General features: G+C 37.5%; 1 protein-coding gene across 1 annotated transcript; it reads left to right on the top strand.

The window, feature by feature from the left end:
• The first annotated feature begins 23,929 nt into the window (after nucleotides 1-23,929).
• Nucleotides 23,930-59,380, top strand: Colec10 (collectin sub-family member 10 (C-type lectin)). The gene is made up of 6 exons (XM_013032226.1): nucleotides 23,930-24,077; nucleotides 41,320-41,391; nucleotides 43,299-43,370; nucleotides 55,183-55,236; nucleotides 56,570-56,665; nucleotides 58,960-59,380. Exons 1-6 carry the CDS (start codon nucleotides 23,930-23,932, stop codon nucleotides 59,349-59,351), a joined length of 834 nt encoding a protein of 277 aa, XP_012887680.1. The 3' UTR covers nucleotides 59,352-59,380.
• Nucleotides 59,381-72,089: the final 12,709 nt, after the last annotated feature.

Genomic DNA, 72,089 nt, shown 5'->3' with positions numbered 1-72,089 from the left:
ATTTCTACCTTGACAACCTTGAATATAATTCAACTTCTGTGAGATTTCCAGACACATAGGATTGTATACAAAAATATTAGTTTCTCTTCCATTCGAAGGGAAATTCAGAATTTGATGAAGGAATGTCCTACAGGGAAGGTGTTACATTCCATGCCTCCTCTTCCAGTAGTGCGTAGAGGAAGGAGGCAAACCAAAAGAGAAGCATACAATGAACTACATATTCTGGGAGTTTCTCTTTATTGAAATCCATAATGAAATTATTTGCACAGACATGGACTATGTCGTTCAGGAAGATGTACATCCAGGAATGTGAGAAAAAAAAGTTCAATGTAAAGGTCATTTTATACAAATTTATGGGAAAGATAAAATGAGTCAGCAAAAGCCAGTAAAGGAAAAGCAGTTTTCAACCGAGAAGTAGGACCAGGAAATGTGCCTGTTGGTAGTGAAAAGATCTGTTGTCAGAATTGTCGCTTTGCAAGTAAGCATGTTGAGAAATACCTGAGCACTCCATCCTGACCCTCATCTTGCTTGCTTATTTCATAATCCAATTTGGAAGTCATTGAGTGAGTGAGACTATGAGAGGATTGAATGAGGACAGTGCCTCTGGGTAAAAGGACAGAGCAGATGGAGAATGATCAATGCAGAATGATACCCAAGCACAGAGGATTGTAGTTAACGGGCCTACACAGAGCACATGGCCTAGACAGACATGAGTGTCCCATCCATCTAGGTGATTGCAGGTCAAAGGAGAATACACAGCCAAGTCTAACCTACTTCTGGGAATCTTGCCAGAAACAGGGATGGAGCTGGGTCTCAAGCCTAACACTTTTCTCACAATAGTGAACATGCTGAGTTCACTGGGAAATACTAGATTTTGATGTTAAAATACTCAGTAGAAAATTTAATCCAGCAGCAATTTTTTCTGGTATGATTCATTTGATTGTCTGGTATGATTTGATTTCTGGTATGATTCATAATGATTGTCATTTAGTACTGAAAAGTCAACCTTACCTGAAGTTCTTTCATTAAAAAAAATATATGGGGCTGAGAAGGTGGCTCAGTGGTATTGCACTTGCCTTGCATGCATGAGGCCCTGGGTTCGATTCCTCAGCACCACGTAAGCAAAAAGAAAAAAGCCGGAAGTGGCACTGTAGCTCAAATGGTAGAGCGCTAGCCTTGAGCTGAAGAGCTGAGGGACAGTGCCCAGGCCCAGAGTTCAGGCCCCACGACCAGACTACCCCCCCAAAAAAAATATGTCAAAGCTGGGTCCTGGTGCCTGAGACCTATAATGCTAGTTATTTGGAAAACAGAGAAAAAGGATTGCTATTTGAGACCAATGAGGGCTCGAGAGACCATGTAATTTCATCTCAAAAATTACTAGGAGAAGCCAGGGCACCTGTGGCTCATGCCTGTAATTGTAGCTACTCAGGAAGCTGAGATCTGAGAATCTAGGTTCAAAACCAGCCCAGGAAGGGATGTCCATGAGACTCTTATCCCCAATTAACCACCAGAAAACTGGAAGTGATGCTATAGCTCAAGTGGTAGAGCACTAGCCTTGAGCTAGAATTTAGTAGGAAAAACCAACTAATCAGTAGAGACTAGTCCACAATAAGACAGAAGGAATCACAGAGATTTGAACTCTATAGGGGTTGTTGCAACTTCAGACATGCCTGATGTAGATTGGGATGTGAAGAAAGCGTGAGCAGGAACAAAGCATTTGTTACATGACATCTCCAGCATTTGTGATTGATCCAGCAATTTCGCCTTGTTTATGATTGAATATGCTTTCAACTTTTATTTCTTTGAGATTGCATCATTTCCAGCATTAAAAAAAAGAAAATTCTCTGCATTTCGAGATTTGCTTTAAGCTGCCCAAAGACATGAATGCAGGTGTTGCTGCTTCCACTTCCTGGCATTGTCATGGTAGGTGGTTGGTCCTCTTCCAGACTTTGATTTTTCAGCAGTAAAATGAGTCTAGAACATATCCTCATGTCACTCCCCTATTGAGTATCATGAGGCCCAAATATACTCAATATAGTCTGCTAAGAGATTTAAGCCTGGAAATTTCTATATAGTATATTCTATAGTATGCCCTGAAGGTGGCAAACCACAGTTAAGAACACAGATTTTAGACTTCAGGTACATATAGGCTAGGGTCCTGGCTCTACTACTTACTAATTGAGCAAATTGGGGTAAGTGATGGGCCCTCCTAGACCTGAAACTCTTCATCTAAACTCTATCCTCTAAAGGTTGCTTTGAAGATTAGTTTAGATTGTACATGTAAAATACTTAACATATTACCAAAGTGTATAGATCAATAAGATCTTTTTTTTCCTGTTTGGTCTGGGCCTGGGAGCTGTCCCTAATCTTTTCAGCTCAAGGCTAGTGCTATACCCCTTGAGCCACAGCACTACTTCCTGATTTCTGGCAGTTAATTGGAGATAAGAGTTTCAGGGACTTTCCTGCCCAGGCTGGCTTTGAACCCCTGTTCTCAGATCTCAGCCTCCTGAGTAGCTAGGATTACAGCTGTAAGTCACCAGCACCCTGCTGATAAGCTCTTTTTGAAAACTGTTATTTTGACTGTAGCTTTGATAGGAACAGATCGCAGCAATCAAATGCAAACACCACCCTGCCTTTACATTTTATAATATGAAGTCCAACAGAAAACAAAGAAGCCATACGTGTTTCTGTTTTCTTCTCTGCCTCAGCCAGATGACTTGAGGAAGTTTTGAAATGTAAGAGTTCAGAGAGGTAATATGGAAAGCCAAAAATATCCACCCCAAGTTGTGCCTATAACATATGCAGAAAGCAGATAAGGTTTATCACGTATAATTTAAAAGTGAGGATTTATTAAAACAGATATGCATCTGGAGTTTATGATGAATTCTACTTGTTTCTTAGCCAACTACTTTTATGTTTTTTAATAACTCATACCTTTGTAGTTTCACAGCTTTGTAGCTCCCTTTTATCTTCCAGTCTTTCCTTTCGGAAGATTGATAAAAGCTTTCAAGAACATGCAGATACACAGAAACAATAGCAGGAAGACCAAGAATTTTCCTAAAAACTGAAAGTGAGTCAAATAGGAAGAGTCTTTGAAACCAAGAGCAAGCAGACAATCTCTGGTTGGGACTTTGCCAAATAAGAGACCATGTTAAAACACCCTAGCCACCAGTTTTCAAAGACATAGAGATTTGCTAAATATACCCTTCAGGGAGGGAAGAAACTATTTCCTATCTGTCACTAACTACCAAGTAACTACAATGTTGTGTCTCTGGGCGTGACTTTCAATATAGATAAACCATTTTACTTTTTTTTTTCCTAAGACAGCACTATCAACATGACATTCAAGGCTCAAAAGCTGGTTATGTTTTATTTTACTTTTTGATATTTACTGAAAGTTATTGACCTTTTCACAATTTACCTGAATGTTTTATATATACATATGGAATGTCTGTATACATGAATGTACAGACACAACCCTACCCCTCACACACATAGTACATGTAAATTTGGAAGCCATGAAAATCCTGAGCCACTAGAACCAGAAGAAAGTTTAATGGTGATTTTGTCCAGACATTTCTGTTAATAGTTGCAAATATTGAATCCAAAAGAACATATGATTTTCTGAAGGTCTTACACTTAAAAGTAGGATTCAACTATTTTTATTTCCCTTTATTTTTCTATTATCTTTCCAATCTATCAGAATACCCTTTAGCTCAGGGTAAAAATAAAGATGTATAATTTAACCCAAAAAATATTTTAAGAAATCAATGCACTATTTAAAAAATCTACAAAGTAGAGATACATGAATACCTGAATATCAGCGCTTTTCTTACTATTTTAGACATTCTGAAGCTAGGGAGATATATTTTCTAGTTTGTTGAAATTAATTTAAGTTTACACTTGCTATCCTATTATAATAGTTAAAACGTCCCTCTGCTCCCAACGTGTTGTTTGAAAAATAAGTTGTTCTAATACAAGTACATTTTCGTGTTGAAGGTGAAGCATCCTATTTTACTTGCAAACATTGTTTTCAGTAAGGAAGTATGCAAACACTGCCAGAAGAGTTTTGGTTTAAAAACAAGGATGGGTGACGTTATACATTTGCAACTGAGCAAGGTCACAAAGAATGACTATAGTAGAACTATTCCTTGCCAGAATGACCCAAATATGTATGTGTGGCTCTGTAAGATGTCTTCAGTGGGAACTGTAGTTCTCTTTTTGTTCTTGTTTGTAATAAAATGAAAGTACATTAATAATAGTAGAGTCATGCTGTGACTGAGAAAATACAGGTGAGACTTGAGAGCCAAGTTCAGTTTTCCCAAAATATGACTTGAGGGTAGTTATTCTGTTTCTTTTTCTCCTTGATTATATCATCTTTAAAATAAAGGAAATGGCTGGTGGCTCACAGATGTAATCCTATTTGCTCAGGAGACTGAGATCTGAGAATTTCCTGCCCCATTGAAGCCAAATGGGGAAGGAAAGTCCATGAAACTCTGACCTCCAATTAACCACTAGAGAACTGGAAGTGGCACTGTGGCTCAAAGTGTTAAGAATGCTAGCTTTGGGTGAAAAAACTCAAGAGACAGCACCTGGGACAGGCCCTGAGTTCAAACCCCTTGACTGACCAAAAAAAAAGTGGGGGGAGGGTGACAACTTAGATTACCTCTATTTCTTCCCAGCCTCATAAAATTCCCATACACTTGTTAAAGAATTTCTATAATTTTATGCATTCCCAAGATAGTATATTATACCCCACCCAAAAGTTCTGTATAATAATGTATTATGCTTCATTCAAGTTCTCCATCAAATAGTATTTTCTCAGAAATTTCAGAAGGGAAGAGAAATAAGTAATAAAATGCCACCTCCTAGAATTTGTTTTCTAGTACAGTATAATCTAACATCCTGTGTTTGGAACAAAAAGAATCTCTCTCCATGACGGTGCTCTGAAGGAGACAGAGTTGCTCACATGTCAGGGTGCATCAGCTCAACGGCAGACTAAGACTGCCTGTGTATGTGGAATGGATAAACTGTGTATACCCAACTGGCTGATCTCTGATTTCTGTCTGGATGGTTCACACCATGGCCAGCAAGTTATACTGATAACAGAGAAAACTGAAGGGGTGGGATCAGATATGCCATAAACCTGTTGATGGCATGAATGGCTGCAGCTCCATCTTTCCCCCACCTCCACTGTTACCTTTTCTTAAAATTTTTCTTTGAAAGTACTAGGGCTTGAACTCAGGCCTTCATACTCTTGCTTAGCTTGCTTGCTCAAGACTAATGCTCTACCACTTGTGCCATGCCTCCATTTCACACTTTTTGCTTAATAATTGGAAATAAGAGTCTTGGGGAATTTTTCTTCCCAGGTTCGTTTAGAACAACAATATTCCAATCTCAGCCTCTTGAATAACTGGGATTATAGACTGGAGCAAACGGTATCTGGCCTCCCTTTGTTGACTTTTAATGAAAAGTCCAAAGCTCAATTACTTTTTGACTGCTGGTACCAAGAGGGAGGGCTAATGATATCCATTCTGCATGTTCAGCACATTAGTCTTCTATTTATAGAGAATATTTTAATTAGTGTTTGAATTGTACATTAAAACTGGGTATCTATAAATAGTAAACAGATGTGATATGTTATACCTTAAAATTCTAAACATTTTTTTCTCTCATTTGATGAATTCTAAGCCATAGCTCTCTGTTTACATGTTTGCTATTTTGGTTCTGTGTAATTCTAGAAATAACTAGTTTCAGACAGTTATGGTTTAGTGAACATGGGGAATTGCTTTAGCTAAAATTATTGTTGCTTGTTTCTGAAACTCCTACAGAATAAATCTACAGCCTTTGGAAGAGCAGAAGTTATTTCCAATGACACATACTATTTGCTGAAAATTTACGGTAGATTGACTCATGCACCTTTGCATCGTACTTAGATTAAAATACTATAGCTTTGGTTGGGAGTAGATGTGTCAGTGGCCTTGCTGTGTCTTGACAGTTTGTTTTGATAGGACAGAGAAAGGCTGCCTAATTATAGGAGAGTCAGTATTGGTTCTGAAGGAGGAAAAAAAGTCATCTCTACATTGATTTCCCTGGAAATGAATCATGCAGTCGTATAAGGTTTAGCACCACTGTCTGTCTCCAAATGCAGTCCCTTTTCCCCCTTCTCTCTTATAGTTAATGTGAAGTTTGTCATTTCAAATAATGTCTGATGTCTAGCTCTAGGCTATTTGCAGATTTATCCTGCCCAACATGTGTCACTCATTTTTGTTTAGAATCTACAACCTTCATCCTAGCAACCTCTTTGTGTTTTATGCTTGCTTTGGTTACACTGGTGCCTCTGTGCAGATTATAATGGGCTCTTGCAGTAAGACTGTGATTAATGGTGGGCATCACAAGTCCATAAATGTACAGTAAATTGGAAGTTCTTGACGTGAATTTATCATCCAGATAAATATTGGCTGCATAGTTTAAGCTACTTTGTCCATATTTTATTGTGACCAAGTTACCCTTTTCATGATGCCTGGTAAAGAAGCAATGCAACATTCAACTATATCATCTCACACATTTGACCTCTCAGTTTAGAATTATTCCAAGTACAAAAATATAATGCCTTCGCCAGGTGCCGGTAGCTCACGCCTGTATCCTAGCTATTCAGGAGGCTGAGATCTGAGGATCAAAGTACAAAGCCAGCCCAGTCAGGAAAGTCCATAAGTATTCAAATTTTTTTTTCTTTCATGCAATTGTTTATAACATATTTATAAGATGATTTCTATGTTGCTTTGTAGGTCCCTCCCCCACGGTATAACCCCTGCTTTCACTGTATTTGATGTTGGTATAATTTGTGAAGGGGAAGGGCAAAAACAAATTGTTTAACTAGGGATACAGGTGGACTCATTGTAACAATGAGATGTACAGTCGTTATGTCGAAAAACGAACTTTACAACTTTGATAGGGGGGAGAATCGGGTGGAGGGAGGTGGGAGAAGTATGGGAAGGGATGGGAGGGGGAAACAAAGAGGAGGCAACAATGCTTGATGAGAAATGTACTCATTATCTTGCCCATGTAATTGTAACCCCTCTGCACGGTATTCTCACAATATAAAAAAAAATACTCTTATCTCCAATTAACCACCAGAAAACTGGAAGTGGCGATCTGTAGCTCAAGTGGTGGAGAGCTTACCTTGAGCTGAAGAGCTGAGGGATAGCGCCCAGGCCCAAAGTTCAAGCCCCACAACCAACATAAATAACTAAATACATACATACATACATACAGCCTTGGATTGCAAGTGATTGTAGTTTTTACTGTAGTCTTCTATGAGATGTTGTGTGATGGTTTCTTTGATTGTAGGTTTGCAAGCTAACAAAAAGTGAGGTCTAGCATAATATTGCCTGCTTAGGAATTAAGTTAATTTTGGGGGTGATGCCTCACATTTCGTTTCTTTTCTCATTCACATGTGATCCTGAGCTACGGACTGGATTCCTATAGTTTCATGGCCTGTTTAATGCCCCCATTCCACAATGAAGTACAGAATTGTCAACTTTACTCTTAGCTTGTTAAAATGCACCCCCAGCTTGTAAAAAACAGATCTTCTTTTTAATTGAAACATAATAATTTTATTTATGTGCAGTGTACAGTGTGATATATCATTACTCATTTACAGTGGGTAATGAGCTGATGAAATAATCAGCCTATCATTCGCCTCAGACATTTATCATTTCTTTGTGTTAGACACATACTTTCGTTACTAGGATTAGTGTTCACGTCAAAAACTCACCCAAGAAGGCAATGAGACCTGGGAAACACCATACCTTCAGAAAACTGTTAAATGCTGACGAGCTATGAATCCTATGTAAATAAATATTCCTACCTAAACTCTTCAAAAACTGCTATTATTATTATTATTGGCATCTAGGCAACAGATTTAAACAGGTGCCCTCATGAAAGAAACAGTGCTTCATTCTCACAAAAGACCAACCACTTTCAAATGAAAGAGTACTTTTATCACAAAATAAGGTAAACAAATTCGGTACAATGGGCCTTGGTAAAAATGGTTTACCACTTGGCTCTCTTGCCACTTTGGTAATGGACCAGCCAGCCAGAAAAGCATGGACTCATGTCAGCTGTGGAAGCTGAGGGCGAGTCTCCAAGCCAAAAGTGTGGCCATGGCCAGCTGTCCCAAGCCTCTGTGTGTACTCAGTAACCAACAGTATGTTACAACATATGCTAGGTCACTCTAGCCATTTCGCCTTCCAGGACAATTCAGGAGAGTCTTTCTTGATTTTAGTACACCCCAAAAGGAAGTTTTGATTGGATTATAAAGGTCACAAAGTCAAAAGAAAGAGATTCAAGAACAAAAGGCAATTTGGATTTTTCACTTTTGGGCTTCTCATGCAACCTATATGCTTTTCTTTTCACCATTTTCCTCCACATCTATATATGCAATATGTAGGCACTGATTTTCCCAAACCTCTTTTATATCAGTTCTAATGATGAAGTCTCCTCTCTGAGAAAATGCTTACGTATATAGGGCATCCTAAGCAAAAACTCATAAGAATTAGTTCACGCTACATACTAAGTATCGCCCATTTTCTGCACTTCACTTTAAAAAATTAAAAGCTGGTAAAAATAAACAAATTGTTTTGAGTGTTTGATGTCAAGGATGTCAGGCTAATCACAGTGAATTAATAAAAACACAGCCCCTCAATGATGGTGCAGATTAATGGAAAGTTGGAATTACTTTCTTTTCCTAGAAAAGAGAAATATGAGGAGAATCAACTTATCTCACGCATGTCAGAAACATTTGATTTTCACAAGAAATTCTAATCTGAATAAATTCAACTCTCTCTAGACAGATCATTGATAGATGATAGACAGATGATAGAAGGTAGATCTCTCCATATGTATTTATATTGACAGTAAAAAGGGAAGTATATATACTTTCACACTATTGTAGAATAAAAGTCATGTGCTCAATGATCAAAAAGTAAATTATTTTTAACATACTAATTGTTTTGTGTGCTGGTCCTGGGGCTTAAACTAAGGGCCTGGGCACTGTCCCTGAGCTTTTTTGCTCAAGGCTAGTACTCTACCACTTGAGCCACTGCTTCTCTTTGGGTTCTTCCTTTGTTTTGTTTCTTGAGTAGTTTATTGGAGATGACGATCACAGACTTTCCTGCCTGGGCTGACTTCAAACCTCTCAGCCTCCTGAGTTGCTAGGATTATAGGGGTGAGCCACCAGCACCCAGCTTAACAAACGAATTTAATAAGACAGGAGAATTGCATCATAGTTTTAAAGATTGCTATTTTCGATTTTAAAAAGATAAAATAAAATGAGAATCACAAGTTCCAAGACTAAGCCTTATTCATGTTAGCCTTCCCAGAGATTAGGTAATTTCATAGCACACACTAGGTACTTGTTACCATGTGGGTGCCCAAAGGTCGAGTTGTGTTGAGGGCTTGTTCCCTGATGCAGTATTTAAGGAAGTGACTACCTGGTGTGAGCCCTAACTTCATCCATGTATTACCGCATGAAGTCATGGTTTGATAGTGTTATTGGGCAGTGGTGGTGTGGTAGAGGGGAAGATCCCTGGGGACGGGCACTGAAAGGGAATAGCTGTCTCTGCCCCCTTTCTTCTACCTGTTTCCTGGCTACCATTAGGTAGAAAGCTTTCCTCCACCACATCCTTCCACTTAAGATGTTCTGACTTTTCCTAAAAGCAATGGAGTCAGCTGACAATGGACCAAAACCTGTGAAAGTGAGAGACAAAATAGATCCTCTCTCCTGTATTTGCTTTCTCCTGTTGATTTGCTCGGGTTATTTTGTCACCGCTTTGAAAAGTGACTAACACAGCACTCATGAATTCTTGATGAACCCTATGGATTTTTCTTTTAACACTAATTATAGGAGGCTGTATTATTGGTTCTGAAGAAAAGAAGTCATTTTAGCATCGGCTTCAGCTGGAAATGAACCACACTATAACGTCTGTCAGTGTGGTCTGTTCCCATTAATCACCAGAGAATTCAGTTATCCAAAAATTCTTTTTTTTCATATTGGGGAAGAAATTCCTTCATTTTGTCCTAACTGAATAAGAGGAGTGAACATGGTTCAAAACTGAAGCTCATTCTCCAGAACTGACTGCCTGTTTTCGTACTGTCAGGGGACAGGCAGAACACAGCTACTTGATTGACATAGACAATGATTGTAAATTTTATTATTTTAGTAGTCAGAGAATTTTTTAAAAATTTCAGGTATGTTCCTTTACCTTACACACCAGTTTCAGTCAATAGCTTTGGCAGACATCTGTGTTTCAATTTCAACACTTAATCTGAAAAAAAATGTGAAAATAAAAGCATTTTAATTTTTCTTAAAAGCATTTTTTTTTATTTTGTACCAGTTCATTCTCAGCACTGATGGTGGAATGACTTCCTGAAACTTTTCAGATGTATGAAAAATCATCAGGCTTAACAGAAGGAGGCATTAAGATGCCAGTTTCTTCAGCAGAGTGACGAATGACAAAGGTAAGGCTTATGAAACTAATGGCAGAACATGAAGACAGATATCCAGGCTCCACCAAGGCAAAGGACTGGTGCTCCGTTCTTAACTTTGCACATTAATGACTAGGAGGTGGTAGAAAATTGCCTGAGCAATTGGGCGATCAGGCAATTTTCTCAGTGAAGCAAGGTAGAGCTGACAGTTGTGTTTTAGTGCAGTAAGCATCAAAAGAGATAGTTGAGGCACTCTATGCCTTCCTGGGGTAACTTTTCAGCCCCTGAAATTTCTTTAAGTACTGCTTTCTGCAAGATTAACAAAACTATTGAAATGTCTTGTCCTTAAACAAAATTTGCTTGACTTGGTGATTGCAAAACATTTTAGCCATTATGGATTTAGTAATATCTCACAGATTTAGCTAGAACTGACAAAGTACAACCTGTTTTTTTTATAGGAGGTCAAAAGCTAACCAAATTATGGAGGAGAGAAACAAGGTTCTGTCTTTGCATACTGATCTTGAATAAAAACATCACACTAATGCTATCAAGGAAATGATCTCTGTAACTTGGGTGGGGGCAGAGTCAGAAGGAAGGGAAAATGGGAGAAAATAAAGGAGGGAGAGGGTAACAATGTTCGACAAGAAATGTACTCATTGCCTTACGTATCTAATTGTAACCCCTCTGTACATCACCCTTATAGAAAAATTAAAGTATTTTTTAAAAAGACAATGTCTCTGGGTAGGACCTATTTTTACATCTTGTCTGATGGACATGTGTTTTAAGAATGAAAATGACAATTCCTTCCATTATCAAAGGTATGATCTGAGAAATAAGGATCTGTATCTGATTTCTGGTTATGGCTTTTATTGTCTATACAGATTTGTTATATAGATTTGTTAAAGATGTCACATCTCCATTTCCACCTGGATGAAAATATTTATCTGTGGTATCAATTATACATGGTAATGCCAGGGTTCACTTCCAAGGTTAGTAGTTGACTTTATTTTGGGCCACTCCATTTATTTGATTATGGTGTTGAATAAGATAAAGCCATCTTGAAATGCAAATATTGCATGTTCTCACTCAGTAATAGAATAGCGACCTAAAATGATGGTGGTGGTGATGATGATGATATTATCATAATGATAGTTATATTAATGGGACATGTATTTTAAAAGTGTGACTGTTCAGGAGGAGATCAGTGGGAGGAGGGAAAATGGAGAGAATCCTGAAGGGGGAAGATAATCGAAGAGTATAATATAAGTACATATGAAGACCTCATAATAAAAAGCACACAATGCTCTTTGAAAAGTGGTAGGAAGAGAGGAAAGAATAGGAATATAGTAGATGGAGTGAATTTATTCAAAATGCATGTGTAGTATAGCCATTAAGAAACAAAATAACAAACATGTCATATTAGTTTAACATGTTGAAAACTTAAAAAAGCAATTACTGTGTTTACAAAAGCAAATGAATCTGTTTTCACTTTTCCCATGTAAATCCTCATCACTGAGTTGGCACTTAATAGGCACAATACTCTCTACCCATATAAGAAAACTCCATATTATTAGAAACAACATGAGATAAATGTTTGGGGCTAGCTTTCATGTTCATATAAATAATGTTCAAACTGCTCTGATTTGACTTGCTTCTTAATTGCGTGTCATAAAAACTTTGTTGTAACCATCATAAGTTATTCCATATAATTCAATTCTTAGGAATTACTGCTGTCAGCCTCTTGTCTTTGAGTCTGATTCCTCCCCATAGGACACAGTGTCCTGTTGGAATTCCCTTCTTTTTATGGATTAATACCTAACTACCCAAATGGCATCAGAAACATGGCCTCTGATTATTGGAAAGCAGTTGGTCATGCTGAAAACTCCAAAATCATCTAATCTAAATTTTGTTGGAAAATAAAAAGGTAACATTTTGTAGTTGATTATAGAAGGGAGGGCAAGAGCTAGGTTGGAAGCTGAGTGCAATAGTTCTGAGCAGGTGATTGGCAGTCTACCCTTCACGGTTAAAGTTAGTGAACCCTAATTTCACCACTTTCCCAAGGAACCTTAGGGAAGTGACTACACCCTTCTAACGTCAGTTCCCTACATTTAAAATGCAGATAACACCTGCCTCTTGGGATTGCAGACAATAAAAAAGGAAATAAAAGCCCCTAGGATGATGGCTTATACACAGTTGAACTCACAAAATGGCATCTATTCTCTCTTTCAGTCTAGATCTAGTTAATTGCCTTGAAACCATTGATTCCGAGCATGCAACTTGTGAATGTAATTACTCATCGGGGGAATTCTTCCATAGCAACAGAGGGCTCACAGGGTGTGTAAGGATGTTTGTACTGTATTTTAAGAGATAACGGCTGAAGATATTCATACAGAATGCAATAACAGACGAGCCATTTAGCAGAGACACTATAGACTTGAATTGATTTGAAGAATGGAACAAACTGAAATTGAGTTGAGCTCACTGATATAATCCTACAAAATAAACCTGCCTGTTAACCCTCAGAGCTGTCAGGAACACTCAGTGTTTTGTTTGTTTGTTTGTTTGTTTTAAATTATGAGTCCTTAGATTTTAGCTTTCCAGTTTCTATGATGTATTCCGGAAGTAACAGGTTTATACATTTTTTTGCAGCCTTGCACAGTGACTCATATCTGTCATCTAGGGACTCCATAGGTAGAAATGGGAAGATCACAGTTCAAGGCCAGATTGGTCAAAAAGTTCATGAGTGTTTATTTCAGCCAATAAAAGCTCAATCTGGATCATACTTGTGATGTCAGATATGTAGGAAGGGTAAATAGAAAGATGGTGCTCCACGCCTGCCTACTTATTAACACCAGACTCTATTTCAAAAATAATTGAGACAAAAAGAGCTAAGGGCATGGCATATGCTGTAAAGTATCTGTTTACCAAGTGCAAGGCCCTTAGTTCAAACCCAATACTCTCTCCACCCTCCAAAAATTGTTTTTGCAACAAAACGATCATTTTCATGGAAAATTTGTTATTTTACATTAAATAAATTGTGACAGGTCCCATTAAGCTTGGGATTCTTTGATATAAAAATAATTTTACAAGCATATTATGAAGTCAAAATTTGAGAGTCACTCATGGGAACTTAGAATAAAAAGAATATCTTCTTAATAGCAAGTTTTGATCTCCTTTAACCTACTTCCTGAGAATAAATTTTGAGAATTACATGAGATGGGTGCAAACAATATTTGTGGTGTGAAGTCTCTAAAACAGACACAGACCATTTCAAAAAAAAAAGCACATGCTTCCCAGCAGAGCTGAAATAAATATTTATCTCCATAAGACAGAAAATACTTTCCCAGAAATGGATTCTATTCTGTGTTTTATCAGTCCAACAAGGGCCTGATAGTCTCTCTTTATTCCTGTGTGCTGGGTCCAACAACAGGGCTGGCCAGCAGCATACATTGGGTCTGTGTGGAGCCCCTCCTACCACAGCTTCTTAGCAGCAAGGGAAGAAGGAATGGGGGCAGGCATTGTCCTGAAGGACGCACATCTCTGACCTCTGTGTCAGCCAATCAGAGATAGGCAAAAATGCTCTTAGCAACTTAACTGCTCTCTGCCCAAGGTTCTGGAGGCTGGGCGCTGAGAACCATTGATTGACCCGTTTTGTCTCTATAAGGTGAGCCTGGGCCTCAGTCCACATTTGAAAAAAGAGAATTCAGATTTAAATCAAATAGATCAACATCCCAGAAGCAAGATATAGCAGAGAATTCAAAGTGGGAGCTGGGCCTCGAAAATGTCAAGTCACAATGACTATATGCCATAGTTTCTATTAAATATATTCAATTTAATCATCTGTTTTATGCTGGAGCATATAAAGCAATTTCAAAGCGAGCATATACTTCAGCTGAGTACAAGGAATATGAATGCCTTGTCAAGAAAAATAAAAGTGCTGTAAAGTATCCATCCCCACCCTTTCTTTGCTGCCAAAATTATCCAAGAATCTCCCAGCTGGTTATAAAAGGGGAACTTAATTTTCTCCACAGGATTGACAAGTTACCAAATCCTATTGATTCTTTTTTCTGAAATATCATGGACACTTTTTTTCTCTCTCTTTTTATGTTCTGAGATCTCACCCATTGCAATAGCTTTTGTTACAGTGGCGGTAGAGATGACACCTAATATGGAGCTCTGGCTGGAATTTCTTTTGAGCCTTTATGATATCTCCCTTTATTATTATTATGTTATTATATTGTGTCTCCTTTTATTATTCCAGAATGCTAAGCCCTACCTATCCAAAATTCAATTTACTCTCTTTGTCTTACCACGTGCATTCATTGTGTTTGTAACTGACAACACATCCAGTTGCTTAAAGAAGGACTATGGGAATTATCTTGACTCTGTCTCTTTCTTCTCTTCCATTTTCTGAGAATCAGTAAATCTTGCCATTCCACTTTTGTTAACAGGCCTTGCGTCAACTTCTTTCTCCATATCCTTATTGCTACTGATAATGTTGGAGACACTTTTATAATCAAGGCACTGATAATGTTCGAGACATTACAGGTTTCCTAACTCAATAGACATTCCCAGTTCCAAAGCCCTGATTTGCCTAATTAAACTACTTTATCTCTTAGCCAGCCTGGCTGTTAGCACAAAACATAATCCTGCTCATAGGATACTGGTGGATTTCATACCAGAAGTTTTTCAGAAATGTTCTTTAACAAGTTGGCTAACTTGGCTGTGTGGTTTATTCATCCTTTATTCCACGATCTTTGCCTTCTTCTTGTGTGAAATGTAGACATGGTGGCAGAAGTTGTAGCAGCCCTTTTGTGACTATAAAGAGACTAGGTATTGTACATGCAAAAACTGGTAAAGTCAGAAAGAAGGCTTAATTATCAGTAGAGTAACCCTATGTCATGGTTCTCTGCTCCTTATTACTTTTTATTACATAAAAACAAAAAATAAGTCTATCAGTAAAGCACATTTTATTTCATTAAAGCCATTTAGTCTTTCTTGCTGGGATTCTATTGCCAAAAGACAGTGAAGTTCTATTTCTTTTATTTTTAATTTTTATATTTTTATTGTGAAAATACTGTACAGAGGGGTTACAATTACATGGGCAAGATAATGAGTACATTTCTTATCAAGCATTGTAGCCTCTTCCTTTGTTTCCCCTTCCCATCCCTTCCCATCCTCCCCCCGCCCCCCCCACCCAATCCTCCCGCACCAAAGTTGTAAAGTTCATTTTTCGACATAACGACTTGTACATCTCATTGTTGCAATGGGTCCACCTGTATCCCTATTTAAACGATTTGTTTTTCCCCTTCCCCTCCACAAATTATACCGACATCAAATACAGTGAAAGCAGGGGTTATACTGTGGGGGAGGGACATACAAGGCAACAAAGAAATAATCTTATAAATGTGTTAGAAACAATCGCATGAAAGAAAAAAAAACATTTGAATACACATCTGTGTGTGTGTTCGCACATGCATGCACACACACGTGTGTATGCATACACACAGTTCCTTGAACACAAGGCCTGAGTGCTGTCCCTGAGCATTTTTGCTCAAGGCTAGCACTCTACCACTTGAGCAAAGCTACAAACCTGTCTTTTTGGTGCTTAATTGGAGATAAGAGTTACAAACTGGACTGATAATCTTGAGCTCTCAGCCTCCCAAGTAGCTAGAATTACAGGCATGACTCACTAGCACTCAGCTCTTTGCATTTTTAGTAACGGCATCCGTTTTCTTCAAATCCCTCATGGGCTCCTGCTGTCTTTATGATTCTTCCTAACTTCTGAGCAGCAAGTGTCATGGCCTCTTGAATCTAACTCTTACCTGCAGCTTGATCTGCATGTGTCCTATCATGTTCCAAACCTTTAGCCTTGGAACTACTTTTAGCCCCCTAAACATCATTTCCTCTCTTCCAAGACTTGCATGTGTTGTGTGAAAGGTCTTCTCTGTGCCCTTCTCCTTGACTTGGCTGACTCCAAGAGAGTTTGCAAAATCCCTTTTGGGAAACAGCTCTTCAGAACTTTCATGATCTGCCACACTTAGGTTAGGAGTCTGTCCTCTGAGTCTCCATGACAACTACAGAAAGAGTGTTTTTAACATTTACTCCATTACTGGCAACTATTCTATACTTCTCTGGCCCCTCCACATATGAAAATTACTCTCTTAAGGCAAGGACTCCATTTTTATCATATATTCCTATAATTCAAGCAAAATGTTCATCAGTCCATGTCTATATAGTTATCCATAACCAGTATTATTCAAGGAACAGCTATCTAATTAATCACTGAACAACAATAATGAAAATCAATAATTCACCTCCAACTCCATTAGGACTTGAAGAAGATATTGATCTCTTAGCAAGTAAAACAGGTTGGGGATGCTGGTGCTCTTTAATATAATTAATTTTGTAATTTACTTTATAATTAGACACATCTATATCATACATTTTAGTTACATATATAAGTTCATGTTTTTCTCATACAGATTTATTTTATATCAGCTACTTTGACTGCAAGTGCCTTACCTAATGACACTGTGTGTATGTGTGTGCGTGTGTTGGTCTTGAAGCTAGAACTCAGGGATTGGGTGCTGTCTGTGAGCTTTTTTGCTTAAGACTAGCACTCTACCACTTGGGCCATAGCTTCATATTTGGCTTTTTGATGGGTTAGTCTCATAGGCTCTTCTGACTAGGCTGGCTTTCAACTGCAATCCTCAGATCTCAGTCTCGTGAAGAGCTAGGACTACATGTGAGCCACCAACACCCAGCTTAAAGAAACTTAAAAGTGTGCTGCATCAAGCCGTAGAGACTGGCTACAATCTTAACATTGCTAATTGCTTTAATCTATAAGTATTTCTCTCCAAAATAGAGGAAAACTGATTTTTGTCTTGTTTTGTTTTGTTTTTGTCGGTCATGGGGCTTGAACTCTGGGCTTAGGCGCTGTCCCTGTGCTCTTCAGCTCAAGGCGAGCGCTCTACTGTTTGAGCCACAGTGCCACTTCCAGTTTTCTAGTGGTTTATTGGAGATAAGAGTCTCACAGACTTTCCTGCCCGGGCTGGCTTTGAACCATGATCCTCAGATCTCTGCCTCCTGAGTAGCTAGGATTACAGGTGTGAGCCACCAGCGCCCAGCTTGATTTTTGTCTTATAAATAGTGTTTGGCTTATAAATAGTGTTCAAAACTTACAAAAGAAAATCGTAAGTAAACAGTGATTATTTGCATCTCATTTTACTTAATATAATCTAAAGAGGCAATCTCATCCATCTTGTTGCATTTATCATTAACTGGTTTATATAATTGATACATAATATTCTATCATACCAAGATATCAAAATGACATTTGCTTTTGCACAGAATTAACAAATCTGAAAGAATGTACAGTCTCTATGTGATTGGTGTATTGAAACCCATGGAAAAGGAAACAACACAATAATTAAATTTATGGAAAACAAAATAAGTACAAGAAAGAAAACATAATTATAATGTACAGTGTGACTCAATTGGGAGTAATTCTTAGCGAGCCACACAAAATAAGCATTCAATATTGTTAATATTATGCCATTATTAACTTACAAATATTAAAAAACATGGAAATGCATATAAACGGGAGAGATAGGGATGAAAAAGAAATCCCCATTTCTATGCTAAGAAGTCAATGAGTATGTACATTTTTAAAAAGAAAATCATATTAGCTTATAATTTTCAAAGCAGAGGAGATAACTCTATGAACACTGAAATTTATTGTAATAGTTGTTTTTCTTAAAAAAAATAGAAATAGGATTCAGGAATGCGAAGGAAAGAACCGGAAGCTTCTGTTTTTATCTCATGTGCCTGTTAAACCATTTAAAGTTTACAAAATATACTTTATAAACATGAAATCTGAAATTAAAAAAGCAATTGTATGTGTTTGCATGCTGCCTTCTAAATATGTTGTTGCAGAAGCCGTTCTTCTAATTTCCATTTCTTACAAACTGCATCAAATTAACTTAACCCATGAGAGAGAACATAATCTAATAAGATACTTATGTGAATAGACTGAGCCAAAGCCATGTCCAAAGTTGAGTTATATCAATTTGTCAGGAAATCTCTAGGAGATTAGAATACTATTGTGTTTTCTATCCTGTTTTAACTGGTAAAGCACTTCTGCCTTAGGATATGCTCATTTCATACCCCAGATTTTGTTTTCCCTTCAGCTATCATTTAAGCTGGATGCATGATAATTAAAACGCACAGGAACAGATGTTTCTAGGTCTCTGTCAGACACCGAGCAAATATTTTGATGTGTCATTTCTTCCAGTCATGGTACATAAATATCACAAGAATGGTGTATTAGATTCCCAGTGCTGCTGTAACAAATCACCATAAACTCTTTTGGATCAAAACAAAAGAAATGTATTACTGTATGTCACAGTTTTAAAGTCCAAAAGTACAAACTCAAGGTGCCAGCAGGGCTGAGCTAACTCTGGAAAGCTTTCCATACCTTTTATAGCTGCTCGTGGTATACAACCGCTTTCCTGGGTGATTGCTTGACTCAAATCCTTGCCCCAGTTTTCACATGTCTTTCTCCTCTTCTCATCTCTCTCTTCTGAGATACTCCTTATAGGATTTAGGGCCTGTTCAGATGTTGTTTTCCTCTCAAGACTTTAATATATCTGTGAAAAATCCTTTTGACAGATAAGGTCACATTCCCAGTTTTCCAGGGAATGTTAGGATAAGGATGTATTTTGTGGAGTGTCAGCCTACTCACCCATGGGCAGAATGATAACAGCAGGAAAACACTACTTGCTATTCACTTTGGGGTCATGAAACTAGACATGGAATGCCAGGATTATGAGAAACAGAAGATGGAGGCAGTCAGAAGGGGAAGGTATGGAAACTGCTTCATCAACCAGCCACGGAGTCATCCTTTTCTCTTTCAGATGTACACTGTAGTTCTTCCATCCAATTCTATGCCAGCTGTAAATTTGTTTGGTTTGTTATCTGTTTCAAAAGCAAACACAGTGTTGACTGCAAGATCCCAGTGGCATCATATCTTGGATAACTGAAAGCAAATGCTTTTTAAATGCCAAATGAAATCTCCCTGGACCAGCAGAGGATATTTTTTAACACACTAAAGAGAACACACTTAACATAATTTGACAACCTTCATTTATTCTATTATCTTCCCTTAAAATTTTTAAAAAAAGTTATGCCATCCCATATTTATTGAGATAGTAAGGATCTGGAAAAAAATTTCACACAATGTTTGTACCAGGCTTATAATTATCAACTATATATATATATATATATATATATATATATATATATATACACTGTCTCTGGAAATGAGTCGAATTAGAATTCTATAAATATTTGGTGATATTATTTTCTTCAGAAATTTTTTTCATAACATTAGTCTAGATAGATTATTTTGCCTCATGTAATGAGTTGTTTAATTTTAGCCACATTTCTGTTTAACCCTAGTTTAAATACCATAAGAAAAGACAGTGCTCATATATATACACATATATAAATATGTATACATATGCACATATATGTGTATATATATATATATATGTATACACAGGAATGCTAAGAGTAAATAAGTGAATAAGACTTGGACCTAACTCAAAGACACCCACTTCTGCCTTTATTAAGCCCTAAACTGTGTTTCTTAATTGAAGATTTATAATCTACAGGGTGTACATAATTACTATCCTCTAAAATTTATTTTAATTTTTAAATTATTCAGTGGTTCATAAGCCAATAACATTGTGCCTGTCACCTGGCAAGCATTCAGTAACAACAGGTGTTACTATTAATAATTCTTTCATTGCTGTGACTATTTAATAATGATTTCCCCAGTAATCCAGAGATTCCTTTCTCAGCTGGACACTGGTAGCTCATATCTGTAATCCTAAAATATTCCCACTAGATGCTCTATTTCATTTATAAAGTTCTACTTACAAATGATTGACTCCTAAGTCCATAGCTTATGCTTAGTATTTACCTTTTGCTTCACTATATTAGCTGGAATATGGGAGATATCTGAACTTCCCCATCTTTTAGCTTCCATTACATTTTTGCTACCTGTCTATTGGTCTGCTGCCCTTTCCTTCTTCTGATTCTTGAATGTCATCGTTCTCAACATTTATATACTTGAATTTCTTACTCAATATTCTATCTTCATTTATTATCTGCAAACATCCAGCTGCTAGGTTGAGACTTCAAATTGTAGTCTTTCACCTATACTCATATTTCAAATTTTCGGCTTATAATCTCCACCTTGTTCTTTCCTTGAACCCAATGAGCCTCTAAACTTTCCCTTCAAAACTAATTCCATGCCAGCTTTACCTAAATGTGGAAATAATACATTTCTGAGTTATCCGTCTTGCAGCTTGAAGTAATGGTACATATGGTATTTCTTGGTAAATCCTGGCCTAAAAGTAGGACAGTCCTTGAAAATTCTCCTCTTTCAATATGCTCCTATTCACAAATCTCCTATTTTTTATCAGGAGGAAAGAATGGAAACTAGAGTTTGCAAGCTAAGGTTGAAAAAGCACATCAACCCTGGAGACCAGTGGCACTAAAGAAATAAAGACAACATAACTAGAATAAATTTTCTCTTTATCCATTGCCCTTAATTTATAATTATTCAACAAGCGATATACATTTGATTTCCTCAAGTATCAAAATGATTGATTATCAAATGACCTATAAAAATGTACATCACAATGTTATTTATAGTAACACAACCAACATTGTTTCATTTTACAATAGGGCACAGACTAGATGCTATCTCACATATAAAATATTTGATGAATACTTTGCAGCAATTTAAATTTTGATACATTGTTCTTTTGTTGTTGTTGTTGTTGATCATGGAGCTTGAACTCTGGGCCTGGGCTCTGTCCCTCAGCTCTTCAGCTCAAGGCAAGTGCTCTATCACTTGATCCACAGTGCCACTTCCAGTTTTCTGGTGGTTTATCAGAGATAAGAGTCTTACAGACTTTCTGCCCAGGCTGGCTTTGAACCACCATCCTCAGATCTCAGCTTTCTTAATAGCTAGGATTACAGGTGTGAACTACCGGCCCCTGTACACTGTTCTATTAATAGAGATAGAAAGACATTTACATGTATTCCTGAATAAAAGTAGGGACTAGGAGAGAAATAGGATGTGCCAAAAAAAACCCACTAAGGAATATTATTTCCTTTAAATTGTGACCAGCAGATTTCTATATATAAATGCAATGATTCTACCTTCACTGTGTTCAGGGAAAGCTTGAAAAGAAACATAAACAGTAAAATAGATCTAGAGTGATCAAAACATTGTAAGGAACACCTATTTTCCAAGAATTGTACAATTCAAAAGGAACATGAGATACAAGCCCCAAATCACTTTATGTGCCTTGTAGCAAGTGCAATTGCGTGATTTTTCTCCACACCACACACCCTGCCATGGCTGATGTATAATTTGAGCCTTCAAACATCAATGTATTAATTCTTACTATTTCCTCACGGCAGCTAATCTGGTGAGTTCATCCACTTTGGGCATTTTAAGTGTGTGTGAAAATTGTTTTTGTTTGCATCTTCAAAGCTTGAGATACCACCTTTATGAGAGCCAAATGGTATCTTCAGAGTAGAAATTTGGGGGATATTATTTCTATTAGATTTTTTTGTGACTTCTACAATACATGATCTTATGAAAATTGCCTAATTTTCCTGAGCCTCAAATACTTTGTCTGAAAAAAATGGGCTAATTATTATCTACTTTACAGGGAGGTTCTGAGGCTTAAATAAGACAAAATTAATTCAAGCCCTCAGCCTGAACATAGTGACTCCATTCAATTCCAGTTCCTTTCCTTCCTTTTCCCTGTATTGCCCATGAATAGACTTGTTCAATCTTCATGGAAGCCTGATTTGAATGTATTTGGTTGTGCATCTTGCCTCCCTAGATCTGTAGCTAACATCCTATCTCCCAGAACATAGAAGACATTTTTGTTGATTATGCTACTCTGTTTTTGGTACCTCATTATGGCAGCACTAACAAAGTAATAACCCTCTAGTTCTTGTGCTGACCACTGCTTTTAGTGACATCCCTTAAGAAAGTCTTTTTTGGGGGGGTCCAGTCGTGGGGCCTGAACTCTGGGCCTGGGCGCTGTCCCTCAGCTCTTCAGCTCAAGGCTAGTGCTCTACCATCTGAGCCACAACGCCACTTCCGGCTTTTTTTTCTTTTTGCTTATGTGGTGCTGAGGAATCGAACCCAGGGCCTCATGCAAGGCAAGCACTCTACAACTGAGCCACCTTCCCAGCCCCCCTTAAAAAAGTCTTAATCAAGATCTGTAAAATCCTTATTTTCTAAATTCAAGGAAAACAAGTCAAAAACAAGCCAACTCTTAGTTTACAGGTATTTTCAAGAATATAGAGGGCAAAGAGCCTTTCTAATAAAAATGACTGGTTCTAATATCTTGCTACTTTACTGAGTCTAGATTCTACTTAGATGTGAGTTGGTAGAGTAGATTGAAATATGAATGCAAAGAGAGAGAACATCTCTGTATCTATATCAAAGCTATATAGCCCAGGTGTAAAGCTACTCTGCTTAAGAAACATAATAGTACACATTTCCCCACAGTTCATCAAAAAACTTGCTACAAACACTATTTAAATGTCATTTTATGCTCTCTCATACATCTCTCTGTTACTATAATTTGCCAAATGTCAGAGTAATGTGAAACAATTTAGATCTCCTCTTTTTTTGCCACTCCTTTCAAAAAAAAAGAGAGAGAACTTTGTCTACATTTCAGAATATTTTCTTGAAATAGTGTGATAGAAGGGTAATTACTAAGCCAAAGGTTAGAAGCAATTTTTTTTTAATATTCTTACTACTGCGTGCCAAATTGCTTTGTAGAAACTGATTATTCTTTCACTTTGGGCTTCATCGCAAGATAATTGTTGGTATGGAGGAGAAAGTGATTTGTCCTGAGAAGCGTTGGGGATGTCTATGATCAAGTGCCGTGTCAGGTCATGGATTTCTCATCACAACGAGCCCAAAGCCATGCACAGTGTTTGCAAAACATGTGCAGAGAGCTCAGGTCCATAACCCTACTGAAAGCCAGTATGCAAATGCAATGCAACCTAAATCATCAGCTCAAGTAGAGCAGCCGGCGTCTCTCCATTCCGCTCTTGAGGCTGTTCTGAGTGACCTGCGCATTTGAATGTTTAGTTCAGAGATAACGTTCAGTAAACTGTTGTCACTTGAAAATAAACAGTCTGGACAATATATGCTCTATTTGGGATACTGGGAAAATAAACCATGAAGCGTATGCTGCCTTCTTCATCTTCGTAGCCCTTTCTGGAATGTAGGCTCTTGATCTCTTCTTTTTCCTTCCCCACAACAGAAGGTTTTACTTACAGCTGTTTATTTGGCATTTCTGAGAGACCCTTTCTGGGAGGAACTACAGCAATGAGTGCCTTTGGAGTCCTGCTTCGAAGCAACCAGTTCATCCTCCTCCTGCTATTTCTCTTGCAAATTCAGAGCTTGGGGCTGGATATTGACAGTCGGCCTACCCCAGAGGTCTGTACCACACCCACGATTTCTCCAGGACCCAAAGGTGAGACAAGAAATCTAAGATTCCATATCATAACTGTGACCTTTGTCTTCACCCAGCTTCACATCTAATTTGCTCTCTCTATCTCCCTCGGCTTCTTCCCTTCCTTCTATTTTTGAAAATCAGTATTCTGTTATTTACCTTAAGCTAGAGAGTATAGAACTCCAGGCAGGCTTCTGATCCAAGCTACCCAGAGCAGCCAAATTGAGCTCGTTTCCTCTTCGTTCCTCTTCCTTGGAGGAAGAAGGATAGTCAAAGCATTGTCTTTAGGAAGACTTTAAAAAAAAAAAAAGTCATTACTAGGGTTTGAATCCAAGGCCCTAATCCTCTCACTTAGCAGTTTTCACTGTACCACTTAGGCCACAGTTCTACTTCTGGCTTTTTGTTAGTTAACTGGAAATGAGTCTTACTGACTTTTCCGTGTGGCTACTTTAGGCCATGCTCCTCAGATCTCAGCCTCTGAATTAGCTAGGAGTACGGGCATGTGCTACTAGCACCTGGCCAAGAGAGGTTTCGTTCAAGCAGTATTCTTGGGCCATTTTTTTTCTTCTCTCATACTAGCTCTGAGAATGCTATTTAGGCCAAAAAAAAGATCAGTAAACTAGAGATAAATCTGAAGTATTTATTTCATAAATTAAATGGGCTCCTTGTTTCTGGTGGGAACAATTTTAAATCAAGGACTGAGGTGGAATATAAATGAACATTTCTTCATGTGAAAGTGAAGTCTTTGAGGCCAAGTGCCTTCAGCTGAAGAAGGATAAAATTATTGCGAATCTTTTTTCAAGTAGAGCCAAGGTCCAAGGTCCAAATATGCTTCAAGCAACTAGTAGATAAAAAAATCTGTTTTCCTAGTTTCAGCTCTTACCCTTTTGTTCTAAGAGTGGTCACTGCGCTGCAGACTGGTGCTCTTATATTAGTAATTCATGTTCTGTTTCTCCAGGCTATAGAGTGGAAGAATTGCAACTGCTTAAAATTTCAAGTAGAAAAAAGGTTATTTTATATATATATATATATATATATATATATATATATATATATATAGCCTGATTGCTTGTCAGTTATTTAAATGTATATTGCTTAAAGTGCATTTTTCTTAATCAGTGAATTAATTTCCTTCTAAGATTGCAATCCCAGCTTTAACCTTTACCACCCTAAAATAAATGCAGGGAGTCACAAGGAGACCTTGGGGCTTCCAAATAATTTATCGGGTGAACAAATGAATAATATGCGAGCAAATGGGCAGAAAAGAAAGTTTTGGTTAGAAATAAAGTATTTACTTAAAACTATTACTGGATGTTTCTCTACAGTATGGAAAGCTCAGTATCATGGAGAATGCTAAAATTATTCTTTGATTGTGCAGATGGGAAAACTCACTTGAGTATAGCACTGTTGAATAATTTTCCTTGAAGAGAAACTGAACCATTCAAAGAGGAATAATGGAGAGTATTGTTAAAATAATGTCCAAACTGTGATGCATTGTTACCTAACAATTCTGTTTGTTCCAATTCAGCTATTTCACAACAAATACTTAATGTCAGGCACTATTTTAGGTCTGTGGTACATTAAATAATATATATTAGTGTCCTGACAATGGAGAAATAATTAATTTAGGAGAAGGGAAAGACTAGAGCAGATTTTCTGAGAAACTACTTAGACATAAGCATGGTTCAGAAAGATGGGAAAGGGCAGATTCTTTGTTTAGCAGAAACATGAAGAGAATGTGTAAGATATGTTAACGGTACAGAGTCATTAATCCTTGCTTTTAAGAGTTTCAAAATCTATGCGGAAAAAATCTTTCTATGCGGGGAAAAAAAGACAATCTGTGTCCTTTGTTAAAAAAATAGACCACTTTGTCTTATATAAATCTATATGTAATTAATACTTGTCAAAAACCAGAGGTAGCTACCATGAGTATTGTGATCCCCATTTCTTCACTGATCATACTTTACTATTCCTGTTAGAAATCATGTTATGATTTCAAACTATGAAAATCTTATCTGAGCTCTTCCTGAGCAAGTGTAGAATTACAGGAAAATGTGTGGCAGGGTGAAGACTTGACTACACTTAGGAAAGAAGAGGTATTCCAGAATCCTGGGTTCCGGAACTAAGTCCTCCTTTCCTTTTCTGGAGCATGGGAACTCTGAATCAAATACATTCTAAATTCCTTTCTTGACTCCATAATTGTGGAATTTTCCTGAACACCCCCCAGAGTTTCAGGCAAGGAGGGTTTGAAGCTACGATAAGGAATCTATTTATCAAGCTTGGCACTGGAGCATAAACTTCAGGAGTCAACAGCAGTTGCTTTGGTTTTGCTTTGCTGGTTGCTTATACATGAACATGAACCAACCTTTTCTCTGCTTTGGGTACTGTGATAAAAGAGATATAACCAAAACCAAGACATGGCACTTCCAACTATAATCTATAATCTACCTCATTTCTTTATAAATACTCTTAACAGACCTTCTCCCTTCTCTTACATGACAGATTGGTACATTGAGCTCCCTCCCTCCAAAAAAAACCAACAACAAAAAAAATAATCCCACCAATTATTGATAGCTACCATTTGAAAGGATTAAGTCAAGGTTTTTGTTCAATATGTTTTTCCTACAATGAAACCAGTCTATAGTTTTCTCTATGGCCAATCATTTCATTACTCTACTTGTTTTAGCACTGATCTTAGAATCTTCCAGATACTCTGGGAAATATGCAATAAAAGGAATTTACTCTAAATTCACTTAAGAGAGAAGAAACTAATAAATTATTCCATTTCTGATGGAAAACCAGTAATACTATCCAGTTATAGAATTTGTTGTCAAATATACAAACATTTTTAAAGTACTATTTTCTAAGCATGACAGTGGAAAGATAAAGTACTAGCTCTAGCCTGGCTAGTGTTCAGCATGTTATTATACCTCATGTTTGTTTATTTGCAAGATGGGCTTTAATTATAGACTTCTCATTATTATATAGGGTGATCACTATAAACTTGAGTAGATATCATCAACATTTAACAAATTCTGTTTGTATTTCCTTTATCTCCTAACCTACATTTTTTGAGTATCAAAATTTTTTTGGTTATCAAGGCTTCTTTTGTTCAATAGCATCATTATTTTTCTTTTTATACGCCTATTTATTATTTTATGCTGTTTAGCAGGAGAATGTTCTCTTTGCTTCTCTTTCTCCTTCTCTTCCTCTCTCCTGTTTTCCCTCTCTCCCCTCCAACTGCTCGCTCACTTGTGCGTGCTCTCTCTCTCTGTCGTCTCTGTCTCTGTCTCTGTCTCTGTCTCTGTCTGTCTCTCTCTCTCTCTCTCTCTCTCTCTCTCTCTCTCGCTCCTCGCTCGCTTGCTCGCTCTCTCACCAATTTATGTGAAATTCTGACCTCTAGTGGTTTTACTTGAAAACAACAATGACACAATATTTTAACAAACTTTTAGTATTTAAAAATTAGTATGGAATATTAGGGTTGTGTTATAATTTTCACAGATATTTAGAAAACATTTTCTTATTCTGTTTTTCACAATTCTTCTGTCCAGTCACAAGAGCTAAATATATAGGAATATTCTCGGGGAAGCCCAGTGGAGCACCCAAAGTCTTTCTGAAATAAATTTAACCCCTAGCCTTATCTGCAAAGGCAGTGTCATTTCAGGACTTTTTCAATATTTACATGTTGAGTTTAAAGACAAAATCCATTGGTCCCTTTTTAAATTTTTTTATTGTAAAAATACTGTACAGAGGGGTTACAATCATATGAGCAAGGTAATGAGTACATTTCCTATCAAGCATTGTTGCCTCCTCCTTTGTTTTCCCCCTACCATCCCTTCCCTCCCATCTCCACAACTACATCCTCCTCCTCCCCCCTACCTAAATTGTAAAGTTTGTTTTTCAACATAGTGTCTTGTACATCTCTGGTCCCTTTTAAAATGATAATATATGGACAAGATGGGAGGCCTAAGAATGTTGAACTCCTGCAAGCTCACTACCCATTGGTGGCATTGGACTCTTCAAACACACAGAAAGGGATGACACGTCTCCTTCTTTGTGAATAGCATCATGACTTCATAGCACTTACCACTACTTTGCTGTGATCCTTATTTTGGCCTCTTCTAACTTTTTATTTCATTTTGGATGCCACGTTATGTGTGTGCCCTCCAGGTCCTCTTCGGTCTGATTTCTCAAACTCCTCTATTTGTAGTTTTCTTAGATAGTCACAGTTTCCTGTTCTCTTTGATAAGCGTAGCTATGCCATGAGAAGGCTTGTGTAGCCCGGCATTAGTTTCTGGGATCATTTCTCTCTCAGCAAATCCCTGGCCATGAGAAAATGGTTTTCTGTTTGACCATTCCACTTTGTTGCTAGACATGGCTCTGTAACCAAATAATTGACACAAATTGCGTTATTTCTCCAAATGCTTCCAGATTCCAAAAGTCTTCCTATGATTTCTAAAAACAGAAGTCCAGATATACCCAGAAATATTCATAGCTCTTGTTTTCAAGTTGGAAGTCTTACTCCCTGCAAGATAACTCCCGTAGATCAATACACAACACAGTGTCAAAGACTTTGCAAATGTGAACTAATAATAGGTTAACAAAGCCCAAAGAAGAAGGAGACTGAGCATCTTGATTTTTTCTGTTGTTCTTTGGATTCTCTTTAAGAAAGTAAACAAGCTGGTGAATGTGGTGGCTCAGTGGTGGAGTATCTGCCCCGTATACACCAAGTCTAGATTACATAATATACTTTATTCAATCCCTAGCACATACATACAAAGAAGAACTTTTCTGTGTGCCTTAAGCAATATATCCTATTGGTGGTCACTGATGCATGCTGTTTAGGTCTATGACATTCTATGTGGGCAAAGTTGGTAACTGTTAGAATCGTTTTATTCATCCTTCCCCTTCTTCCCCCAGATATATCTCATTATAGTCCGGACCAACACACATCTTTCTGCGTACTGCCTATCACATATTTAATCTGCAACATTTTATAATTTTATAAAATTAGACTTTATAGATTCCTCTGCTCTTTTAGAAAATAATTGTAAGCATATGTTACTTCACTCAACTGAAGTAGCACCTAAATAATATTTTTGTATAATTCATTATTGTCCTTGATATGGAAGTTCTAGAAGCAACATTTTAGGTCTCTTGTGGACACTTGACAATACGCATCCTCTAGAGGCAAATTGCGTGAACTCAAGTAATTTTTATTATTTGATTTTCTCTCTGCTAACACATATAGAGATCATTGCCCCTCCTTGAAAGGGAAGGGAAGGGAAGTGAAGTCGGGTACACTGACTGCTCTTGCATGCTGTCTGATGAAACAGTTGCGAGCAAGAACCTTTAAGAAAAAATCCTTGGACTTCCCTGAGTCACTGCTGATGAGAGTGGCTGGGCTCTGCTCGATGGGATAGTGTTAGCTCAGGAAAATCACTCTTAATAAAGCAGGCTTGATGTCCTGATGATACCAAATGTTTTGATGAGGAGACTTCTTCTACTTCTAGATTTGAAGAGCTTCTTGAGTTTGAGGATCATTGATTGGATGCTACTCAGGGAACAGTGTATGTGCGAAACATGACAATATCAGGGGTAGTCAAATATATCTTCAATCGTGCTCTTGTACCTGGCTTGAGAAATGATAACTTGAAAGAAGCATTTCATTCAGCTGCCACAAAATTATCCCAATGTAATCTCTCATCAGACTGTACGTGTGTGACCCAAAGACAGGACAACCAAAAAGAGGGGACTCTTATGAGCCACGGGAAACTGCTGCTTTCTGTTCCTGATTATCTGTCTATTCTTTTCTTTGTATATGCTACTGGACTCAAGGCCCATGCTTTGCAGGCTGCCACGCTACCACATGTTCACACCTCCAGTCCTAATTTTTCTTGGAGGCTATTTTGGGAATGGACAATAGTGAACTTTTTACTATGGGCAAGAGTCAAAGCATGACCCTGCAGATCTCTGCCTCCTGAGTAGCTAGGATTACAGCCACTGACACCTAGCCTGAGTCTCTAATATTTTCATTCTGAACATATTATTGTAGGCAAAACTTGTGTCTTTCCTTCACTACTGCCCAAAGTGTCTGTACATCTGTAGGTCTTCATGAATGGGAACCAAGTAGCTCAAAGTACTTTCTGTCCCTGCTTCTCTTATAACCTTTCTTGTCTTATTCTTAGGAATATAGGATTATAAGGGAGGAGTAAGGGGTTATCTTTAGAGGGGCAGACAATGTAGATTAGTATAAGCCAAATCTTGTGACTTCTTTGCCATTGACTTTTCCAAAGACTTACCTTGTATATGCCAATAAAGTTCGCTGCAATTTCCCTTTAGTAACTTACACACTTCTAAGACTTTGTTCTGTGTCCCTTCCCCCACCAAACTGTTAGGCATTGAGTTATATCTGATTCAAGATGGTGATGAATTGTTAGGATCATCACAAAGCTTGGTGGCCAGGAGAAATGCAATCCATATTTTCTCAGTGAGTAAGTGAACAAGTGAACCAATTGCGATGCTTTGAACAACACTGCATAACAAGGTGTTCCACTCTTACCATCCAAAAAATGTATACTCTAATTAAGTAGTTGACATTAACATGAAAGTTAACTAAGAATGTATTATTTAAATAATACTTGGAGGCAGCAATTAGGAAGTAGTAACAAGGAACCAGATGGTGAGTTATAAGGATATAATTCTACCCATAAATTCAGAGAAAAAAAATAATGACAAAAGATCATGGGTAAGACTTAGGAAAGAAGAGCTATAGTTATTTATTTATATTTATTGTTATTTATATTTATTGTTATTTATTTATATTGTTTATTATATGTATTTCAAATTGAAGAAGTATTTCACATTTTTGGTAGCATGTAAAAATGTGCATAACAAAGATGTGTTAGGGAAAGCTAGTGGTCTCTCTTTTCACTATCATGTTTCCATTTCTGGACCCATTTCTGCCATGTTATGCTGATATCTTGTATTAGTACTTTTATCCATATTTAATTTTCCTTCATTTTAAATAGTATCTTTCTGTACTTGTTACTCCATGAGAGATATTCTATATATAATATAAAGGAGCTCACTCCATGACCAAAGAGCCTATTCTAGCCCCTTATTTTTGTCTTCCTTATTTTGGGGGGAGGGGAGCAAGGTGGGCTAGGTCCTAGGGCTTGAGCTCAGTATGTGAACATTGTTCCTGAGCTTTTGTGCTCAAGGCTGGCCTCCCTACTGCTTGAGCCACAACTCCATTTCTGCTTTTTGGCGGTCAAGTGGAGATAAGAGTCTCATCGACTTTTCTGCCCAGGATGGCTTCGAACCACAGTCCTCAGATTTCAGCCTTCTGAATAGATAGAATGACAGGTGTGAACCATTGGTGCCTAGCAAGCCCCTTATTTTTATTGATAGCATAAAATTGTGTTATCTTTTAATACAACTCTTATTGTTGTAATGTAACATTAATCGTTGTGTTTTCAGTCAATGATTAATTTTAGACTGCCTACATTTTTGTACTATATACTTGTTGATACAGTGTTTTATTGTTATTTCTAGAAAATAATTTTACTGTGGTTGTGTGTTATTTTAATCACTTCCAACAGATTATTTTCTATTTTCTAGAAATGTAGTAATTTCCATGGTCAAGAACAGTGAATGAAAGCACTCAAATCGGCACGTATAGACTGTCTTTAGATCTGGTGGTAAACCTCACACCACACACACACACACACACACACACACACACACACACACACACACACACACCATTTCTTTGGCTGAAATTGAGTGATTGAAGCTGCACATTTTTTATCTTTTATTTATTGTTTAAATATTTGGACAGTTATTTTATTGTCTTTTTTGCAAAGCAATTTATTCAAACAAACTTTAAATTTCTGTTATGACTCTGATTCTTCTCTGAATGGAAAAATTTCCAATAGAAAGGAAGAGCATGTGCTATTTCATGGAGGCAGGAACTGAAAGACCCTTTGATGAGCAATGAGCAGACAGGAAGCTATGACAGGGAGAGAAGGTAAGGCAGGGTAAGACCAGAAACTAACCTAGGAAAGTTGCCTTGATGCTAATTGAAAGTCCACATGCTACATTAATGAGTTAGGATTTGTCCTGTGAAGAATGGTAGAAACATCTTAGGGGCAGTAGCATATGAAAACATGATTTTATAAAGATTACTTTGCAACATGGTTTGGAAAAGTGAATATCAGATCCAAGGAAACCAATTTTCTGGTAGCTATTTAGTGGATAGACACAATATGAATTGAATAATAATAAAACTATCAATGGAATTACCATGAGACTACACAGGAAATCAGCCATATGGGACAAAGATGAGGGCATGAGGACTGGAAGAGGTAAAGTAATGGTAGTGGGGAATAGGAAGGTGAGGGAAAGGATGGACTTGAGACAAATTAAGAACCATAATGGATGTGAGGAAAGAAGAATGATTAAAGTTGACTTTGAACCCAGGTGTGATAGTGTACACCTTTAACCCTAGCCCTCAGGAGGTACAGGGAGAACACTGGAAACTTCCACATAAACAGACACTATATAGTGAGTTCAAAGACAGCCAGAGCTATTCACCTGAGGCCCTGACTCAAAAATCCAAGAACCAAAGATGAAGCTTAGTGGTAGAGCATCTGTTTAGCATTCAGAGGGCCCTAAATTACATTCCCTCCATATTAACAGCAGAAGTAGCTGATTTGAATATTGAGCCTGGAAATTAGAACAAGACAAAAATATTGGGAGACAAAAAATAAATCAGAGAAGGAAATAAAAATACAGGGGTACAGATGAGCAGTAGAGATTGATTTGCATATTTTTCCTGGGCTGCTGCACTAGATGATAGACTATCCTCACAGACAGCTCAGGAGATGGAAATCAATTCATTAATCCCTCTCTATTGAAAATGGCATTTCTATCAATTACAGATTCATTTGACCAAATTGTCATTAAGTTCACATTTATCTACCTTGCCATTAGAGATGCTACTCCTTTTACTTTGAGAACATTTATTGAGCAAGAATCTATTGTATCCCAAACTCTGTGCCAAGTGCTAAAATACAGAGACAATGTTTTGTCCCAGACCCATCTCATCCTCAGTGGCAGGGAGCTATGAAGAACAGGAGGTGTGCATTTCGGGGAGTGAGATTAGTACCAGCTTTGAAGAGGAGGGTGGAGGCAGAAACATTGTCCATAGCACATAGAATTTTAAAAAAAGATAAAATATACACGTGCTTTTATCCAGCATACTTTTGTACTAGCTTTGCCCTAGTATAGCAACCGATTTTTTTTAAGTTAGCCTATTTCTTTACACATACCTTGAGATAGAAGTTTCTTCGGGTGGAACTTGGTCTGAAAGATGCCATTTGCTCTTCTCTGTCACAGAAAAGTTAAGAGTCTGGGGTACGGGAGGATGAAAGTAGTAGCTTCCCAAAATTCCTTCAGCATAGGCAATAAAACTTCCTCTCAGAATGTAGAATAGGAATGTTCTGAGGTTTGGCTCAACTCGTGGAAAGGGACTCAATCAGGATTGAGTAGTTATATCAGAAAGAAAGGAAACAAGTCAAAAAATCTAGGACAAACTGCGTTTGTACTGGTTATTCAAGCCAACAATCAGAGGTGAGAGGTCAAGTTTCCAACTCAGGGATAGCTTTTGAGCTCTACAGGTGCTTGGATGATGAGTTTTAGATTCAGTCTTCCTGACTTGGCTGTGTTCTCCTCTATCAAGACTTCATTATAAACTGTTCTTTCTTCACTGTGTCAAGATAGATTCACTTCATTGATAAACTCCTTTCTGTGACCTGCAGATGGATCAACTCTGTAGTTTCTAAAAGTTCTAGCCAGGCACTGGTGGCATATGCCTATAATCCTAGCTATCAGAAGGCTGAGGGCTGAGGATCACCATTCAAAGCCATCCCACGCAGGAAAGTCCATGAGACTCTTACCACCAATTAACCACAAAAGAGAAAGAAAAGGAAGGAAGGAAGGAAGGAAAGAAGGAAGGGAGGGAGGGAGGGAGGGAAGGAAGGAGGGAGGAAAAAAGAAAAGAAAAGAGAAAAGAAAAGGAAGTAGAAGTGGAGCTGTGGCTCAAATGATAGAGCATTAGCCTTAAGCACTAAAGCTCAGAGACAGTGCCCAGCCCCTGAATTGAAGACCAGGACTGGCATACACACACACACACACACACACACACACACACACACACACACACACACAAATTATAACTGAAATCATCAATTTGATATTTGTAGGTTCTTATTGGGTCTCATTTCAATCTGCTAAAGCCATTACTGTGGATAAATTCCAAACTATGTGAGAATGAGTGAGTATAGTTTTCTAGAAAGGTATGGAGCTCTCATCAGAATCGCAGGGAGTGCATAGCAGAAAAAGGAAGGCAGTAAATGCCCACCACACACAGAATGTTTATGAAGAACGAGACTTTCAGGACAGGCCTCTGTTAGGACTTTTACCATCTATAATCTCATTTAATCTTCAAGTGACTCCATGAGCAAGAGGTCATTATCCCCATTTTCCAGGATAGGAAACAGAAGCAAGTAGGTTAATTGTTTTGTTTAAGATTTTATTAAGCTTTAAATAATTTATTAAATAATTGGACAAGATATTTATTAAAATTATTAAAATTCAATTATTTATTAAATTCAATTATTTATTGAAAGAGAATTATAAAATATTTATCATACATTAAAAGAGCTGTTATTTGACAAATTCAGAATTTTAACCTAAGTTTGCATATATATATTTATGTGTGTTTGCATATGTATGTGTACATATATATATATATATATATATATATATAAAGAGAGAGAAAGAGAGAGAGAGAATGAGAGAGGTATAGTCCTATACCACAGAGGGCATCTGAATGAATGCCCTGTGAGCTAGGTTGCATACAATTCCTAAAGGTAGAATCCCTTGGCAAATTATGTATTTTTAAAGAGTTTCTTTCTCTTCTAAGATTTTCCTTTGGGCAAATTTCCTACCTAAAGGCATACTTTCCTGTTGAATGAGATGCAGTTAATTCATTTGAACAGAACAATGTTTCTGGAACACCTTAAATGCACTAGGGAAAGTGTTCATTGGTCTATGGGAATGATCTTGTCCATTGCACATTTATGATAACTGGGAGATAACCATGGGAGCAGAGAATCTCGTAAGTCTTGGAAATGTATTTCTCTTTCTTTCTTTCTTTCTTGTTCTGAAGTGCAGTTGGGCAAAGTCAGGGTCTTCTTCTGCCACACTTAAGTGGCCACAAAGCCATGGCAAACGTATAATGTCTTCCAGCCACTCTTCCCTTACTAATCATGCTACTGTTCTGCTTTTATTAAATATACAGAAAACTCCTGCTTGTGTGTCAAATGAGGAAAGAGTGTGCGTAGCTGCCATTACCTCTGTAGACCAGAAAGCTGTGCTTCCAGAAGCCTGCTGTCTCCCATTAACCAAGCTCTGGATGCCACTTCTAGGGTACAGCGTCTTTTAGACAGCTGGAGAATTCCATCTTCACTGTAATCCTAGATACAGAGAGGCAGAGAGGTGAAGAATCAAGGTTTGAAGTCAGTGGTACCCTTCTATTATGCCAGTTACACGGGAGGCTGAATTTGGGGAGGATCACAGGGCCAGGGCAGTCAAGGCAAAGTAAGACTCAAGCAGTTAGAGTACTTGCCTAGCAAACATGAAGCCCTAAATTAACCACCTCCCCTCCTCCCGAGAACCCAAATTCCATCCTTAGACAACAAGCAGCAGCAATACAGGTAATACTGGACATTACTTGTCACTTCAGTTACGAAGAAATAAGGAAAGCATGCAATTGGTTTTTCTTCTGTTACCAGTGCACATCACAGAATGATTGAAGGTAATGAAAAAAAAAGAATGTCTTCGAGTGAAGAAACCACCTTGGGTAGGGTTCATTCTAGCAGAGGTGGGTACTCGAGTCATTTCCTATTATGGCTGTGAAAACAGAGATTGTGATGCCCAAACCCGGTGTATTAGTCCGCTTTCTGTTACTGCGACAAAATACGTGACATAATTAACATGTAAGGAGGAAGGGATTCTTTGTTCTTTGTGCCAACCACAATGATAGGGGCATGGATGCAATAGCTAAAAGTACATACCTGAGCAAACTTTCTGCCACGAAGCAAAAGAAGGGGGAGGGGAGAGGAGGGCCAGGTGTCCCACAATCTCCTTCAAGGTCATTCCTCCAGTGACTCAAGGGCCTCTTAGCTCTGTGTCTTAAAGGTCCACCTCCCAATAATGCCACATTTGGAACCAAGCCAGGCTATTAAGGATCATTGAACATGTAGTCTACAGCAGCTGGTAAGCAATATAGTGAGGATGTGGAGACAGGACATATAAGGTTACAGCCCATGGGCTTTATCAATAAATCACTCCATCTTCCAGGGAACTATAGCTTTCAGTAAATGGCCAATGGAAAGTTGTCTCCCTCCAACCACTCTGTTCAAGAGAGGTTATTTTTAAATTTTTTAATCTATTAGTGGTTCTCTCTCTCTGAAGATAAAATTAAATTCTTTAGCGTGATTTGTTTCTGGAGAACTTAGTTTACTCCTATGGATTTCTGCTTCTCTTTCTAAGTGCTCAATTCTTGTCTTTTACTAACCAGATCATATATAGTGCAGTGGTATCTCAAGCTAAACGAGATCACAGAACTCTAAGGAAGTAATTTTAGCAAATTGCTATAGCCCATTAAAAAGTAACATTATTATGGTGGTGGTATGTTTGCAGAGGAGATTGTTTCTGTCTTTTAGAGACATTTACTGAAGTATTTAATGAAGATATGCCATGTTTATAATTTGACATTTTTTCTAAGTCAGCAAAAAAAAACAAATAAAAGTAATGACACCATGCTAATTGTTAAATCTCAGCAATGAGTGTATGAATTTTATCTATAAGAGTGTGAAATTTTTTTCATAGTACAGAGTAAAACACATAGTCAAATACAAAAGTAAACAATGGAGCACTGGGCACCAGTGTCTCACACCTGTAATCGAAGCTATTCAGGAGGCTGGGTTTGGAGGATCACACTTCCAAGCTAGCCTGGGCAGGAAAATCTGTGAGTTGTTTATCTCCAATTAGCCACCAAAAAAAAAAAACAACAACAACAGAAGTGGAGCTGAGACTTGAGTGGTAGTCTTGAGCATAAAAGCTCAGGGACAACACTCAGGCCCTGAGTTCAAGCCCCAGTCCTGGCAGCAAAACAAAACAAAACAAAAAGTAAATAATAGATATAGGTTAGGTTAAATACAAAGGAATAATCACTGTTATACTTCCCTTCTCTTCTAATTAGAACAAAAACCAGAGAAGTTTACCAAATGAACTGTGTTGAATACTTTTCATCCACTAAGGGAGATACTTTTAATTGACAAGTCCTGTGCATCAGGGGTCATGTTCTCTAGTCTATGGATAAGGAGAATGAGACTCAAAGAAGGGAAATGCCTTATTCCAGAGAGCTTGATACAAAGCTGCCCAGGCTGTCAGGAGAGCCATGGGGAATGACTAAGATGAGAGAACTCAGGACAGGTAGGAGCTGGGTGAGGGCAACAGAGGGGCGATAGACTGAGTGAATGGGGAAAAGACAAGCACTTCAAGTTCTCAGGAGGACCAACTAGTTCATCAGAATGAATGGAAAGAAAACTATCTGGTGCATGCTTCTTTAGTATATCTAATTATGCATGAGAAGTCTGGACAATAGTGGATGTGACTATTGAAATTTCCAAAAAGCAAATCTGCAATTGGCATCTTTAGAAAGATGATGCAAGACACAATAATAAAGGACGGCATGCCACCTCTTTTGTTCTGTGCTAAGGCTGATCAAGAGAATGATTGAAAACAACTTTTCCCTAGTCTCTCCATTCTTTTCCAGTGAGTTTTCTTTAGCATTTCCAAAATGAATGCACTAATTTTTAGTAATTACTTCTTTTGAGTACAGGGCACCGACCTGAGTTTTCAAAGGCATATTCAGTTTTAGAAGAGGTTGTGTGTGTGTGTGTGTGTGTGTGTGTGTGTGTGTAAAAAGAAGAAAGAAAAATGTCCCACCTAAGAGAATTTTGTCAATTGGGTGCTCTGCTGGAATTCTAGAGAGATTATCACAGCTGGCAAGCTAGTGACCTGGAGGGTCCAAACAAATCATTTTGTATGAAATTGAAATCAGTTTATTTTACTTTATAGCTTTTCATCTAATTTTCAAATGTAAGTGGCTATTTTTAAATGAAGGAAAGGAAGTCTAAATAGCCCTACTCATCCAATGAAATATTGCCAAAAGGATAAAAGCAGGCAACTGTGAGCCACGTTAGGGGATCCTTTCCACAGCTCGCTTTCATGTCTCCTTTCTGTTCTCATTAAAGCAAGTCTCAGAGATCAAATGAACCAGGACCTGAGCTGAAGGCAAGGATTCAAGTTGTTTGCTTCACTTCTGCCAGCCTTCTGCTCTTCCCCCAAGCTGGGTGTAATCACCTGGGTCATGGATCACAAGAACAATAATTAGGTGCTCCCCTGCCCACGTTTCTATCTGGAGCCACAGGAAGTAACAGATACCTGTGTCGCTCATCTGACCACCTCCAGTTGGACACTTGCTTGAAAATCTCCTAGGGAGAAGGAGGAGAAAGACTACTGGCACCAATATCCATACCCATGTGATGTTAAGATCCTGACCTTTGGTGAGAAGGGACATACATCTTTAAGCCCAGTATACTGTTACCAAATCACCGCCCAGAAAGAGTAAGGTAGGAATTTGTTCCAAATCATACAAGTTATTCAGAACATGGATTTTAAGACAGATACCTTGGTTTAAATCCTGTTTTACCATTTATAAGTCAGGTGAACCTACATCAATTAAGTCTCCTTACCTTGACCCAATTTCCTCCTTCAAATAATGGAAGAACATCCATCTCAAAGGTTGTAGAAGGAAATGAAGTGAGTGCATGTCTAATACTAAGAACATATTGAACTCAGCATCCTCTGTCACACCATTATTATTACATTTGTAGAATGGTTCATGGTTCACACAAAATATATCCAACTGTGCCACATTTATTGAGCATCATACTCCATGATGGTGCCTGTATGCTGGACGTGCTAGGAGAAATTATTAGGGCACTAACCATCCCTTGGATCACGGGAGATTGTGAAGGATAAACTGATCCATAGAGTTGGAAGTGGCATCTGTTTTTTTTAATATATTTTATTGTTATTGTAGAGGTGATGTACAGAGGGGTTACAATTATGTAACTCAGATTGAAGTGATAGGTTAACCAACAAAGGTAATTAGAAGAAGAGCATCACTCAGCTTACAGTTTGGTAGGAAAGGGGGAAAAAATCATTTCTGGAGGGGAAAAAATGTTCATTATAGGGGGGAGAATCGGGTGAGGGGAGGGGGGGAGTATGGGAAGGGATGAGAAGGGGAAACAAAGAGGAGGCAACAATGCTTGATAAGAAATGAACTCGTTATCTTGCCCATGTAATTGTAACCCCTCTGTACGGTATTTTCGCAATAAAAAAATGTTCATTTGTTCATTCTACAAATGAGTGAAACATGACTCTGAAAAAATAAGGGTCTTGCCAAGATCCTTCAATCTGATAGCAACAGAGCCAGGCCTGAAAGTTCATACCCACTTGAGATAATGTAAATCATTCCTATGATGTAAATCATTGAGCCAATGAGCTAAGTTGTTTTTTTTCCTTTTTTTCCCCCTCACCACAGTCTTTCTTGTTTAAAAGGCTACAGAACAGTGTTATTATTTTCTGTATCTCCCCTTTTCTCCCTGAAAACTTGACCAAGCTCCTAATTCTCTAAAATCTACCATAGGCTAAGTGTCACAGAGCCTGTCTGGAAGGGCCAAGTGTCACTATTCTGGAGAGGCAGAAACTTAAGTACTGAATCCTCACTGAACCACTAACAAGCTCTAGGAACATAGGATCTTAAGTTTTTTTCTGTTTATTAAATTGAATAATAACAGTATCCATCTCCTAGAACTGCCATGATGATTTCATGCCAAGTCTTTAGCTTAGTGCCCAGAACACATTATAATTGCTCAATACACATTCATTGGTGACTTTGGCTAGCAAAATGTCCTGTGGTTCAACCCTTCACCCCTCTGGGCTCACAACAGAAGTTCTCTGTGCATCTTTTTTGAAAGCCTTTCCCAGAAGGAACTTCTTGTGAAACACTCTATGCTTGGCCCATCTTAACATCTCCAAATCCAACTCACCATCCACTTCAACTTTTCACATTCTGCTCTCAGAAAATAAAGACAGCTCCTATGTATATTTTTCTTTTCTGGAGAAATTAGTGAACACCTCATCTTTTTTCTCTCCTCTGAACTATCTAGCCCCAGGAACTTTACCTTTTTATCTTTAGAAATGTCTCCATTTTTTCCCCTCCAGTGATGAACAGAAGCACCTCATGTCCCAAGATGGTGATGATGATAATGTCAGTATAATATTATGAATGTTGTACTGTGTATGTTCAAAGCACATTCATATGCTTCCCTGCTTGATCCTAAAACAACTGGGCAAGGCAGGGAGGGCAGGTAACATCCCACATAAAGAATGTGAAACTGCAGAATACAGAACACAAGAACACTGCAAAACCCAAATCATGTCCCAGGTCTCCTATATGCATTACCTGGCTTCAACTTCTAGAATGTAACCTACTTTAGTAGCTATATAGGGAAAGAAAATAAGATGCTGAGAAGAATAGTATATGTTCAACTTCTTCCAGAAAGGATTGGGGGGAGCTGGGACTCAAGTCTATATTCCAAAGTCAATAAGCCCAATCACCAGTTTACCAAAGATTTGTTCCATATTTGTGACTAATATGACCTTAAACTCAGAAACTTTTGACTCATAATCCATCATACCTTTCCTTGAGTAATTTATTCAGTCTGTTTTCATTGTTCTGGCACTGAAGCTATGTTCACGATGACTAAGACCGTCACAATTCTCACACAACTGCTTTGTACTTGTTCCCTAGTCCCAACTGCCTGATTTTGCTACCTGATCCATACTTATAATTTTGGAGTTTTCAAACACAGAGCAAATGTGGAGAAAAGTTGGAGATACAAGTGTTGTCTGAGTATCCAATTCATGTGACCTAGGTTCATTGTCACATCTGAGTTGCTAGGTGGATTCTAATAATGGTCACCTTCCCTTGGAGAGAACTTGCATGGGATTACATTTGAGTTCTTCAATTCTTTCTCATTTTCTATTTGTTTTAAAGGAGATGATGGGGAGAAAGGAGATCCAGGAGAAGAGGGAAAGGATGGTAAAGTGGGACGCAAAGGGCCAAAAGGTAGGTAAAACTGACACTATAATATAGAAATGTTCTCTTTCCTGGCCCTGGTGTTGGAAATCAGCAGTTTAATAGTGCCCTGAGGACACCTTTAATTCATTCACCATCGCAGAAGTTCTGAGCTTTCCTGTCAATAAAAATAAGACCTATTCTGTAAATGGCATCATTAGGACTGCAAAGATTAGGGAATTCTATGAACCCACTGAAGTATTCTTTGGGAATATGTAAGAAATTATAAGTTTTAAGAAACATCTGTGGGTTGATGGCTTGGTCTCCTGTCAGAAGCTGCAACACAAGCTAGAATTTCTGGCTGGCCTAGAGTTTAAGGAGGGAGCTACAAATTGATCCGTTCATCTTTGCCCAAGATCTCTTTATTTAAGACCTCCTTCTTTATAGAACTAAATAGCATAATGGGGAGAAATGGAGGGTTATGGAGGAAGTAGAAGCAAAACATATCAAAAGACTATGAAAACTATTAAAGGATATATTTACTATAAAGCCAGCAGTAAGTCTCACTTGCACATTGCTCTGGGTTATGTTCTGAGCACTTGATTCTCTGCCAACCGCTACCCATATGGTTTGCCTGGACCACTTACGTTAAAATCTTGAACTATTTATTTTTATTACCTTGTAATGATTGTCCAAAAGGGTTTCATTGTGATATGTCCATATAGGCATACAATGTTCCTTACTCAAATTTTGCCCCCTCTAATATTTTTTCTTAATATCCTTCTCCCTCTCTTTTTAATCAAGCTATTTTAGTGGTTTTTATGCTGATAAAGTACTTCAGTCCTATTCCCCTCCCATCAGCCTCTCCTTTCTCCTTTCTCCTAGCCCCCTCCCATTGGTTTCTTGCTCCAAGAATCCCATTTTTGTGTTTATGTCATATTTTTTCAGCCTAGATTCTGCACATGGGAGAAACATGTGTGATGGTTGTCTTTCTGAATCTGTCTAAGTTTATCATGAACATTTCTGCTTCCATCCATTTTCCTGCAGAGAACACAATCTCATTGTTTGTATAGCTGAAGAATTCTTTAAAAGGATATAAAGACCTGCTGGCCCCCTAAAGTGTCATGTTGAGAAATACTGATTCAATTCAGTATATAAATGTCTGTGTCAAACTCAGAATTATTCTTATAAAACAAAGCTGGTACATATTGTAAGATTTTCATTAAAAAGGAAAACAAAATAAGTAGAAATTTTAGAAGAGCTTAGTGGTGCCAGGAAATACGTTTTGTATTAAAAACTCAACAATTTTATGCCCAATCTCTACACGATGAACAAATGGATCAAGAAAATGTGACATATATATGCACATGTATGTATGTATATAGAGAGATCCATGCATATGTATATACTTGCATATGATATATATATATATATCATATGTGTGTGGATATATGCATATGATGGAATTTTATTCATCCACCAGGAAAAATAATATGCCATTTGCAAGGAAATGGAGAGACCTAGAAAAATATTATGTTAAGTGAAGTAAGTTGATGTTCTCTGATCTCTCTGTTTACTAAGTGTCATGATTGTACACGTAAGGCTGTCAAAAGAGAAAACAAAGAATCACAGGGCAAAACCAAAATGAATCTAGAAATGAGTAGTTCCAGAACAGAGTAAAAAACATTTCCACTCATCCCCATTTCTGACCTTTAGATTAAGCATTCTCTGATGAGCATTCTCTGATATGGTCATTCTAGAAATACTGCATCAGTAAGCATTAAAGTATCATCATGTCTAGATTATCATCAGCCCTGACATTTTAATATATAAATTATAACTTTGAAAGTAGATAATATAACAGAGGGTTTATATATTGGCTATCACAAATGGAAAAATATGCTTTTTGCTGTTTCCTAAAATCTTATGATATAAAGATGTCACGCTTTGCTTTCTAGGACTCAAAGGAGAACTCGGAGATAGAGGTGATCAGGGCAGTATTGGCAAGTCTGGGCCGATGGGCCAGAAGGGTAAATTATCTTTACTATTTTCCAGTAGCAAATGAAACAAAATAGTGCATATCACATATTTTTAAGCCTTTTATGTCATGAAAACAATACTTTGTTCTTTTTTAAATAATATTTTATTATCATCTTTAAGTAGTTGTATAAAGGAGTTGCCATTTAACAGAGCACTTTATGAATACGTCTTGATCTACTCACCTCTTTCAACATTCTCATCGAATCCTCCCCTTTCCACCCCTTCTCTCACTCGTCTTAATTTTGTAGGATATACATTGAATTCTTGACTGCATTTCCCCCTCTTCTCTTTATTTATCTATCTCCTTTTACCTTGCCCACCCCTTTTGAGTATCTACTTCCTGGTATTTTATTTTGCTCAGCCTTGATTTGGTCTTCCTAAGGAATTACACAATTTGAGATTTCCCTTGACTCTACCATACCTTAGTCAATACATTTGTATACATGTTCATACAACTCAATGTATTTGTTTATGAGTTTGCAAGCTAAATCTAGCTTCCTCATACAAGGGAAAAACATGGATTCTCTGTCTCTTTGGGCCTGTGGTACTTCACTTAATATAATGTTTTCTAAGTCTTTCCAGTTCTTTACAAATGATACAATACTATTCTTTCTCATGGTTAGTAAACTTCCATTGTGTATATATACCGCATCTTGCTGATCTATTTATCCATTGAGGGGCATCTGAGCTGGTTTCATACCTTGGCTAAGGTGAACAGTGCTGCAATAAATGTGGCTGTGCTAGTGGCTTTGTAATCTATTGGATAAATGCCCAAGAGTTGAATGAATGGATCATAGGTAAGTAGTTCTATGTTAATTTCAGGGACAGTGCCTAGGCCCTGAGTTCAAGCCCCCGGACTGGCACATACATATAAAAAAAGAAGAGTTACAGAAGCCACTCATGGTCCACATATCCTGCTACAGACTATGTCCAGTGGTTTTATCATGAAGCTAGGAAAGCTAAGCCAAAGCTTATTCCTTCATCACATGGATTTTTATCACAACATAGGAGAACCCTTAGCAGTGGATTCACCTAGCCATATGTCTTGGTAAAATTTGTAAAGTAAAACATTTTATCCCCAACTAATTAAAAATAGTGACTTTCCACCTTTTTATGAATTCCCTTCTAAAATAGACTATCTAGATATATCTTTCCTAATTACTTCTCCCCATGATAATTTGTCATTATCTATATTTTTTTAATCACTTATGTATGTAGTTATAAAATATTTATGCTTAGCGGGGCGCTGGTGGCTCACGCCTGTAATCCTAGCTACTCAGGAGGCTGAGATCTGAGGATCGCGGTTCAAAACCAGCCCAGGCAGGAGAGACTGTGAGACTCCTATCTCCAATAAACCAGCAGAAAACCGGAAGTGGCGCTGTAGCTCAAGTGGTAGAGTGCTTGCCTTGAGCTGAAGAGCTGAGGGACAGCGCCCAGGCCCAGAGTTCAAGCCCCACGACCGACAAAAAAATAAATAAATAAATAAAATAAAATATTTATGCTTTACATACTTTTAAAAACACATACACACATAAAACCAACTACATTGCACCTTTGAGGTAATATTACCTACCACCAAGCATGAGTTAAGACTGCTATCTTCTTTTCCACCAGCTCCCTTCCATCAATCATCCTTCTAGTACTGAGTGGTTTGAAGCAGATGCAAATATTTATGAGTGTTTTAGGAGCTATCTCAGATGAGCTTATATGGTGAAATATTTTAGACTGAATGAGATATATTTATGTAGTGTGAGGTTACTTCCATGCACAGTTAAGTTATTGATAACAAGTCCAAAGTAATCATCTACAAGAATACTGCCACTTACTGTACAGATCGGTCTAAAGCCATGATACAAACATACTAAACCAGAGTTCTGGGACCTGCAGAACAAGAAATGCAGTTGTAAAAATAGAAGCCAATCTTGAAAATTGTAGGGCTTTCTTCTGAGATTTGACTGTATTCTTAATTTACACATCAATACTAAGCTTCAAAAGTGAGAATAATTGTGATGTTTAGTGATGGAGATGAAGTCCAGACTTCTGTTACAGTTTTTATAAGAAACTGGCCTACTTAGGTTAATCATTCTGATAACTAGGACTAGCTGCTCTCTCTCAAATCAAATCATATTTGAAGGAATAGGGGATGTTCCAAATTAATAGGACTTTAGGAGTCATGCTCTGGAACAGAAGGGGATCCCTCTAAACTAAGCTATGTGTTCTACACTCCATTTGCCACAAAATACACATACATTTATAAGTAGAGTAGTAATAAGAGGCTAAGAGACTCCAGTAGAGTTAATATTTGAGGCTTGCCAAGAGTAGTAGCCCAAGAATATGTCCTATATTTTTAATAAAAACTCCAGAAAATTTGAAAAGCTTTAATTAATAACATACCTTTTCATGTTGTTAAAGGTGTAGCAAAAGCTGGGCACTGGTGACTCCCACCTTTAATCCTAGCTACTCAGGAGGCTGAGATCTGAGGATTGCAATTCAACTGGGGCAGGGAAGTGAGACTCTTTTTTTTTAATTTCTATATATTTATTTATTTTTATTGTGAAAATACTGTACAGAGGGGTTACAATTACATGGGCAAGGTAATGAGTACATTTCTTAACAAGCATTGTAGCCTCCTCCTTTGTTTCCCCTTCCCATCCCTTCACATCTCCCCCTCCCCTTCGTGCCAAAGTTGTAAAGTTCGTTTTTCGACATAACGACTTGTACATCTCCATTTAACCACCAGAAAACTAGAAGCAGAACTGTTGCTGTGGTAGAGTGCTAGCCTTGAGCAAAAAGAGATCAGGGACAGCACCCAGGTCCTGAGTTTAAGCCCCATGACTGAAAAAAAGAAATGCAGCAAAATAGAAATAACAGAAGTAGAAGAAAATATGCTTAATCATAAAAAGGAATATCAGAAACAACAAAAATCTATTTAAAATTAATCAGTAGTGAAATACTAAGTGGGAATGAAGTTAGCACAGCCTTCTATCACAAATTCTTTTTTTCCTTACTATATATATTTTTTATTGTAAAGATACTGTACAGAGGGGTTACAGTTACATGAGCAAGGTAATGAGTCCATTTACTATCTAGCATTGTTACACCCGCATTTATTTTTCCCTTACCATCCCTTTCCTCAATACCTCCCCAATTCCTCCTTCCCCACTCCCAACCCTCCCCCCGCCCCCCGCAAAGTTGTAAACTTCTTTTTCAACATACTGTCTTGTACATCTCATTGTTACAATGTGTCATCCTGTATCCTTTTTTCAGCATTTTGTTATTTCTCACTTTTAGGCATTTACCCAAACGATCACAAACAAGATCATACCAAAGCTACCAGCACAACTATGTTTATCACAGCATTATTCACCATAGCTAAGATATGGAACCAACCCAGATGCCCCTCAGTAGATGAATAGATCAAGAAAATGTGGTGCATATATACATATACACACACACACACACACACACACACACACACACACACACATATATATATAAAATGGAATTCTGTGCATCCATCAGAAAGGATGACACTGTCCCATGGAAAAACTTGGAAAAAATTATCTTAAGTGAAGTAAGGCAGACTTAAAGAAACATAGATCCCATGGTTTCACTTATCTGCAATAACTAGTATATGTCTAGGACAAGCAGAAGAGGTCAAAAGCTATGTACATATGACCATATAAGATGATGTTAAACAAGATGAACCCCCAGATAGGAACATAAGAGGTTTTATTTTTGTTGCTGTTCTTTTTAATGTACTTATAATGTACTATGTAATTTTTTTTTGTTTCTTTGTACTTCCCCCATGGCAGAACCCCTGTTGTCACTGTATTTGATTCCAGTGTCCTGCATCTTGTATATACAGTTTTCTAGCACAAATTCTAATCAACATTTGGCAATGAGATTCTAGACAGAGCAAAAAATACGAGAAAAAGTAATACATTTATTCAATAGTTGAAAAACAGAAGATAACTTATTACATGCCTAGAAAATTCAAAATAATCCACAGGTAAACTATTTGTAATAGAGAAGTTTGTTAGACAACCACACAAGAACATCTATTTTTGTTTCTATGTAGAAATAATTCAAGCAACAAATTAAAACAAAACATTTTTCATATTGTCAAATTATCAAACCTACTAACTTGCATAATGCCTCCACAATAGGCCCAAGAAAATGATAACAAAATAAAGTATTTCTAAGAAAAGGGAGGTAAATCTATGTTATGGGCTATAAGATTGAATAATATTAATGTACTTAGGCATCTCAAATTGATCGATAGATTCAATATCATTTCAATCAAAATCCCAGAAATATTATTTTGGAAATTGATAAGCCAATTCAAAATTTATGTGTAAACGAAAGAGATTAAGAATACCCAAGATAGACTTGAAAAGTGAAAACAAAGGTGGAAGACATAAATTACTGAAGTTGAACATTTATTATGAAAGCAAACCATTAAGATAATGCTGTGATAGACAAATAAGGCAAAAGAAATTGATAGAAGCAGAAACACTGCCAAACTTGACTTATACAGGTTGAGTTTGTTCTGCAATGGGGAATGATAAACCTAGTGTGAAGGTCCTGTGTTATCAGTATCTTCATAGGAATTTGACCACTTAGGTAGCACTCTAAAAGCCAGTGGCTGTACATATAAACCTTTGTAGACATGAAATTGAAAGATAAACCAATAATGCTTCTAGAAGTTAATTACACAGTGGGAGAGTGGAAGGGGTGTGGATGTGGTTGTGCATGCTGAACCTGGGGCTTGAATTCAGGGCCCGGGCTCTATCCCTGAGCATTTGTTCCTAAGGCTAATGCTTTACCATTTGAGCCACAGTACCACGTCCAGCTTTTTCTGAGTAATTTATTGGAGATGGGAGTTTCAAGGACTTTTCTGCCTGGGATGGTTTCCAACCTCAGTCCTCAGATCTCAGCCTCCTGAGTAATTAGAATTGTGAATGTGAGCCACCAGCATCCAATTTTAAGTCTATATTTTGATCCAAGGGTAAGACACAATAACCAAAACAGAAACTAACTAATGGGAATCTAATAAAAGACTTTCCATCCAGTAAAACTACCTCGCTGAGAATGAATAAAAAATCACAGAAAGGGTTACAAGATTCATGGGTATCCAGTAAAAGATTTACATTTAAACAGATCAGAAGAGATGGGTACACCACTGCCATAAAGCTTTCCAGAACTTAAAAACTTCATATTTCACTGAGTCACCAGATATTATAGTCTTTTCCTAGATTTGGATGTGAAATTTTGTCTCCAAGTAAAAAAGTTGGGGTTTTTGATCTTCAGCTAAGTTTTAATCCTCTCATAAGATAAAATGATAGTGGAATAATATATTACAAAAATCAGCATGGTATGAATAGCTAGGCATGCAAGTAGCTAAACTCTTTTAAGAAAGAAACCATCCAGAAATGATATGGTTAACTAAAATAGTCTCTTTCAGGTTAATTCTTCCTTCAAGGCTCAGGTCCCTAATAGCTAGTATATACCTCTGCCACTGTCCTGGGGAATTAGCTTGTAGGTTTCCCATATTGTTTGTGAATTTTTATCAATAGAAGAATTACTGCTTCTGTTTGCTTAAAAAATATATGTCTTCCTTTGAAATTCTAATTTTGTCTTAATGCCTATTATATATTAGAAACTTTCAAAATATTTGTGGTATTGAGTGTGCAAAAACAATGAGGTAGGACCCAGGAACCAGTGGCTCATGCCTGTCATCCTAGCTTCTCAGGAGACTCAGCTCTGAGGATGGCAGTTTAAAACCAGCCAAAGCAGGAAAGTCGGTGAGACTCTTATCTCCAATTAACCACCAGAAAACCTTGAAGTGGTTCTGTGGCTCAAAGTGGTAGAGTGCTGGACTTAAGTGCAAAAGCTCAAGGACAGCATCCAGGCCCTGAGTTCAAGCCCCACAACCACCACCACCAACGACAACAGCAACAACAAAAGAGGTAGGAATATAGCTCTATGGTAGCACGCCTGTTTAGTCAGCACAGAGTCCTAGGGTTTATTCCTAGGACTGTGAAAACAAATAAGTATTTTTTAAAATGAAGAAAACATATTTCCAAACTGTGAATTTCTTTTCTACTTCTTATTCCTATGAATACCACTTTTCCTTTAACATCAATTTCTAGCAATGGCTACTGAGATTTCCTTCTCCTCCAGACACCTGCCATCGAAATTTATGAGCTTGTCTTGAATTTTTTTTTAAAAAATGAGATACAGTGCTCTGGCTCACTGGGATTAATTCCATTTTTAATCTGTACTTCAAAATTTATTGTGTTCATTCTGACTGTGGTCCTTCGAAGTTTTTCACTTGACTCAGATTAATCTCAACTTTCTAGGCTGACCTTACTATTGTTGCTTGCATGGATAAGGTAGCTTTCTGGATGTCAATAGTTCATCTCAAGAATAAGAAATAAGAATGATTTAATATGGGTAAATTCAGTCCCATAGCAAAATAAATGTTTGACTTAAGGTCCATAATCCTTTTACACTGTAAGCATTACGATGGGGTTTTTGGTTTGTTTGTTTGAATGTGATCTCTAATTCCTCAAACTTAAGACAGTTATTACAGACATATTCCCATCCATGGGCCAAAATAAGTTTCTGTGGATGACTTTACCCTATGATTAGCTTTGCAGAAATGGGTCAGCAAAGCCCAAACCCTCTGTGAACTAGCTAAATGCATGGCATTCCATCCGTTACCCTAGCTCAGAACTGGGGAACCAATGCTAATGTTGGCTAAGCATCTTCTGAGTCAAGTCCAATACTGACCTCATTGTAAAATAGTCTAACATAGTCTCATAATGATCTTATCTTCTGAGGTAGCATTATTTGCTAGGGAAATTAAATATTCTGTCTACAGTTAGCTATCAAGTGACAGAGGCAGAATGTCAATTCTATATTTTCAGGCTTCCATGATCTTTCACTCTACCAACCAGATTGGTTTGATGTTCCAATTTGTCAGAAAGGCAAAAGAATTCATATCAAAATACTGAGAAGTAGTCAGTCTCTCCATCTTCTCAGGGGGAGAGAAAAAGAAGAAAATACATACTAATTCAAAAGCTCTTTACCCCATTTCTTAGATCAGGTTGAGTGCCCCTGTTTTATTTATTTGTTTGTTTGTTTGTTTAGGGTCTGGTCATGAGGCCTGAACTCTGGGCCTGGGCGCTGTCCCTCAGCTCTTCAGCCCAAGGCTAGCACTCTACCACTGAGCCACAGCACCACTTCCGTTTTTTTTCTTTTTTGTTTATGTGGTGCCCAGGAATCGAACCCAGGGCCTCATGCATGTAAGGCAAGTGCTCTACCAATGAGCCACCTTCCCAGCCCCAAGTGCCCCTGTTTTAATATAGCCTTCTCTGCTGTAATCCAGGCCTCTTTTTTTTTTTCTGACTACCTCAAAGTCTTATAGTCGAGTTCACTCTATTAGCACATGACAGTGCCAAACTTTTTGTTCTTGTCTGTGTATTTTTATTTCCTTAAAAGCATATGAGCCTTCCAAAGCAAATACTATAGTTTCTTTTCCCACTGGAAAACATCCAAGACTTTCACTGATGCCTGAAACTAGTTATACTATGCTTTTTCCTATATATACACATTTAGAATAAAATTTATTAAGTGATGTAAGCCAGACCTAAAGAAATATAGGTTGCATGTTTTCCCTCATTCATAATAATTTGAATGTGCCTAGAAATCTACAAGTAAACCCAATGGATAGTAAAAGACAAAAAAATTATACTTAGGCATGATAAATTAAACAGGACTCTAAACATTCACACAGTGAGAACAAAGGAGGATATTCTTAGGAGAGGATCACAAGGGCTCAATGTCTATGTGCATAGGATCATATAAAATGCTTATTGAAATGAACTCCAAGAAATGGAAACAGAGGTTTTTTTTTTAACTGTACTGTTTGCAGTTCTTTCTTTCCTGTTGCTTCCCTTTTGTCATTGTTTTTTGATTTTTTGTACCTTTTGTCTTGTATGTAAATTTATCTTATTTGAGGCAAAGAAGGGAAAACACAGAATGGTGGGACAAAGACTGAACTAATTCAGCATTGATATTCACTAGACACTATGTTAAAATGAAAGAAGGGTTGGGAGGGAAAGAACTGGGAGAAAATGAGGGAGGAGTGACACTGTTCAAAAAGAAATGTACTCAATACTTATGTAACTGTAACTCCTCTGTACATCACCATTACCATAAAACTTAGTTAGAAAAAAACAAAAATGGGGCTGGGAAGGTGGCTCAGTTGTAGAGTGCTTGTCTTGCATGCATGAGGCCCTGGGTTCGATTCCAGAGCACCACATAAGCAGAAAAAGCCGGAAGGACACTGTGGCTCAAGTGGTAGAGAGCTAGCCTTAAGCTGAAGAGCTCAGGCACAGCCCCAGGCCCAGAGTTCAGGCCCCATGACCAACAAAAAAAAAAAGTTTAAGTTAAAATTGAACAGAGTAAGGGTGACAACAATATCAAAAATAGAACAATGATATCTATAGACTCTAATGAAAGTTATGTGAATGTAGCTCTCTGTCTTTACCTCCTCACTATCAAATATCTTATTGTCCTTATTGTCCTGTGTTCATCCTTCTTGTGATGTTCCAAGATGATGCAATGCCTGCATCACATGGTGAGTGAGGGGAATGGCATAGGCGCTGTGTCATAGGATGATGCTGCCACATAAGGCTTCGTTAGATTCAAGCACTGTCATATTACGACAATCTGTCTGATCTCTGAGATGACTATTAAGTGACTATTGGGTGGATAGCATATGTGATATGGATATATTGGGAGTTCCATTCCAGGCAGGATGGAGCAGGAGGGCATAAAGCTCCTCAGGATGGTATGCAATTTAAAATGTGTGAATTATTTATTTCTGGATTTTTCCATTTAATATTTGGGGACCATGGTTGACCACAGGTAACTGAAACTATGGGAAGCAAAGTTCCAGGTAAGAGTAGACCTCTGTTCTCTATACTTTGCTGATGCCTAGTAGCAAACTTATGCAAAATTCGGATCATAAAAGAACAGTAATCAATATTTAATCCATATTGTAATGAAAGGAATTCACATACAAAGAAAATGTAAATCATAAAAGTAATTTTTAACCTGATCAAGATGCACTGTACTCATAGCCTGACATATGGAATTATAACTTCTTTGTACAACCACTTAATAATAATCATAATAAATTTAACCTCTATTTATGATCTCCAAGTCCATATTGCTTTTGATGAGAAAGACTGCTATAATTTTTCAATGTTTTGTTTTTTAAATTTTATTCTTAATTGACACATAATTATACATATTTATTGGGTACAGTGTGATATTTTGATATATGTATATGTTTTATAACAATCCAGTTTACATAATTAGCAGATCCATGACCTAAACATTTATTGTTATTTTGTGAGAGCATTCAAAATCTAGCTATTTTTTTGAAGCGTACAATGTCTTACCATTGACTATAGTTACCAGCCTGTGCAATAGAATGCAGAACTGATTCTTCCTTATTCTGAATGTATATACTTAACCAATCCCTTCCAACTCTTCTTGCTCCTACTCTCTTCAGCCTCCAGTAACCATTATGCCACTCTATTTCAATGAAGCTAACTTTTAGATTCTACCTAAGAGTGAGGTCATGTGGTCTTTGTTTATCTGTCCTGGCTCTTTCACTTTGATAATATTTTTCAAACATTCTACCTTCCCTAATTATGTCATTGGTCAACTCATTTGTAAAACACTGTAAATCCGGGGATCAGAACTGATTGTGTTTGGATATCAGCACTGGAACTTAATTGTTGGCTACCCTTGAACAAATCGCTTGCCTCTCTGACCCTCAGATCCTGCAATTGTAAACTAGAGATAATCACAGTACCTAGCTCATAGGCTTTAATAGAATAATATATGTAAATTAGGCAGAATGATACTTGGCAACTCATTTGCATTCAGTAAATACATATTATCTTTCTTCCACTAATCCATGCTCAAAGTCTGTTTTGATCTTTTCTAATTTACATGTAGGAAATAAAGAATTTGTTGGCAATAACTAAGATATGAGCAGATCCATCTTCCTCTGAAATGTGTTTGTCATATTTCCATGCTTTTCTCTCAATTACTTATACCCCCTACTAGACCTTTTCCATGCCCTCTCTACTATCTTCTACTGCTAAAGCTTTTGTTAGCCAAGTTCAAATATTAATATTTTCCTTCATCCTTTCAACTGAAGCATTGTCTCTTCTAGCTCACTCTCTGTGTTATCTTTGTTCGATGCCTCTTGCACAACAGATCACATTCTATTATAGACTTTACTGCCTTGTTGAATGTAAGTAAAGTGCTAAGACTTTCCCTTCCCCCCTGAAACGCATTCAGATTTCTGTGTGAAATGATTTTTTTTCTTTTATTTGGGACCTAAGTATCTTCTTTGCACACTGAAATTCATTCTGGATTCCAAGGACCTTTTTCACTTGTTTGGGGAACATCTGAATGTCTTACTTCACTGGAAAAAATAAAGGGCTACAGGAGCCAGTTTTGAAAGGCTCTAGAAATCCCTAGAGTAACAGCAGGCATTTCTTCTTTGATATGTAAGGGACTTCAAATGAAAAGCACTCATCAGATGATGCTAAGAAGACTAGTTAATGGGCCCCCTCAACATAAGTGACACAAAATGCTATACAGTTTTTGGAGGGAAGCTTATGCGTTCTTCCTACTGCTAGGAAAGGGTAAAATTAGGCAGAACCTCCATGCTGGCCTACCCCTCCTTCATATTAGCATCTTGACTTGTGTCAAATTGTTATGAGAGTAACCCCACACTCCTAGCCTAAGGGCTATACCCTGTGTTTACCTTTCAAAAGTTTTTCTTATTCTTCTCCTACATCTCCATTGAAGCTTACAGCTCTGTTTACTTCTCTTTTGATCCTAAAGCCAAACATTTCCTCTTATAAATCAGAAGTTTTTTTTTCTTTCAATTATTGCATCTGATGTGAGTTTCAAGCACAAAACAAACAAAGCAGCATACCTTTTCTCTCTGTTCCAAGAATTCTGATTCTTTTGAGAATTGCTTTATGGATGCCTCTGACTGGATAAAAAAAAGTGCCAGATGCAAAGAGCAAAAGATAAAATCACCAAGTTTGACATTTCAATGGAATATATATGATACGACAATGTAATATTTGATATGACTTTATAGTACAGATATGTGCCTTATTCACATATCTTCTGAAAATTGTGAACTCCTTCATAGAGTTTAACCTTGTCTCTCTGTGTATGTTCTCCAGGTACCTAACCTAATGTCTTGCACAAAGTAAATAGTAAATATTTGTTGAATTGAAAAAGAATAATATTGTGTTTCTAAATCCAAGCACAAAAACCACACAGAATAAATTGGTGTACACTAAACTCAGACACTGAAATTTGCTAACCAATTGAGCTGGAATTGTAAACCAACAGTATCTTTTAAATTAAAAACATGCTAAGAATTGTATTAGCCTTGTTAAGAATCAGGGTACATCATATTACAAATTCAAATGTTTCTTAAGTACCTTGCTGGAAGTCAACATTCACCCCCAAATAAATTACGATTCCTTTGATTAATTCTGTCTGTGCAACCAATTCAAGAACAAATTTTATGTAGAACTGAAGGATATTAAACAGCAAATTAAATTTGGAAAAGTATTTCCCCTCATTTTTAGATAGGTAAGACCTTAACTGTTTGATGTAGTTCACCTTTTTTACTGCAGCATGCTTTTTCACTATTGCTATTTTTGTTTTGTTTTTATTCAGGTGACAAAGGAGAAAAGGGGTTGCTTGGCATGCGTGGGGGAAAAGGCAAAGCAGGTATGAAGAGTTCATTTTTTCTTAGACTTCTGATATCATCCCAAATGAATATCCTTTTTAAAGAAAAGCAAAAGCCCTTTCTGTATTTAACATTTACCTTGAAGAGAGGAATAATGAGAATCTTCCTTTCTACATATGGATGACTTTCCAAGTCCTGAAGAAGAGACACACTCTCCATCCCTGAGAAGCTCAGTGTGAAAAGCAAACCCAGCACAACAGAAAACACTTCCTCCTCTCCAGGACCCCAAGGAGAGTCTACACCAGAGCCTGCCCATACCTTATTTTTCCTAGCATTTCAACCAAATACTGGCTGTGGTTGGCCCACCCACAAGCTGGCTTGACCTAGAAAGGACTCCTGGTTACAGCTACCTGCTCACCATGGACCAGATAGAGTCCCTCACTTAGTCCAAGGGTCTTATTTCCAATGTGTTACATGAGGAAAGAAGGTAGATTATTTGGGGACATTTCCCTTGTTTACTTTCACCCTGATCTAGTGAAGACTAATTGGAGGAACCGTTTTACATTCTTTGTACTTACCTAAAACACTGTATAAGTTAAACCTCATATTTATTTTTCTCCTTGGCCAAAAACCATTTGCTTTTACTTTTCATATTACTAATGGAGGGAAAAGAGGAGATTTACATGAACCAACCATGAATTTTAGATCATTTGTCCCCGCATTGCTTTTCTCTCACACTAATGGTGCTGAGTAGCTGGAAAGCTAGATGAGGAAAGAAAATCAATGACTACTTAAAGTCACAGTTAACTCACAGACTGGACTTCTGGCTTTTCAAATTGTAAACTCAATCTCTATACAGGATTTTAACAGTCCTTGAAATGTGCAAGCTATACTTCATATGGGTAACCAGAATTAACATTTGATTCAATCACGAAAAGTTTCTTCTATCTTGGGAGAACCGTGTGAGCTAGTGAATAATGCAGTAACAGAACAGAAGTCTGGTCGCAAGCATGTTTGGAGGAAGCTGTAGAGAAATTTATTCTGAGGTTGAACAGACAAGTTCTGTGTTCAACAAATATGACAAATGGTCTACAAAGTGTGTGTGGGTTTATCATATTTATTCTCCTTTTTAAAAAAAATCTAGTTTGGAATGCTTTTTACCTTATTTCAAACATTTAAAAAGGTATTTTCTGAATTCCTAAAACATAAAATAAATTAAGAAATCTTACTTAACTTAAAAATGTTCAATATAGACTCATTTCCAGAACAATCTTGTAAGGCTTGAAAAAGAGAGAAGATACTAGAAAGAGAGAAAATGTTCGTTCCAACTGGTCTGCCTCCCAACATGAATTCCCTATTCTTGTCATTTACAAGGTACTATCTGTGATTGTGGAAGATACCGGAAAGTGGTTGGACAACTAGATATTAGTGTTGCTCGGCTGAAGAAATCCATGAAGTTTGTCAAGAATGGTAAACACATTTTTCTTTTGTTTTGTGCTATATATCTATTGGTTTAGTCTTTCAAAAGCACATTTCCTAGATGGAAATACCTGGGTTGGGCAAAAGCCCATTGAAATAGCATCTCTAGCTTAAAGGCTCTTAATTATCCACTCAGACTCCAGGATAGATTCATGTGTACACATGAATTCATGTGTACATTGCCTACAAGCAGACAAAGGTATTTTCCTAAGAGAAGGGAATGGAGAAAAGAGACAAATTTAGCGAGCTATAACTTAGGATGAAAAAGTGATAAGCCAGGCCCAAAGAAACATAGGTCCCATGGTTTCCCTTATTTGCAATATCTAGTATATCTAAGAGTCAAGCGGAAAAGGTCAGATAATGTGATGTCAGGAAAATGAACCCTTAGATATGTATCTTAATGTTTTTTTCTTTCATGCATGTGTTTCTAATGTTTTGTATGTCCTTCCCCACAGTATAACCCTTGCTTTCACTATATTTGATGTCAGTATAACTTGAGGAGGAGATGGGGAAAAACCAGTTGTTTAAAGATACAGGTGGACCTGTTGCAACAATGAGAAGTACAAGTTGTCATGTCCAAAACGAGCTTTACAACGTTGGTGCGGGGGGGGGGGGGGGAAGGGGAGGAAGGAGAAAGATTGGGATTGGGGGGGAGGGGGGAGGCTGGGAAGGGATGTGAAGGGTAAACAAAAGGAGGAGGCTGCAATGCTTGGTAAGAAATGTACGCATTATCCTGCCCATGTAATTGTAACCCCTCTGTACAGTATCTTCACAAATAAAAGAAAAAAGAAAGAAAAAGTGATAGCAAGAGTCACATAGAGATTCTATTTGAAAAAAAGGAGAAATGGTAATGACAACATTAACTACTTTGTTAAGTACTTGGAATAGTTTATAACTAATACCACTGCCTCATGAGACTTTACAATAATTGTCATGATAAGGGTACTATGCTTAAATTGATCCTTTTAAAAGAAAAAAAGCACCTAGTTCATAGACACACACCTAGTGAACAGTGGAATAGAAATTTGGTCCTTGTTCTTCAACCAATAATGCAGATATCAGTATGAACTGGGGCTTCTCTAAGTTTTTCAACTTAGCCATTTTCATTAGCCGTTGTCCATTTCCTCCATAATAATGAGCAGTAAAGTCCTTAAATTAAATTAAAGTCCTTAGGTATTTTATTCTGAAACTGTTCTTAAGGGCCCTGTTGTAGTTACTATTACAAGTGATTTCATTTTGTAATATTTTTACTTAGTGTTGTCCTGATATATATATTCATATATATATATATATATACTATATTATATGTTATATATTATTATATTATTGCAAGCACAGGAATACTGTCTTGTGCTCATAGCCATCTTGTAATGTTAAAGACATAGCAAATACTCTGTTATTTAGTCACTTTAATTAAAGCTCTGGTTATAATGCATATTGAATTTTCTATGTCTGATATGATATAGACTCTGCCAAGAATAAGCCAGACCACATAGGTACAATGTAGAAAAGTTAGTTTGCCACATTTTACTGGTTATGGATTTCTGTGTGAATACAAGTTATGGATTCCAAAATGTACATATAGATGTCCAAGTGTGCATGCCCTCATAAGAGCTCAGGATGATTCTGGGTCGCTAGTTCTCACCTGAAGCTCAGTCTGTAGCTCAGTGTTCCTGCTGTACCAGGATGAAGTAAGGATGATCTCAGTCCACATACGTGTTCACAATACAGGAAAGGGCCCCAACATGGCACATACTCACCTGTATATTATTTTATAGCAGTTCAATAAGCATTTTCTATCTCCTGGAATGTTCCAAGCACTGAAGTTGAGGAGTTTCAAAGACATGGACATTGTCTTGACATATTCATGGGTGGGTAGAGGAGACACAAATGCAAACAGTTAGCATGCTGAGTGCTCTGCGAGAGGGAATGGAAGGACCCGGGCCCAGGGATGCGTTCCCACCACTGCTAAGCGCAGAATCCACGTTCACGCAGATCTAACAGACAAGTCAAAATCTGACAGGTAAAGTGTCGTAAGAAGACTTTCCAGACATCATAGTGATGGAAATGAAAGAGAGCCTGGTTTGGGGAGAATATGGACAAATAGAATAAACATGATGATTACAAAAACAAAGAAGCAATCAAATGAGTGACGACCTCACAACAGGGTCTCGCAAAATGAATTCCTGAATCCTAAATAAAGAAATTTAAATCTGCTGATATTATGGATGCCAATGCCTTTTCTCTTTTCTAGATGCATAATGCTATTTTTCTCCTCCCTGCAGTCATAGCTGGGATCAGGGAAACTGAGGAGAAATTCTACTACATTGTGCAGGAGGAAAAGAACTACAGGGAATCCCTGACCCACTGCAGGATCCGAGGTGGGATGCTAGCCATGCCCAAGGATGAAACAGTCAACAACCTCATCGCTGACTATGTCTCCAAGAGCGGCTTCTTCCGGGTGTTCATTGGGGTTAATGATCTTGAGAGGGAAGGACAGTTTGTGTTCACTGACAACACTCCATTGCAGAACTACAGCAACTGGAAGGACGGGGAGCCCAGCGACCCGTACGGTCAAGAGGACTGTGTGGAGATGCTCAGCTCGGGCAGGTGGAATGACACTGGATGTCATCTCACCATGTACTTTGTCTGTGAGTTTGTCAAGAAGAAAAAATAAGTTCCTTTACTGCCTACGTAATTTCGTCTTTCTCTATGACTTACCACCACCTTTATTTTTATCCATCCTTGTCTTTCCAATTATACTGTTTGTTCTGATGCAAAGCACCCAAGAAACTTGAAGCTGAGCTTTGCATTTTCCATCACCATGCAATGCATTGACACAGTTGATGTTCTCATACGTATCATTGACCCCATAGCACACCAGGTCCAGAGGAAGAGAGTTTGGATGAATGAATGAATGAAATGAATGAATGAATCTCTGTCTACATCTCACACGGAATGTTCTGGTTTCACTGGCTCTACCAGTTCTACATTGGTTGGTGATGTTGATGATGATTAGGCTAACTGGCTGTTGCTCAGAAGTCAGACATAAATAGGAAGGCCTCCTGTGAGGGAAGACAAGGTATTAGCTATCTTGGAACTTGATTGTTTGGCCCATCACACATTATTACAGTAACCATCCTTGAAAGTTCCCCATTTTATATAAGAATGCCTCAACCCTAGACCTTTGAGTGACCTTAGAGTAATTTAGAGGCGTGCTCTAAATCACATGGATCCCAAAGTCTGTCTTTATAGCTTCTGCTTAACATGCAGCCATTTTCTTTGGGCCTCAAACTTCAACTCAGATCCCTTAACAGTACTGCTGTGACTTAAGTCAAAGGGAATTCTCAAAATCAAATGGAAAAAAGCAAAAGACATTTGTGCCTATACAGAATATTTTGTCTCCTTCACACTACCTGTCCCTCACTAGTCACTTGGCTCTGTTTTTCATTATCATGAGTTTATTCATATAGACTTTCCTCTCTTAGAGCATGGAGAATGAGGTAAGGGAAGGTTGTAGAGCCTTCATGAAATTCTGTAGGCTTCAAGTTGCTACTCTAGTTAAGCCTCCAGGCCCCTCCTCCTTGTTTGTAAAATGTCACTCATGGTGAGCACTCGTGAAATGCCCTGTACTCCTCATATATTTATATTTTATAAACTGCATACTAGTGATATCCTTTCTGCCACTTTGACATATCATAGAAATGTTCCAAACTATTTGGAATTTGGAACATTAGTAGAATCTACATGTACTGAATCAGTAGAATTCTACCCTGACCGGCAGAATCCACCTCAATAATGCTTTTATTTTGCATTCAATAAAACAATTCAATGAAAGACTACAGTATCTCCTTATGAACTAAGGTTTCAGCTGTGGTTTGTGACATATGATTAGCCTGTTTAAAGTGCTGGAAAAATGTTAATAAGAGAAATAGATCAACAATGTATGCTCTCCTTAAACCATCCAGGGGTAATAGTTCACATGACTAAATGGTTTTGAGATTGATTTTAATGAAGTTAGTTCTGTGGGTTCAACATGAGTCAAAATTTCAGATCGTGAAGGAGTCAAATGATGTATCTAAATATAGTAAAACAAGTAAGGGTCTTACTATACTGAACACAGCTGTCCTTCTGAAGGAGATAATGGTTTCTCAGCTGCTGCTTTGTTTCTATGAAGGAGCTGGTGTTGCTATGTGTCTGACACTTCAGCAGAAGTCAGAAAACTGGAACACTGTATATTTTTAAATGCTAAATATTGATCATTTTTTAAAATTTTGAGTCATATAAAATTCTATTAGCCAAAATTATGAGCTTTCCATTTTTTGACCTCTGGGGAAAAGTTGTGAACTTCTAATCATATAGATTGTCATTAGCATATGATGACATCAAAATCAAGGGCTCCCATGAATACCCTATTCAACTCAGCCAAATAATAGAAACTTGTTAAATGTTTAACATTTATCAGGTTATTGAACAAGTGGCTTAGTCTCTCTTTTGAGAATATAGCATAGGATATGTGGAAAGCTGGCAGTTTAATGATAAAACAAGATACCAAGTTCAGCGTCAATATCCTTCAGAATGTCAGTCAAGATCATGAGAAGAAACATGAAGGGAAAGTAAAGGATCAAAGAGGAGAGAGGGAAGAGGCAGCCCCCATGGTCTAGGGTGGCCTCCCATTAGGATCTGTATTCCTACCAATCCTAAGTTCACTAACGTCTGAATATGTTTTGAGAATATTTCAACTTGCTACCATATATGCTATGAATATTATATTAATGGTGGGTTCTCTCAATCACTCATCTTTGCTGTGGATACTTCTGAGAGAATACTACCAAGCTTCAAAAGATGAAATGTATCATGGAACGTTGCTTGGAAGAATTTTTTTTTAAGTTATAGCTTTTTTAATGTCAATATCCAGCTGTATGAATTACTTGCCATTATTTATTTGCATTATTAAATGTACTATTATTTCATAAATGACAAATGAGCACCAAGTAATATTCATATTCTTCACGTCATCTGTTATCAGTCCTCTTAAGTCCTTTGCATTATGCTTAAAGTTGTTACATAGAAACATAACTTTTTAAGAACTTGAGGATATTGCAACCCCTATCAATATCAGAATTACCCAAGCTTGAATTTTCCAAGTTTTAAAAATGTTTTTTTCCCAAAATAACTGAATTCCATAGTTACTGGCTTTTGGTATTAGTGAGTAAACAGACTACATTCTCTTTATTGTAATAAGTAATCAGGATTTTAGCATGCTAATGACTGTTTTGAATCACCAAGAAAGAATAGATAATTGTAACACAATTTTCTCAAACTTATTTAACCAAACAATAATTTTAAATGTTGTTTCTTCAGAATATTGTTTATTGGCACTTACTTTTGTGAGGCTTATATTAATCAAGTTAATGGAAGATTAAAAGAGACAGGCCTTGTAGGGTTAGCTTGAATGAGATAATGATATATTGTGATAGCATTGCCTTGAAATCCAACTAAACTCTAAATTTCTTTTTTTTGGGGGGGAGGTCCGGTCGTGGGGCCTGAACTCTGGGCCTGGGCGCTGTCCCTCAGCTCTTCAGCTCAAGGCTAACGCTCTACCACTTGAGCCACAGCACCACTTCAGGCTTTTTTCTTTTTGCTTATGTGGTGCTGAGAAATCGAACCCAGGGCCTCATGCATGCAAGGCAAGCACTCTACCACTGAGCCACCTTCCTAGCCCTCTAAATTTCTTTATTAACAAAAATCCAACACTACAAAACCACAGTGCATTTACCACATCAGAATTGACTACAGTGAATTTCCTAGGACAACAAAAAGGAGTACTTTATTTAAGTTGAGTCTTTGGATTAAAAAAATGCTTGGGAGAAATTTTGAAGGCACTCTACATTTAATTAACATTACTGTGCAAATGTAGTATTTGTGTTTCATAAAATACATTTGCTTATCATAAAATGAAGTATTTATGTTTCATAAAATGCCTTTGCATGTCATTTCTCATTTGATCCTGATAAAGTCTATGAAGTATGAGAGACAAGCATTTTCCTGCCATTTTCTTTTGTATATTTTTATTGTAAAAATACTGTACAGAGGGTTTAGAGTTATATGAGCAGGGTAATGAGCACATTTCATAGTGAGCGTTGTTACCTCCTCCTTTGTTTTCCCTCAACCATCACTTCCCCCTCCCCATCCTCCCAACTTCTCCTGCCCGCCACCCCCTGACCCTGGGATTGTAAAGTTCTTTTTCAACATAGTCTCCTTTACATCTCATCATCACAGTGGGTCAACCTGCATCCCCATTTAAGCAGTCTGCTATACCCTTTCCCCTCTCCAAATTGCCAAAATGTATATGGAAGATGCAGAACACCGGAATCAAATACAGTGAAAACAGGGGTTATACCATGGAGGAAGGACATACAAAAGAAACAAAAAAATCACACAGTGCATTATAAATACATTAAAAACAATAACAAGAAAGAAAAAAACCACTTGTGTTCCTGTCTTGAGGTACATTTTGCTTAACATTGTCTCATGTGGTCATATGTACATAGCCTTTAACCTACACTGCTTGTCTTATACAAATACTAGTCATTGCAAATAAGGGAAACCATGGGACCTATGTTTCTGGTTTACTTCACTTAATATAATTTTTCCAAGTCTTTCTATTTCCTAATCCCTGAAAACATTACAAGAAGGAATAGGAGAAACTCTAAGGCTCCTTGGCACAGGCTGAAATTTTCTTAATAGAGACCCAGAAACACAACAAATCAAAGAAAGGTTGGACAAATGGGATTACAAGAAACTGCAGAGCTTCTGCAAAGCAAAGGACATAGCTAGCAAGATCAACAGAAAGCCCACGGATTGGGAGAAGATCTTCACTAGCCATACAACAGACAAGGATCATATCTAAAATACACTTAGAACTCCAAAAACTAAATCCCCCAATAACAAATCCTCAAAGAAGCAACTGCCTGTTTAATTAAGACTGAAAGAGAAACTTCTCTGAAGAGTAAATAAGAATGGCCAATAGACACATGAAGAAATGCTCAACTTCTCTAGCCATAAAAGAAATGCAAATCGAGACAACATTGAGATTCCACCTCACCCCAGTTAGAATGGATATAATCAAGAAACCTAGTAACAACAGATACTGGAGGGAATGTGGCCAAAAAAAAAAAAAAACCTACTGCATTGTTGGTGGGAGTGTAAACTTGTTCAACCACTCTGGAAAGCAGTATGGAGGTTTCTCAAAAGACTCCACATAGAGCTCCCTAATGACCCAGCAATCCCACTTTTGGGCATTTACCCAAACGATTACAAGATCATACCAAGGCTACCAGGACAACCATACTTATCCCAACATTATTTACCATAGCTAAGATATGGAACCAACCCTGATGCCCTTCAGTAGATGAATGGATCAAGAAAATGTGATATGGAATTCTATGCCTCCATCAGAATGACATTTCCTGCCATTTTCTAAATGAGAATACTGAGGCCCCAAATAAGCAAAGAGTTAACTTGGTCAACTCACTGACAACCAAGTTAGCCCTTCCTCCCACTGATGGAAACTGCCCATCCAGTGTTCTTTCCAACCTCTCCATTGCTCTTATATTCAATGGAAGTTCATTCCTAGTACTTTGTAATAGCAAAAGTTCAAATAATCTATCTCTACTACATTCCAAAGTGAAAGATGAGAGATAGCTAACAGAGCTGTGGAAGATTCAGAAACTCAACTTATAAATTTTCTTGTTGAGTTTTGGATTCACGAATATCTATATATGGCAGTGGTATTGTGGGGGTGACTTAGAATAACCCCAATACAATCTTAAACATACACATACAGCAAAATCAAATGCTAGGCCAGGCAGGAAAATCTGTGAGACTCTCATCTCCAACCAAAAACTCCGAAGTGGAGCTGTGGCTCAAGTGGTAGAGTGGTAGCCTTGAGCAAGAAAGCTCAGGGACAGGCACTGAATTTAATCCAAGACCAGCACAGGGAATAAAAGGAAATGAAAAAAATCCCTTAAATAATTAGCATTTAAAATTAATTTTATTCTTCAAAGGCTAATTTACACTGAACTTTTTCAACAACATGTTTGAGTCACTCTCAAAGACTACCTAAAGTCACAAGGGAAGAGAACTGAGGAATCCTCATAACTCAGCCTTCAAAGTAATACATCTTTTAACCAGGAATAAATACCTTCTATCTACAGCATTGTCCAAACACAGAGGAAAGGTGTATATCTTGGGTAGAGAGATGTACAACAAACCTTGATTGAACGGTATACAACTCATCTGTTGAAACCACTCAGGTTTAAAATGTTATTTTGTCCTGCTTAGATCTGTTACACAAATATGGATTGTTCTGTTATTTGTAATTTTCAGCTCCCTGAATTTTATACTTTGAGACAAAAAGGTATATGTGCAACAAGAAAGAAAAATAGATGCTATCACTCAGCATCATCAATAGGTTAAGACTAAGTTTTTGTAAGTGTCATCACTGAAAAGAAAGTAGCAGTGCAATTCCATGCACAACTACCTGGATGCTAATGTGACTGTAGTCTTTAGTAGCCAGATTAAGGCTACTAAGTGTGTGTTCTGGTACTGGAACTTGAACTCAAAGCCTCACATTCTCATTTGTTTTTTTTTCTCAAGACTGGTGCTCTACCACTTGAGCATACCTCTAGCTCCAGCTTTTTGCTGGTTAATTAGCAAAAATAGTCCCATGGACTTTTCTGCCCCTGCTGACTTCACACCACGATCTTTAGATCTCAGGCTACTGAGTCGCTAGGATTGCAGGCATGAGCCACCAGCACCCAGAGGATTAGGGAGGTATTTTTAATGCCCAAACTTCATAGAGTACTATGACAATTAGAGACAATGTAATAAAATATTTAGAAATGACTATCTAGACCTGTTATATGGCTGTAATTAAACATTACTGATAGCTGCTTATACTACAAGCTTCCTGTTGAAAAGGAATGAAGTATATATTTGTGTAAAAATTAAGTGAGTATATGTATCCCATTTGTACAGTATATATACTATATGCACAACATATATATATATATACATATACTAGATTTTTGTGTGTATAAACAGCAAGATAACCTATTTTATCCTTATATGTAGATGAACTTTTGGCTTCAAGGCAGTGAATAAATTTATCAGAAATTGCACTGTGTACTGATTTAGAGCTGAGCTTCACAATTAAGCATGACTGATTCTGAAGCCAGCTATGCTTTGTCAAGGATGCAGTTCACCTGAACCTAGGTTTGCCACATAAAGGTAACTAAATATTCAGTTTAAAAGGGAAACCATTGATTTGTGTTACCTTAGAGTTATACACCTTCTATATAATAGCTGAATTCTTTCATTGTTGAGGAGGGAAACATTTATTATGTTCTTTCCAATAAGCATTGAAAGAAAGGAACCATTTGCCATGGATATTGTACACATGAATCTTTTTTGTGAATATAGGACTTTATTTTGCTGTTTCCTTAACAGATGGTCATACAGTCTGTATTTAAATGTTTTTTGGTAAATTGATAAGCCTACTGGAACGTTTTTCTTTACAGCGAACTAAAATATATTTCATTGTAATTTTCACTCATTGTCCTTTTCCTGTTCATACCTCTGAGAAGTCTGGTGCTGAGACATGGTGAACCACCAATCAGAAACTCTGAAGGGAAGGACAAACGGGAGTAGGAAGAACTATCTTTGGTAGGCATGCATCATCAGGTGCATATCCAGTACTACACCTTACTCAAAGCCTAACTGAGGTGCAGCACACCTTCGATGCATTTGAATTTTTTGGATGAAATGAATTGTGAGGATAAGATATAGAGAAGGTACAGATGTAGAGTAGTAATAGTAATAAAGTCAAATGAGATGTCTCAACCATGAGCTGTGTATTAGGAAAGAAAACATGGTGGCCACGATTCAAACTCCTGGAGAGGAGGCTGTGATTATGTGCATGACTGGTCAGGCCCCACTGAGAGTTTTCACAACAGATAGCCAGTGGGGAGAATGACTTCTAAATCAGCTAGAATCTGCATGGAGCCCACTTAGAAAGTCTGATTTCCTTGACTCATTAAAAATAGTTACAGAGTATCTAATGTGTGTTAGTGGACAGCCTGATAAAGGGAAGAGACAAAGGGGAGAAGGCAGGTCAGATCTATGGCCTTATAGGGAGCACTTCACGTTCCATTGGCTTCATTGTATATCACCATGATGACATTGAGCCTCAAGAGTCAATGCATTTCAGGGTTATATAAATGTATGCTATTTTTATATCTAAGATATGTGGTAATGTAACTCCAAAGATATACGAAAATAAGTTGGGCAAAATGATTTTTTTGGAGGAGTAGTTCCATCACCCACTTGGAAGAGCAACCTTGGCACATCTGTTTGAGTACATTAACAAGCCTATGTGGGCTTACTCGTTAGGATGCGAACACCAAGATCCCACACAGATGCGTGCATTCGCCCACTGTTTCCTCACAAGATAGACTATAACTTTGGTTGTGCCTGAATGAACAGTGGTGAGTGACAAGTGCCTTCTGTGCCTTATTGTATCCCTGGTGATCTATAGCTAATATTCAGACTGTGGTTGTTATAGGCTATTTTGATGAAGAAGTAAAGGGGGAGGGAGGGGAGGTTAGAGAAGGAGAAAGTAGAAATGTGTCAAATCTGTTAAAGTTTATTCAACTGTGTGTTTTGCGACACCAAATACATCCTCGTGTTAACAACTGAATTTAGGAGATAATACATATTCATGGGTGTCCATACAACTTTAAAGATATATATCCCTTCAGTATAAAGGGAAATCATAAACATCTTAGTCAAAAATCATCATTCTTTCAGAAATCCTGTTGATAGCTTTAGGAAGTGGGGCTGATACTTTCTGGAAATGTTTATGTTAAAACATATTTTCTTCAAATCTTACTTTTTATCTTAGTGACCTTATGGCTTTTCAGGGATTCTGACTCTAAGATCAGTGAGGGATAGTTCTACTCACCCTTCCATCACCAAAGAGATATTGTCCTTGTCTTACAGATGGCTAAAGCTTAAAGAACAGAAATAACAAACACAAGAAGAACAGAATTAACAAACACAAGAAGCCATTTCCAACTTTGTTCTCTTGAGAAATAGGTAAGTAAGTAGTAGTAAGTTTTTTTCTCATCCTTACATTTCAGAAAATCTACTCACTTGATATGCACTAGTGTTTTGGTTTCACTGATTCAGGAACTATGCATTATAAAGATAATCCTTGCAAGGTGAAATTACACATGCATTTCAAAGGATGCATATCTTTGATAACCATCAACAGCCCTCAGTTCCAAATGGACAGAACTGATTTGGGGTCTGGTATGTATGCACACCTTCTGGAGTCTCTACCATCAAATGGTTTGTATTCATAAATAATTTACTTATTTGGGATTCTGAAATATTCTTTTTTTATCTGCCCCAACTGGTTTTGTTTTTTTTTATTTTTTTATTATTTTTTGTGAACATACTGTACAGAGGGGTTACAATTACATGGGCAAGATAATGACTATATTTCTTATCAAGCATTGTAGCCTCCTCCTTTGTTTCCCCTTCACATCCCTTCCCAGCCTCCCCCCGCCCCTCCACCCAATCCCTCCCCCCTTTCCCCCCCCCGCACTAAAGTTGTAAAGTTCGTTTTTGACATGACAACTTGTACTTGTCATAGTTGCATCGAGTCCACCTGTATCCTTAAACGACTTGTTTTTCCCCATCTCCTCCACAAATTATACTGACATCAAATATAGTGAAAGCAGGGTTATACAAAGAAATAATCTTAGAAATGAGTTAGAAACAAATGCATGAAAGAAAAAAACATTAAAATACATATCTAAGGGTTCATTTTCCTAACATCACATTATCTGACCTTTCCTGCTTGACTCATACATATACTAGATATTGCAAATAAGGGAAACCATGGGACCTATGTTTCTTTGGGCCTGGCTTACTTCACTTTATATAATTTTTTCCAAGTCTTTCCATTTTCTAACAAATGGGGAAATGTCATTCTTTCTGATGGAGGCATAGAATTCCATTGTGTATATATACTGAAATATTCTTGCATTTAACATATTTCTTGGGCATTAGTTCTTGCACATTACTGGCTACATTGTTTTCTTTACCCTTTATAGTAATTAACACGTAGTTTTGGGATTATAAAACATTAATTCTTTTCTTGTCCAGAGGCAAGTGTAAAAGACATACGCCATAATAAGTGGGTGCTAAGTTAATCCTCCTTCGTTGGGTTTATTATACCATTCCTTCTTCCACTTTTGTTTGTTTGTTTTATTTTAGTGGGCTTGGTTTTGTTTGGTTTGGGGTGGGACAACACTGGAGTTGAGCTCTGTTTCCAGCCCTTATTTTTCAGTGATTATATTTAGGTTAGTGTCTCATTTCCCACCTGCTCAGGAGTTGAGTCACATTCCTCCTACTTTGGGCTGCCCATCACAGCTAGAATTACATGATTACCTCCCATGTACAGCTTCCTTATTGCTGAGGAGGGGAAAGAGGATCTCACAGTTTTTTCTTTCCAGACTGGCCTGGAACTGCAGTCCTCCCAATCTTATTCTCCTACATAGTTTGGGGTGACAGGTGTGCATTACTGTGGCATATCTGTGCATTTTGTTCTCAATAACTTTCTCCTTGATGTGTCCTAGAACCATGTTCCACTTAGTTTCAGCCTCTCAAGTAGCTAGAGTTACAAGAATGAGCCAGTAAGGTCCATCACTCCTTATTCAAAGGGATTATTAGTCAAACCTTTGAACTAAGTGCTTCAAGTTCTCATAACGCTTAATACAATCTTCCTCAAATCACCCAGACGGGATAAATTGATGCTTTGAGTGAGTCCTTTTAACTTCCTTCTCAGATATCTCATCAAACTCCTACTGGATGACCCAGGCTGAGACTACAGTGATTTGTAACATGGCACATACTCTATTCAGTCAGTGCAATCACCAGGGGTACTCGGGCACTGTGGAACTTCAGAAATCTCAGGGGATTAAACCTTTGTGTTTGTCATATTTGATCATTTCTTCTATCCCACCTCTTTTGGAGATTTGCTCAGCAAACTCATCTTGGGTCACCTAGATCTTGCAGATGACTGATGGGTGTTGCTTTTTGGGATCATGACCTTATCACTGGGTATGCAACAATTTCATAATACTTCCTTTTTATTTAACGGATCCACTTGTGGAAAACATGGCTTTGGCTTTTCCTTTCTAAGTGTCCTGCCTCTTTATTGATCCATTCTAGGTCAGTGAAGAGGTGTCAGTTTACTAACTTTTTTTTCATACACTTCAGTATAAATTCCCCTCTGTCCTCTTGTCTTGAGATGTGCCCAGTGAGTCTGATTTCTCTAGCATCACAGACCCTCAGGCTTTGCCCACTCTGACATGTGGCTCTACTGTATTAGCTTTGTTTCCTTTCTTCTTGCATAGGCTGTTCGATTATTTTTTTCAACCTTAATCTCTCATATGCTGAAAATGTCTTACCCTTAAGTCAAAGAAAACCAGAAATTATTTCAAGGACTAAAGACATAAAACTCATAGTTGATTAATCAAAAGTTTTATCAACAAAGTTATACATTTGAGCTATTATCCTTCTGTTTCTCATTAGGGTTGATTCAAGACAGTTGTGCTTGTTTCAAAGCCCCAAAAAGATGAAAAGCATGTGATGTTGGAGAATCCCTGCACAATCAAGTTTCTTCTTCTTTAAAAGACCTAACGAGAAACAACTTAGGCTACCATATAATAATTCTTTACTCAGAAAACCTACCATAGACACCTACAGACTAATTTCCAGGCCTTAACATTCTTCTTTGCCAACAAGTTGGCAGCCTTGTGTTACACGAGTCTGCTATTTATATTCTTTCAGGCACTTTCCATGGCCAGCAGTTCTGGCTAGAGAGTACCATAGCAGCCATGAACATAGGACTGAAATTGGACAAGAAATAAGTTAGATTGCTTAAAGTAAGGTTGTTGAATGAGGAAAGTAGGTATCTGTAAGATCTAAGTTAGTCTAATATTTAAAAGCTGAAAAGACAGGATTTATTTTATTGTATTGTCAAAGTAATGTACAAAGGGGTTACATAAGTAAGATAGAGTACATTTCTTGTCAGTGTTACCCCTCCCTCATTTTCTCCCACTTTCCCTCCTCCTGACTCCCTCAAGTTGTAAAGTTCAGTTCCAACTTAGTGTCTTGTATCGTTGTTGTATTGATTCACCCTTCGTCCTTTTTCTCATCATTTTGTTATTCCCCTTCCTTTCCCCAAATTAGATAAATGTATATAAAAGACACAGGGTGCCAAAATCAAAAATAGTGACAACAGGAGGATAAACCAAAGGAAAACAATGACAGAAAAAAGAAATAACTTCACATAGTACATTTTTTAAAAATTCAAAGAAAGCCCTCTTGTTTCCTTATTTGGAGTTCATTTCATTTTGAGCTATTGTGATCATCTGCTAGGACTATGTAGACACATACTAATTATTAGTATGAGGGAAACAATGGAGCCTATGTTTCTGGCAAGAGCTAGGAAGCGAATACATAGGAAAAGCAGTGATTAGAACATATCAAGTTTGCTACCACATGATAAAAACAGAAGACCAAATCGAGTTGATTGCATAATGGTGACTAAGTAGAGAGTGTGTGTATGGGAAATGTTGGCAGGAGGCATGTCTATAAAGAAGCAATTAACAAGATCAAGAATGATAGCTGGATGTGTCAATCTGACAGGAGTGAAGTAGCCTCTTAGCTGTGAAGAAGGTTACATTCCCAGACCTGATGGCTAAATCTAAGGAAAGCTCCAAATCCTCTGTATTCTAAATCTTCACTCACTTTCCCAAACGCAATGCCTTCTCCATGCACTTCTCACACACAGTCACCATAACTTTTACACTTTGCTGTGTGACAGAAAATGCCCCAGATTGCTGTTTCTTTTTCCACAATTTTACAGATGGAAGATTCATTTAAATCACAGATCTTAGTAATCTTAGCATGCAGTGTATTTTTTTGTTATTATGTGTAGAATGTCCCCTTTTTTTACTTAAAGGAAGTTTCTTATTGCTTCTCTTTGTCATATGTGAAGGGCCACTATCACTAAGCTTGGGCTTTAAATTTATCAGTAATGTAAGGGTGATGTGAACACAAGCAGTGGAATGCCATTAACAGTTGATCTGCTAACCAACAGAGCTGCCCAATAACTACTAGATAGGCAGTGCATACAGGGTGAACACCAAAGATGAAGGAATTATCCATGCCCTGGGTGGTACTAAATGAGAATACACAAGATTTCATCATACTAATCTGAATGCCAAGAGATTTCGAGTTTATTTATTTATTTATTATTTCTAGGATTCATTTA

Source organism: Dipodomys ordii, unplaced genomic scaffold (assembly GCF_000151885.1).
Source record: "Dipodomys ordii isolate 6190 unplaced genomic scaffold, Dord_2.0 Scaffold151, whole genome shotgun sequence".
NCBI classification, from domain to species: domain Eukaryota; kingdom Metazoa; phylum Chordata; class Mammalia; order Rodentia; family Heteromyidae; genus Dipodomys; species Dipodomys ordii.
This window is presented reverse-complemented; position numbering and strand designations above follow the sequence as displayed.

Coding starts and splice junctions, on each gene's coding strand:
- Colec10 (XM_013032226.1), top strand. CDS start 23,930: ATGAGTGCCTTTGGAGTCCTGCTTCGAAGCAACCAGTTCATCCTCCTC. Junction 43,371..55,182: donor TGGGCCGATGGGCCAGAAGG/GTAAATTATCTT, acceptor GTTTTTATTCAG/GTGACAAAGGAGAAAAGGGG. Junction 55,237..56,569: donor TGGGGGAAAAGGCAAAGCAG/GTATGAAGAGTT, acceptor GTCATTTACAAG/GTACTATCTGTGATTGTGGA.